Source organism: Procambarus clarkii, chromosome 46 (assembly GCF_040958095.1).
Source record: "Procambarus clarkii isolate CNS0578487 chromosome 46, FALCON_Pclarkii_2.0, whole genome shotgun sequence".
NCBI classification, from domain to species: domain Eukaryota; kingdom Metazoa; phylum Arthropoda; class Malacostraca; order Decapoda; family Cambaridae; genus Procambarus; species Procambarus clarkii.
Genome location: NC_091195.1, coordinates 10,583,127 through 10,648,464, shown reverse-complemented (window position 1 = coordinate 10,648,464; position 65,338 = coordinate 10,583,127). Strand labels below are relative to the sequence as shown.

Below are 65,338 nucleotides of genomic sequence, written 5' to 3'. Positions count from 1 at the left end.
TAATATATATATATATATATATATGTCGTACCTAGTAGCCAGAACGCACTTCTCAGCCTACTATGCAAGGCCTTATTTGCCTAATAAGCCAAGTTTTCATGAATTAATTGTTTTTTCGACTACCTAACCTACATAACCTAACCTAACCTAACTTTTTCGGCTACCAAACCTAACCTAACCTATAAAGATAGGTTAGGTTAGGTTAGGTAGGGTTGGTTAGGTTCGGTCATATATCTACGTTAATTTTAACTCCAATACAAAAAAATTGACCTCATACATAATGAAATGGGTAGCTTTATCATTTCATAAGAAAAAATTAGAGAATATATATTAATTCAGGAAACTTGGCTTATTAGGCAAATCGGCCTTGCATAGTAAGCCGAATACGACGTTCTGGCTACTAGGTACGATATATATATATATATATATATATATATATATATATATATATATATATATATATATATATAATATGTCGTACCTAGTAGCCAGAACTCACTTTTTGGCCTACTATTCAAGGCCCGATTTGCCTAATAAGCCAAGTTTTCCTGAATTAATATATTTTTTCTAATTTTTTTCTTATGAAATGATAAAGCTACCCATTTCATTATGTATGAGGTCAATTTTTTTTTATTGGAGTTAAAATTAACGTAGATATATGACCGAACCTAACCAACCCTACCTAACCTAACCTAACCTATCTTCATAGGTTAGGTTTGGTTAGGTAGCCGAAAAAGTTAGGTTAGGTTAGGTTAGGTAGGTTAGGTAGTCGAAAAACAAATAATTCATGAAAACTTGTCTTATTAGGCAAATCGGGACTTGCATAGTAGGCTGAGAAGTGCGTTCTGGCTACTAGGTACGACATATATATATATATATATATATATATATATATATATATGTCGTACCTAGTAGCCAGAACGCACTTCTCAGCCTACAATTCAGGGCCCGATTTGCCTAATAAGCCAAGTTTTCATGAATTAATGTTTTTTCGTCTACCTAACCTACCTAACCTAACCTAACCTAGCTTTTTTTGGCTACCTAACCTAACCTTACCTATAAATATAGGTTAGGTTAGGTTAGGTAGGGTTGGTTAGGTTCGGTCATATATCTACGTTAATTTTAACTCCAATAAAAAAAATTGACCTCATACATCGAGAAAAGGGTTGCTTTATCATTTCATAAGAAAAAAATTATAGTAAATATATTATTTCAGGAAAACTTGGCTTATTAGGCAAATCGGGCCTTGAATAGTAGGCTGAGAAGTGAGTTCTGGCTACTAGGTACGACATATATATATATATATATATATATATATATATATATATATATATATATATATATATATATATGTCGTACCTAGTAGCCAGAACGCACTTCTCAGCCTACTGTGCAAGGCCCGATTTGCCTAATAAGCCAAGTTTTCATGAATTAATTGTTTTTCGACTACCTAACCTACCTAACCTAACCTAACTTAACTTTTTCGGCTACCTAACCTAACCTAACCTATAAAGATAGGTTAGGTTAGGTTAGGTAGGGTTGGTTAGGTTCGGTCATGTATCTACGTTAATTTTAACTCCAATAAAAAAAATTGACCTCATACATAATGAAATGGGTAGCTTTATCATTTCATAAGAAAAAAGTTAGAGAAAATATATTAATTCAGGAAAACTTGGCTTATTAGGCAAATCGGGCCTTGCATAGTAGGCCGAGAAGTGCGTTCTGGCTTATAGGTACGACATATATATATATATATATATATATATATATATATATATATATATATATATATATATTATATATATATATATACATATACATTTTTAATCACGTGTTTATTTTCGTGATATACACACACACATATATATATATATATATATATATATATATATATATATATATATATATATATATATATATATATATATATATATATATATATATATATATATATATATATATATATATATATATTTTTTCTTTATTATTTGTTGAAAAATGGTATTAGTACACGATAAATTTCAAGTTACATAACACACAAATCCATTAAGCTGTAAATACTGGGGAAAGGCCTTTTAGCCAGTAGTGTAGCCGCCAGCTATGGTGGCTACATTACATGTGTAGGACACAACTACCTTCCGTCACTTGCTCCAGCCAAATGTCAACTCCCAAATCCACATGTGTCACATATGTCCTCTGGCCCTCCACACAACCAGCCCTTGTGCGTTTCCGGCCACCCTGTGTCCTTGAAGTACCGCCTTCCTTATTGCAGCCATAACTGGCGGATGATTCTTAGACGGTACCGACATTCTGGCGTCCCAGATGTCTCAACTGCTTGCTTGCACACACACACACACACACACACACACACACACACACACACACACACACACACACACACACACACACACACACACACACGCGGGAGATGGTAGGAGACACACGCGATTAGTGAGGTCCGCGGAAATTCGTCAATTTCTCAGGACATTGAAGGAGTATAGAGGCTAGATCATAGTATTTGGCTTCTCGCAGTGTGTAGCTTGCAGGGTGCAACATAGCATAGTCATATCGCTAGTGATAGTGCGAAGATTTGGCGAAGAAACCGAAAGTGGAGCTAGGGCATCACCGGTGCATGTAAGTGTGTGACCTGACCGGGTGGGACGACCCGCCGTGGAGCTACCTGATTGTGCTGTGAGTGGTGACTGTGATCAGTGGTACAGTGAATTAGTGAACTGTCACATAACGATACAGTGACTGACTCCAGAGCTTTGTGTAGACAGAGAAGAAGACCTCATCAATCTACCAGCATTTAGTGAATCACCTAGTGGGAGACAACGAAGGATAAACATCATCATACATCGCCCTGCCCTTACTCATCTGGTTGTGTGAGCGGGAGGCAGTCTGGTATGTACCCCTCTCTGGTCAATTAATCAGGTGTACAGATTGAGGTAAAAGATTATCAAATTCTCGTTCAGGATATCATATATATTTAAAAATCTCAGAGTGGCTCATTTAGGCAGAGGTAACGCATAAGGGATATCTTGACACATACAAGCACGCCCGCCCACGTACGTATCCATGCACACAAGTGTGCACACGCTAAAACAGACACACACACACGTGCACACACACACACACACAATTGTTCAGTCAGGGGAAAAGGCATTAACACCTGGGATAGGACCTTACTATCCCCCCCCCCCCCCTCTTGACCCCACCATCTGACCTGACCTGACTTAGTCGCCATCTCCGCCCCCCCCCCACCCCCAGTCCCCCGCATCGCCCATACACACACTCTTCCCCTCCCCACTCTCCCTCTCTCCCACTCCCTCTCTCCCACTCCCACTATCTCTCTCCTGCTCTCCCTCTCCTGCTCTCTCTCTCCTGCTCTCTCTCTCCTGCTCTCTCTCTCTCTCTCTCTCTCTCTCTCTCTCTCTCTCTCTCTCTCTCTCTCTCTCTCTCTCTCTCTCTCTCTCTCTCTCTCTCTCTCTCTCTCTCTCTACCTCCCTCCCTCCTCCTCTCCCTCCCTCTCTTTCCTTCCCCCTCCCTCTCCCTCCCTCTCTTTCCTTCCCCCTCCCTCTCTGCCCACACACACACACACACCTCCCTCCCTCTCTCCCTCACCTGCTCTCTCCCTCACCCGCTCTCTCCCTCACCCACTCTCTCCCTCTCCTCTCTCTCCCTCCCGCCTCTCTCTCCATCTTCTCCCCCCCCCCTCCTCTTCTACTTTCTTCTCACTTCAGTGGAAGGGTCGGATCCCCCCCCCACCCACCCATTTATCTCTCCCTTTATCACTCCCTTTCTCTCTCTCTCTTTCTCTCTCTCTTCCTCTCTCTCTCTCTCTCCCTCCCCCATCCCAACAGGGTCAAACATGCCAGCCAGAGGTCCCAGGGGAACAGGAAAGAGCCAAGGTGACGAGATGAAGGAAATGTTCGCCCAGTTTCTGGAGGACATCTAGAGTGAGATGCAAGAAATGATGCAGGAAATGAAGAACGAAATAAGCAACCTGAAAAGAGAGCTGACAGCAGCAAAGGAGGAGATTAGAGCCCTCAAAGAGAATGGTATCGAGGCTGAGAATCAGAAAACCACCCAGGGAGAAGGTGGTAATAGTTTTCTGGATGAGAATGCCACAATAAAAGAAACATTTGCGGAAATACTAAAAAAAAATAACTCTGAAGTAATGACTGCAGTGATGGAGGTGGCCATGAAAGCAGCCACCTCGCAGGAGGCGGCACGCTCCACTAGCCAACTGCTGGAAAGGAACAGATCAGTGGTTGCTGTGGGTATTAAGGAGCAGGAAGGATCTAATAGGACAGAGTGGAATGACAAGGACAAAGCAGCAGTGAATGAAGTACTAAAGGCACTAGACATGGAAGGGGCTGAGCATAGCATTGAGAAGGTTTTCAGGCTAGGCCGGTACAACAAAGACCGAGACCGAATGATAAAGATAGTGTTTGCAAACGAGAACACAAAAGAGAAGATCCTATCAAGGAAGAGCTCCCTGAAAAACGTGGGAAAATTAAAAAATGTATTCCTCCAGAGAGACATGACAAGGGAGGAGAGAGCCGTGGCGGCAGAAGCAAGGAAGAGGCGCAGGGCGAGAGGGGAAAACCAGGAAGTTACAGCTCCCAGCACAACACCCCCAGAGGCGAGGGGGGAACCCACAACCAGCTACCCAGTAACACCAGAAGGGAGGACAAGCCCGCCTCCCTCCTCTGCATAGAAAACCCCTCTACCCCAAACCCTCCCTGCCCCCACTCAAATGTTCAGCCAAATCTCCCTCCCCCCACACCCAATCCCCACCCTTCTACCCCTCCCCTCCTCCCGAGTCCTCCTTCCCCCCCTTTCCTTCCCGTCCTCCCTCCCCCCCCTTTCACCCCATACCCTCCCTGTCCCTCCCCCTTCACTGGATCCCCCGCCCCTCATCCCAGTATCCTCTGAGACCCTGTTATCCACCTCACAGGTCCTCACAACCATGGAACAGCCTCCCCCACCAGCAGAACACTCACCAAGGAGGCGATTTGAGAAGGGACAGAAGAAAGTGAGCCTCAAAGCGATGTACACTAACATAGATGGAATTACAAATAAAGCAAATGAGCTTGGAGAACTGGTACTAGAGGAAAACCCAGACATAATAGCCCTCACAGAAACAAAGATCACGAAAACGATAACAAATGCAGTGTTCCCACAGGACTATTATGTTATGAGGAAAGAGAGGGAAGGAAGAGGTGGGGGTGGTGTAGCTCTGCTGGTAAGAAAAGGCTGGGATTTTGAGGAGATGGATATTCAGGGCTGTGAAGGTTTCAGTGACTACATAGCAGGTACTGTAACAAATGGAGGGAAAAAAATTATAGTCGCAGTCATATATAATCCACCACCAAATGACAGAAGACCTAGACAGGAATATGATAGAAACCACATGGCCACCATTAACATAATAGAAAGAGCAGCTTCTGTTGCTAGCAGGAATGGATATGGATTACTAATTATGAGAGACTTCAACCATGGGAAGATAGATTGGAAGAACAGAGACCCGCATGGAGGACCAGAAACATGGAGAGCTAAGCTGCTGGACGTGGCAACAAGAAACTTTCTAAGCCAGCACACCAAAGAACCAACAAGAATGAGAGGAGAAGATGAACCAGCAATGCTTGATTTGATATTTACCCTAAATGAATGGGATATAAGGGAAGTTAAGATGGAAGCGCCCTTGGGAATGAGTGACCACAGTGTATTGAACTTTGAGTACTTGGTAGAGCTAGGACTTATCTCCCCCAAAAAAGAACTAGGAATCAAAAGGCTGGCATACCGAAAGGGGAATTATGAACAGATGAGAAGTTTCCTAAGTGAAATACCTTGGGACACAAACCTCAGAGACAAGTCTGTACAGGGTATGATGGACTATGTTACCCAAAAGTGTCAGGAGGCAGTAAACAGGTTCATCCCGGCCCAAAGGGAAAAATCCGAGAAGCAACAGAAGAATCCATGGTATAATAGGGCATGTATCGAAGCGAAGAAACTGAACAAAAAGGCGTGGAGGAACTTCCGGAATAACAGAACACCAGAAAGCAGAGAGAGATACCAGAGAACCAGGAATGAGTACGTCAGGGTGAGAAGAGAAGCAGAGAAAAATTTTGAAAATGATATAGCAAACAAAGCCAAGACTGAACCAAAGCTACTCCACAGTCACATCAGAAGGAAAACAACAGTGAAAGAACAGGTACTGAAACTTAGAACAGGCGAAGACAGGTATACAGAGAATGACAGAGAGGTGTGTGTGAGGAACTCAACAAGAGGTTCCAGGAGGTCTTCACAATAGAACAGGGTGAGGTCACTGTGCTAGGAGAAAGGGAGGTAAACCAGGCGGCCTTGGAGGAGTTCGAAATTACGAGAGAGGAGGTCAAGAGACACCTGCTGGATCTGGATGTTAGAAAGGCTGTAGGTCCAGATGGGATCTCACCATGGGTACTGAAAGAGTGTGCAGAGGCACTTTGCTTGCCACTCTCCATAGTGTATAGTAAGTCACTAGAGACGGGAGACCTACCAGAAATATGGAAGACGGCGAATGTGGTCCCAATATACAAAAAGGGCGACAGACAAGAGGCACTGAACTACAGGCCAGTGTCCTTGACTTGTATACCATGCAAGGTGATGGAGAAGATCGTGAGAAAAAACCTGGTAACACATCTGGAGAGAAGGGACTTCGTGACAAATCGCCAACATGGATTCAGGGAGGGTAAATCTTGCCTTACAGGCTTGATAGAATTCTACGATCAGGTGACACAGATTAAGCAAGAAAGAGAGGGCTGGGCGGACTGCATTTTCTTGGATTGTCGGAAAGCCTTTGACACAGTACCGCATAAGAGGCTGGTACATAAGCTGGAGAGACAGGCAGGTGTAGCTGGTAAGGTGCTCCAGTGGATAAGGGAGTATCTAAGCAATAGGAAGCAGAGAGTTACGGTGAGGGGTGAGACCTCCGATTGGCGTGAAGTCACCAGTGGAGTCCCACAGGGCTCTGTACTCGGTCCTATCTTGTTTCTGATATATGTAAATGATCTCCCGGAGGGTATCGATTCATTTCTCTCAATGTTTGCGGACGATGCTAAAATTATGAGAAGGATTAAAACAGAAGAGGACTGTTTGAGGCTTCAAAAAGACCTAGACAAGCTGAAGGAATGGTCGAACAAATGGTTGTTAGAGTTTAACCCAACCAAATGTAATGTAATGAAGATAGGTGTAGGGAGCAGGAGGCCAGATACAAGGTATCATCTGGGAGAGGAAATTCTTCAGGCGTCAGAGAAGGAAAAAGACTTGGGGGTTGATATCACGCCAGACCTGTCTCCTGCAGCACATATCAAGCGGATAACATCAGCGGCATATGCCAGGCTGGCCAACATACGAACGGCATTTAGAAACTTGTGTAAAGAATCATTCAGAACTTTGTATACCACATATGTCAGGCCAATCCTGGAGTATGCAGCCCCAGCATGGAGTCCATATCTAGTCAAGGATAAGACTAAACTGGAAAAGGTTCAAAGATTTGCCACCAGACTAGTACCCGAGCTGAGAGGTATGAGCTGCGAGGAGAGACTACGGGAATTAAACCTCACTTCGCTGGAAGACAGAAGAGTTAGGGGGGACATGATCACCACATTCAAGATTCTGAAGGGGATTGATAGGGTAGATAAAGACAGTCTATTTAACACAAGGGGAACACGCACAAGGGGACACAGGTGGAAACTGAGTGCCCAAATGAGCCACAGAGATATTAGAAAGAACTTTTTTAGTGTCAGAGTGGTTGACAAATGGAATACATTAGGGGGTGATGTGGTGGAGGCTGACTCCATACACAGTTTCAAGTGTAGATATGACAGAGCCCGATAGGCTCAGGAATCTGTACACCTGTTGATTGACGGTTGAGAGGCGGGACCAAAGAGCCAGATCTCAACCCCCGCAAACACAACTAGGTGAGTACAACTAGGTGAGTACACACACACACACACTTTCATTCACACTTCCCTTATCCCATACTCTGAGAGAGATTTTCTAATTTATTCACTCCTACAGTTTGGGTCACAACAATGGCCTTCTTAAAAATAAATGATGCCTTACAAACCTGCTCAAATTTTAGGGGATGGTAACTAGCTATTCAGACAAGGACTTTCAGTACATGTAGTATACATGGTCTTTGTTAAAGCTTTTGATAAGGTGCCATATGAAAGACTGACATGGAAAGTACAAGCACATGGAATATATGGTAGAATACTAGAATGGATCAAATAATGATTATAACAAAGAAAGTAGAGTCGTCCTAAACGGAAATAACTATGGCTGGAAAAATGTGGTGAGCGAAGTACCGCACGGGTCCATTTTGGGGCCATCCCTATTTGTCATATATATCAATGACATGGAATAAAATATTACAAACCATATCATCAAAATTGCAGATGACGCTTAGATTTATGGTAAAGTATGGAGTGACCATAATATTGAGGCCTTACAAAGCGAGCTACATGAACTCCATAAGTGTCGGAAGATTGGCAGATGCTCTTTAATACCGAAAAATGTAAAGACCTTGCATGTGGGGCATAACATTGCACATCATAACTATCAAATCAAAAGCCTTACCTTGCAGGAGGTTGATGAAGAAGGACCTTGGAGTCAGAATCCACAAATCAGTAAAAGTTGGTCAACAAGTGGGAGCTGCAGTAAAAGTTGGTCAACAAGTGGGAGCTGCAGTAAAAGAAGCCATCCACATCCTAGGAAGTCAGCCGCTTGACGTCAGTCAGGTGCTTGTATTATTGTAGCCAAGCATGGAGACCTCAGCTTCAGAGAGGCACATCTGCTTAAGAGTTCAACACCTGGCCAGAAAAATCATTCATGAACTAAGTGGGTTCCCGTACGAGGAATAGTTGAGGGTTTACAGGGCTAACAACACTGCAAACCAGACATAACAAGGCTGATCTCAACGAAACTTAAAATATTGAAGAATTTATGGATCCAGACCACTTCTTCAAAAGGTCAGATGTATCACAAACAAGTACCAACGGTTTTAAGCTCAACAAGACACAATGTAGGACAGAAAATAGGTGATGCTTTTAGTATAAACCCATGGAACTGCCTACCCGCCGAAGCCGTAAATGTCAAAAGACTGCAACAATTTAAGATCCAAATAGACAAAATCATCAGAACAAATAGCGTGACTTTTGACAAGCCGGGTTCGTCGAGGACACTCGAGAGATAGTGGCCTTCAGGTAAACTCAGGTAAATATGTACACGTTGGACTGGACGGTGTGAGAATAGCCTGAACTGCCTCAACTCTTTGTGTATAAATTATATCTCAATAAATTTATTTTAATTTCAAATCAAGAAATAAATTTAGAAATCAATTTATTTAAATTTTAAAACATCAGTGGCCAAATATAAACAGATGTCACAGAGAACTGTACTAAGATCAGGTTCAGTCTCGTGTCCTGTATACAGCACTGCTGTATAGTGTTGAATACTTATCTCTGAAAGTATTACATGTAATACAGGCCCAGAGGAATCTTCCATGACGTTCCTTACTCTCATAATTTTATAATTTCATCCTAAAATTCATAAAACTTTTTGTCTTTGAAGGCAATCATAAATCCTTTGATTATATAATATTTGTTTTGTCTTTAATCCTGTTAATAGTATGATGGTCAGAGCACTAGTTCTTGGTCTGGTCTGGGACAGGCAGCCATCTCTGGGACACCCAGCATCTTGCCACAGGGTATCCCAGCCATCTCTGGGACACCCAGCATCTTGCCACAGGGTATCCCAGCCATCTCTGGGACACCCAGCATCTTGCCACAGAGTATCCCAGCCATCTCTGGGACACCCAGCATCTTACCACAGGGTATCCCAGCCATCTCTGGGACACCCAACATCTTGCCACAGAGTATCCCAGCCATCTCTGGGACACCCAGCATCTTGCCACAGAGTATCCCAGCCATCTCTGGGACACCCAGCATCTTACCACAGGGTATCCCAGCCATCTCTGGGACACCCAGCATCTTGCCACAGGGTATCCCAGCCATCTCTGGGACACCCAGCATCTTGCCACAGGGTATCCCAGCCATCTCTGGGACACCCAGCATCTTGCCACAGGGTATCCCAGCCATCTCTGGGACACCCAGCATCTTGCCACAGGGTATCCCAGCCATCTCTGGGACACCCAGCATCTTGCCACAGAGTATCCCAGCCATCTCTGGGACACCCAGCATCTTGCCACAGGGTATCCCAGCCATCTCTGGGGCACCCAGCATCTTGCCACAGAGTATCCCAGCCATCTCTGGGACACCCAGCATCTTGCCACAGAGTATCCCAGCCATCACTGGGACACCCAACATCTTGACACAGAGTATCCCAGCCATCTCTGGGACACCCAGCATCTTGCCACAGGGTATCCCAGCCATCTCTGGGACACCCAGCATCTTGCCACAGAGTATCCCAATGATATATGAAATTTGGAATGCTTTAATGTGACAATTCCAACCAGGCAAACTTCTTCTATTTATACAGAAGGATTCTCTCTCCTCTTCCTTAACTAACACTGACATGACAGACGGAAAAAAACAGTAACTGAAACGGTTTTGATAGATGTTACACTGAAGATTTGTGTTGAAAGTTGCAATGATGTTATCTTGAGATGATTTCGGGGCTTATAGTGTCCCCGCGGCCCGGTCCTCGACCAGGCCTCCACCCCCCAGGAAGCTGCCCGTGACAGCCGACTAGCACCCAGGTACCTATTTTACTGCTAGGTAACAGGGGCATAGGGTGAAAGAACTCTGCCCATTGTTTCTCGCCGGCGCCTGGGATCGAACCCAGGACCCACAGGATCACAAGTCCAGTGTGCTGTCCTCTCAGCCACCGGCCCCAACTGGTGTGTGTGTGTTTGCCTCTCTCTCTCTCTCTCTCTCTCTCTCTCTCTCTCTCTCTCTCTCTCTCTCTCTCTCTCTCTCTCTCTCTCTCTCTCTCTCTCTCTCTCTCTCTCTCTCTCTCTCTGTCTGTCTCTGTCTAACTGGCTGGCTGGCCGTCTAACTGGCTGGCTGGCCGTCTAACTGGCTGGCTTGACTGGCTGTCTAACTGGATGACAGGCTGTCTAGCCGGCTGCAGCTTGCTCGCTGTGTGTATATCCAATCAAAGACCCCCAATGGCGTATCTTCCTCCAGCTGGGGGAACCAACCCGAGCCCTTCCTACACACGCCAGACATCTGCTCTCCCATATTGAGGCGCACTTGTATCCCCCCCCCCACACACCCATAACCCAATCACTTCACATGCCCTACGAAGCGCCCATAGCACCGCTCAACCAGGCCGACATGCGTTACACTAACAAAGCTATTCAACTATCACCAATTTTAACGTGAATTGCGTAATTTCATATTAATATTTAAACAATGATTGATATATGAATATTATAACATTTTCTGTTAAACAGACACTCGAAGTTTTTCCAGGTCAGCAATGGTGACTTTTTCCCAGTTTAAATGTTATAAGGTTGGTTACTGTTCTCACTGTCAGCAGCAACAGTTCGACAGTGAGGTATAGTGACGGTGTCTATGACAGGAAAATGTCAGGAAAGGTTGTCACAATCACTGAGTCTTATACCCTCAGATGTAACTAGTTAGGTCATCTTCAATGATTTTTTTTAAATATGACTTTCCTCTCCTGTCACTTAAAGAAAAGTCAAAGTAATATTAAACTTTGCATAGACAGTATCGATCATCATATGCAAATCTTTTGTTAAATTTTAAAAGCCTAAGTTATCTTGCAACGATTTTAAGTTTTTCTTAATTTATTTCTATCAACATTTTTGTATCGTCGGAAACTAGGTAATGTTGCACTTGAGTGTTGTATCAACATAGTTTATATATACGGTAAACAAGACAGGTCTCAGGCCAGAGTCCTGAGGACCATTGACAACTATGGTAATGTTGCACTTGAGTGTTGTATCAACATGGTTTATATATACGGTAAACAAGACAGGTCTCAGGCCAGAGTCCTGAGGACCATTGACAACTATGGTAATGTTGCACTTGAGTGTTGTATCAACATGGTTTATATATACGGTAAACAAGACAGGTCTCAGGTCAGAGTCCTGAGGACCATTGACAACTATGGTAATGTTGCACTTGAGTGTTGTATCAACATGGTTTATATATACGGTAAACAAGACAGGTCTCAGGCCAGAGTCCTGAGGACCATTGACAACGTTTACCACTCGGATTTGTCTTACTCTGTTTCTGTTGAAAAAGTCATATCATAGCCACTAGCAAGTTAATACCTCCAAACAACAGGCCTCAGAGAATGAGTGAAAATAAAAGTGTTTATATTGTTTAAACTTATATGTTACTTTATTTCCGATAATGCATGTATTTACTTTAATACTTGCAGCACTGAACTATTAAAAGCGTAGTACAGTACTACTTACAGTATCAAAGGAGGTGCACAGTTTAGTTCATTTATTATGCACCCCATACCCATCTTGTGGGCGGTAGTGGAAAGGGTTACAGAGGCACATAATGGGCTCAGGGACTGAACCCCACAGTTCATTTAGCTAAGCACGTTACAATCTTGATGAGCTAGTTACAAAATTCAGTATTAGTCGTCACATCAACAATGGGTTCGAGATCGATCACAAGTACAGTTTCTAAATTAAGCAACTGACATATGTGGAGAGCTAGTGTCACAATTGATATGTTTGTCCTGCACACCGCCCCCCATCCAGTGGGCAGCGGTGGATAGGTTACAATCACTCTTAGTTACTACCTACAGTTAGCAAACTGGGGATATTTGGCCAAAATCTCTGGCAGCAGATCATTTTGAATGAAACATTTACTCATCTTTAGAACATTTTTATAGAATTGTCTCTGAATTCACGTATCTTTTCGCACTCCATCACATAGTGACGGAGGGTGTGCGAATAATTTTGTTGACATAGTTTACATTTGGTCAGGTCTACATCAGCAGATAATGACAATTCCCAGAGATACTTATAATCGAGTCTAAACCGAGCAGTAGTAACATCTAGAAGTCTGCTGATTTTATTGAATGAACCATAGATGTGTGGCTCCTCTTGCATGATAGTATGATGATAGATGGAATTACTGGTGTCAATTTCACTTTGCTTCAGATCTACAAGATTTTTTGAAGTTCTTGGTGTACTATTGCTCTCAGACTTCTCATTGACAATCCAAGGTTATACTCAATTTCTCCTTTAAAGGCAGATTCTTGGTAGTTTCTTTACTAAAGAAATTGTACATTTAAGTGAGCAGAAGGATACTTACTGTATTAAACAACTTGAACAGTATACTGCATACTATATTAAAGTACTTGTACAGTTCGCTACTTACTGTAATAAAGAAAGTTCCTAAAAAGGCTAGCTACTCTAGTAGAACAAGTTTACAATCGGATACTGATAATATTAAAGTACATATACAATAAACTGCTTAATGCATTATAGTAAGTTACAGTCGGCAACTTACTGTATTAAGTTGTACATTAAGCAACTTACAATAACACAGGTGTATATATGCTCCTGCTTGATCTTGAGGATAATAAGGTTAAGACAGACTAAAAGTGAGACAGAAATTCTCAATGCCTAAAATTCCTAAAATGTCAAAATAACTAAAATCCCTTAAAAAATAAACAGCTAAAACTAATAATATTGATCCAATAAACAATAGTAAAGAAAATCATATCGATATAAAGTGTAGAAAATGCTAATATATAAATTACATGCCAAAACTTATTCATAAAATCAGTATATCAAAATCAGTTATTCATGCAATATGCATTTCTAAACGTATTAATAAAATCTGCATACAAATGCTTATTTATACCTCCAGCATATTAAAATACATTCATACAATGCATACAAAAACTCAATCATACCATCAGCATACCAAAACTCATTCATCCTACTAACATTCTAATACTAATTCATACCACCAGTATACTAAAACTCATTCATACCACCAGCATACTAAAACTCATTCATACCACCAGCATACTAAAACTCATTCATTGTTGGAAATATCCAACACTTTTTTTTCTTTTTAGTACTTCGATAAATCATCTCTGTACTAACAATTACAATTTACTAACACTATACTAACCAGTAGTGTACTAATATCAATTCATATCCTATTGCGACCCAATTCTGTCATATCTTTCCTAGTATTTATGGCGTCGTGCTCCAAAGACCGCCATAGGGAATAATTTTCTACATATCTGTAGACTCAATAGAGTCCAGTTATTTACTTTCCTTTATTAACGATAATCGTTTATTAATAAGTTTACATTAATTAGTATACTAAAGTGTACTGCAATTCATTTATTCAGCTAGATAGGTGTTTCAGTGAATAATATTATAATACAAATTACTTACCATTTAAATATTTCTCGTTTATTTTGCGCGGTTCATATTAACTTACTTGCATTACGAGAAAATATATTACGCATAACACATTTATTTATGATGTAAATATTCGTCATACTCACTTCCTTCCACATTAAGAATTAAATAAATAATATTATTTATGCTCAGGGCCCCAACTGGGAGCTTTTGCGCATGCGTCAACCCGAGATGGAGGAAAGGGACTCTCGCCATTTTCGATCAACTGGCAGCAAAGTGTTCCGAAGCAGCCCGACCAAATCTTCCAATTCTGCAAGCATCTCGGGGCTTCAGAATAAGGGCGCAGCTTACCCAATTCACGGGCACCAATTTCGGCGGGCATTTTACCTCATCGTTTTATTGTTGAGCTCAGGTATAGTCACTAAAGCAGGTGCCATGTCGTGATGCTGTAGGCGATATTAAACACCCATGTAAGTGATGTGTCTACCCCTCCAATTATTTCATATCTTGCGTTTAAATGAGTGAATACTAGTGAAGTGGAAATTATAGAAGTTACTTATTTCAGCGTTGTGTAATTCAACTGAGGAGGCGTATGACTGTCTCCATGATCACGTGTCCCAAGGATTACTATCTCATTGCTGGTCCCAACGTGTTTTAGAGGCTGGACGCAGTCTACGTTCCTCTGATACAGCTCAGAATTTACCAGTCTTAATATATAGATAGTGTCTTTTCATTATTGAGTGTCAGTGAATTTCTATTTATTTGCATATTAATTATATACTTGATTTAATTATTGATATGCATTAATATTTCAACTTTTCATTAACTAACACATATTTCACATATATACTATAATTAATAACTTATATTCATATTGTAGTAATTTGTAGTGAATTACCTACTAGCATTAGAGAATAGCCCCCAAAGTGTGTAGAGGGATTTGGCTCTATAATTTTAATTATCATTCTACAGTCCATTGCCCTAATATTCTTATGATCAATCACATTATATTATCCAGCATCTCAGAGCATCCTATATTATTCATTATTGGAGATCCATAGGCACTGCTTCTCTAATTTATTCAATTTAATATTTAATTTATTTCTCCCATTAAGGGAGTGGTCCTTCGAAATTTAATTATCATTATTATTAGTATTCTGGAGCTAGATTTTTCCACATTCATACCTCCAGCATACTAAAACTCATTCATACCTCCAGCATACCAAAACTCATTCATACCACCAGCATACCAAAACCCATTCATACCACCAGCATACCAAAACTCATTCATACCACCAGCATACCAAAACTCATTCATACCACCAGCATACCAAAACTCTCAGCAACAACTAGCTCCTCGTAGATGTGTCCTTGTACATTATTGGTCTCGTGAGGCTGGTCTCAACAACCAGCTCCTCGTAGATGTGTCCTTGTACATTATTGGTCTCGTGAGGCAGGTCTCAACAACCAGCTCCTCGTAGATGTGTCCTTGTACATTATTGGTCTCGTGAGGCAGGTCTCAACAACCAGCTCCTCGTAGATGTGTCCTTGTACATTATTGGTCTCGTGAGGCTGGTCTCAACAACCAGCTCCTCGTAGATGTGTCCTTGTACATTATTGGTCTCGTGAGGCAGGTCTCAACAACCAGCTCCTCGTAGATGTGTCCCTGTACATTATTGGTCTCGTGAGGCTGGTCTCAACAACCAGCTCCTCGTAGATGTGTCCTTGTACATTATTGGTCTCGTGAGGCTGGTCTCAACAACCAGCTCCTCGTAGATGTGTCCTTGTACATTATTGGTCTAGTGAGGCAGGTCTCAACAACCAGCTCCTCGTAGATGTGTCCTTGTACATTATTGGTCTCGTGAGGCAGGTCTCAACAACCAGCTCCTCGTAGATGTGTCCTTGTACATTATTGGTCTCGTGAGGCAGGTCTCAACAACCAGCTCCTCGTAGATGTGTCCTTGTACATTATTGGTCTCGTGAGGCTGGTCTCAACAACCAGCTCCTCGTAGATGTGTCCTTGTACATTATTGGTCTCGTGAGGCTGGTCTCAACAACCAGCTCCTCGTAGATGTGTCCTTGTACATTATTGGTCTCTAGAAGCTGGTCTCATCAATCTGCCATATATGAACATTATTAAAATTGTTAAGCGACGCACCGAGCTCTTGGAGGCACTTCTTGTTCTCCTCACTGTCATCGATCCTAATCGCAAGGTTACGGCCAGTGACGCCCCTCCGGTGAAGTCCTCGCAGGAGTCTCTCCCCACCCACACCTGTAGATGAGTGGGAACATTGAAGCTCACACCTGGCAACTCTCCACACCCACACCTGTAGATGAGAGGGAACATTGAAGCTCACACCTGGCAACTCTCCACACCCACACCTGCAGATGAGAGGGAACACTGAAGCCCACACCTGGTTACTCCTCACACCAATCTGTTAAGGAGGAGGAGGAGGAGGGTAGTGGTACAGAGGAGGAGGAGGGTAGTGGTGCAGAGGAGGAGGAGGGTAGTGGTGCAGAGGAGGAGGAGAGTAGTGGTGCGGAGGAGGATGAGGGCAGTGGTGCAGAGGAGGAGGAGGCTAGTGGTGCAGAGGAGGGTAGTGGTGCAGAGGAGGAGGAGGGTAGTGGTGCAGAGGAGGGTAGTGGTGCAGAGGAAGAGGAGGGTAGTGGTGCAGAGGAGGAGGAAGGTAGTGGTGCAGAGGAGGAGGAGAGTAGTGGTGCGGAGGAGGATGAGGGCAGTGGTGCAGAGGAGGAGGAGGCTAGTGGTGCAGAGGAGGGTAGTGGTGCAGAGGAGGAGGAGGGTAGTGGTGCAGAGGAGGGTAGTGGTGCAGAGGAAGAGGAGGGTAGTGGTGCAGAGGAGGAGAGTAGTGGTGCAGAGGAGGAGGGTAGTGGTGCAGAGGAGGAGGAGGAGGAGGGTAGTAGTGAAGAGGAGGAGGGTAGTAGTGAAGAGGAGGAGGAGGGAAGTTTTGGGGAGGAGGAGGAGGGTAGTGGTGCAGAGGTTCGAGGAGCAATGTAGTGGCGCAGAGGAAGAGGGTAGTGGTGTAGAGGAGGTTGAGGGTAGAGGTGCAGAGGAGGAGGAGGAGGAGGGTAGTGGTGCAGAGGAGGGGGAGGGAAGTGGTGCAGAGTAGGAGGTGGGTAGTGGTGCGGAGGAGGAGGAGGGTAGTGGTGCATATGAGGAGGAGGGTAGTGGTGCAGAGGAGGAGGAGGGTTGTGGTGCAGAGGAGGAGGAGAGAAGTTGTGCGGCGGAGGAGGGTTGTGGTGCAGAGGAGGAGGAGGGTAGTGGTGCAGAGGGGTTGGAGGGTAGTGGTGCAGAGGAGGAGGAGGGTAGTGGTGCAGAGGAGGAGGAGGGTAGTGGTGCAGAGGAGGAGGAGGGTAGTGGTGCAGAGGAGGAGGAGGGTAGTGGTGCAGAGGAGGAGGGTAGTGGTGCAGAGGAGGAGGGTAGTGGTTTAGAGGTGGAGAAGGGTAGTGGTGCAGAGGAGGAGGGTAGTGGTGCAGAGGAGGAGGGGGAGGGTAGTGGCGCAGAGGAGGAGGAGGGTAGTGGTGCAGAGGAGGAGGGTTGTGGTGCAGAGGAGGAGGAGGAGGGTAGTGGTCCAGAGGAGGAGGGGAGTGGTGCAGAGGAGGGGGAGGGTAGTGGTGCAGAGGAGGGCGAGGGTAGTGGTGCAGATTAGGAGGAGGGGAGTGTTGCAAAGGAGGAGTAGGAGGGTAGTGGTGCAGAGGAAGAGAGTAGTGGTGCAGAGGAGGATGAGGGGTAGTGGTGCAGAGGAGGAGGGTAGTGGTGCAGAGGAGGAGGAGGGTAATGGTGCAGAGGAGGAGGGTCGTAGTGCAGAGGAAGAGGAGGATAGTGATGCAGAGGAGGAGGGTAGTGGTGCAGAGGAAGAGGAGGGTAGAGGTGCAGAGGAGGAGGAGGGTAGTGGCAAGAGGAAGAGGGTAGTGGTGCAGGGGAGGATGAGGGTAGTGGTACAGAGGAGGAGGGTAGTGGTGCAGAGGAGGAGGTGGGTAGTGGTGCAGAGGAGGAAGAGGGTAGTGGTGCAGAGGAAGAGAAGGGTAGTGGTGCAGAAAAGAAGGAGGGTAGTGGTGCAGAGGAAGAGGAGGATAGTGGTGCAATGGAGGATGAGGGTAGTAGTGCAGAGGAGGAGGAGAAGGAGGAGGGTAGTGGTGCAAAGGAGGAGGGTCTTGGTGGAGAGGAGGAGGAGGGTAGTGGTGCAGAGGAGGAGGGTAGTAGTGCCGTGGAGGAGGAGGGTCTTGGTGTAGAGGAGGAGGAGGGTAGTGGTGCAGAGGAGAAGGGTAGTGGTGCCGTGGAGGAGGAGGGTAGTGGTGCAGAGGAGGAGGAGGGTAGTGGTGCAGAGGAGGAGGGTAGTGGCGCAGAGGAGGAGGAGGGTAGTGGTGCAGAGGAGGAGGAGGGTAGTGGTGCTGAGGAGGAGGAGGAGAGTTGTGGTGCAGAGGAGGAGGAGGAAGAGGGTAGTGCTGCAGAGGAGGAGGAGGGTAATGGTGCAGAAGATGAAGAGGAAAGCGGTGCAGAGGAGGAGGAGGAGGGTAGTGATGCAGAGGAGGAGGAGGGTAGTGGTGCAGAGGAGGAGGAGGGTAGTGGTGCAGAGGAGGAGGGTAGTGGTGCAGAGGAGGAAGAGGGTAGTGGTGCAGAGGAGGAGGAGGGTAGTGGTGCAGAGGAGGAGTATAGTGGTGCGGAGGAGGGTAGTGGTGCAGAGGAGGAGGAGGGTAGTGGTGCAGAGAAGGAAGAGGGTAGTGATGCAGAGGAAGAGGAGGGTAGTGGTGCATAGGAGGAGAAGGGTAGTGGTGCAGAGGAGGAGGGTTGTGGTGCAGTGGAAGAGGGTAGTGGTGCAGAAGAGGGTGAGGGTAGTGGTGCAGAGGAGGAGGGTATTGGTGCAGAGGAGGAGGGTAGTGGTGCAGAGGAAGAGGGTTGTGGTGCAGTGGAAGAGGGTAGTGGTGCAGAAGAGGGTGAGGGTAGTGGTGCAGAGGAGGAGGGTATTGGTGCAGAGGAGGAGGGTAGTGGTGCAGAGGAGGAGGGTAGTGGTGCAGAGGTGGAGGAGGGTAGTGGTGCAAAGGAGGAGGAAGGTAGTGGTGCAGAGGAGGAGGGTAGTGGTGCAGAGGAGGAGGAGGAGGAGGGTAGTGGTGCAAAGGATGAGGAGGGTAGTGATGCAGAGGAGAAAGAGGGGTAGTGATGAGGAGGAGGAGGGTAGTGGTGCAGAGGAGGAGGAGGGTAGTGGTGCAGAGGAGGAGGAGGGTAGTGGTGCAGAGGAGGAGTGAAGTGGTGCAGAAGAGGAGGGCAGTGGTGCAGAGGAGGAGGAGGAGGAGGGAAGTGGTGCAGAGGAGGAGGGGGGTAGTGATGCAGAGGAGGAGGAGGGTAGTGGTGCGGAAGAGGAGGAGGAGGAAGGTAGTTGTGCAGAGGAGGAGGGTAGTGGTGCAGAGGAGGAGGTGGAGGGTAGTGGTGCAGAGGAGGAGGAGGAGGGTAGTGGTGCAGAGGAGGAGGAGGTGGAGGGGTAGTGGTGCAGAGGAGGATGGTAGTAGTGCAGAGGAGGAGGAAGAGGAGGGTAGTGGCGCAGAAGAGGAGGAGGAGGAGGGTAGTGGTGCAGAGGAGGATGAGGAAGAGGGTAGTGGTGCAGAGGAGGAAGAGGGTGGTACAGAGGAGGAGGAGGAGGAGGGTAGTGGTTCAGAGGAGGATTAGGGTAGTGGTTCAGAGGAGGATTAGGGTAGTGGTGCTGAGGAGTAGGAGGGTAGTGGTGCAGAGGAGGAGGAGGGTAGTGGTGGAGAGGAGGAGGGTCTTGGTGAAGAGGAGGAGGAGGGTAGTGGTGCAGAGGAGGAGGGTAGTGGTGCAGTGGAGGAGGAGGGTAGTGGTGCAGAGGAGGAGGGTAGTGGTGCAGTGGAGGAGGTGGGTAGTGGTGCAGAGGAGGAGGAGGGTAGTGGTGCAGAGGAGGAAGAGGGTAGTGGTGCAGAGGAGGAGGGTAGTGGCGCAGAGGAGGAGGAGGGTAGTGGTGCAGAGGAGGAGGAGGATAGTGGTGCAGAGGAGGAGGGTAGTGGTGCAGAGGAGGAGGGTAGTGGTGCAGAGGACGAGGAGGGTAGTGGTGCGGAGGAGGAGGAGGGTAATGGTGCAGACGAGGAGGAGGGTAGTGGTGCAGAGGAGGAGTGTAGTGGTGCAGAGGAGGAGGGCAGTGGTGCAGAGGAGGAGGAGGAAGAGGGAAGAAGGGGCAGAGGAGGAGGGGGGTAGTGATGCAGAGGAGGAGGGTAGTGGTGCGGAGGAGGAGGAGGAGGAGGAGGGTAGTTGTGCAGAGGAGGAGGGTAGTGGTGCAGAGGAGGAGGAGGAGGGTAGTGGTGCGGGAGGAGGAGGAGGTGGAGGGGTAGTGGTGCAGAGGAGGAGGGTAGTAGTGCAGAGGAGGAGGAAGAGGAGGGTAGTGGCGCAGAGGAGGAGGAGGAGGGTAGTGGTGCAGAGAAGGATGAGGAGGAGGGTAGTGGTGCATAGGAGGAAGAGGGTAGTGGTACAGAGGAGGAGGAGGGTATTGGTTCAGAGGAGGATGAGGGTAGTGGTGCTGAGGAGTAGTAGGGTAGTGGTGCAGAGGAGGAGGGTAGTGGTACAGAGGAGGAGGGTAGTAGTGCAGAGGAGGAGGAAGAGGAGGGTAGTGGCGCAGAGGAGGAGGAGGAGGGTAGTGGTGCAGAGGAGGATGAGGAGGAGGGTAGTGGTGCATAGGAGGAAGAGGGTAGTGGTACAGAGGAGGAGGAGGAGGGTAGTGGTTCAGAGGAGGATGAGGGTAGTGGTGCTGAGGAGTAGTAGGGTAGTGGTGCAGAGGAGGAGGGTAGTGGTGCAGAGGAGGAGGAGGGTAGTGGTGCAGAGGAGGAGGAGGGTAGTGGTGCAGAGGAGGAGGAGGGTAGAGGTGCGGAGGAGGAGGGTCGTAGTGCAGAGGAGGAGGAGGAGGAGGGGAGTTGTGCAGAGGAGGAGGGTAGTGGTGCAGAGGAGGAGGAGGAGGGTAGTGGTGCATAGGAGGAGGAGGTGGAGGGGTAATGGTGCAGAGGAGGAGGGTAGTAGTGCAGAGGAGGAGGAGGAGGAGGGTAGTGGCGCAGAGGAGGAGGAGGAGGAGGGTAGTGGTGCAGAGAAGGATGAGGAGGAGGGTAGTGGTGCATAGGAGGAAGAGAGTAGTGGTACAGAGGAGGAGGAGGAGGGTAGTGGTTCAAAGGAGGATGAGGGTAGTGGTGCTGAGGAGTAGGAGGGTAGTGGTGCAGAGGAGGTGGGTAGTGGTGCAGAGGAGGAGGGTAGTGGTGCTGAGGAGGAGGAGGGTAGTGGTGCAGAGTAGGAGGAGGAAGAGGGTAGTGCTGCAGAGGAGGAGGAGGGTAATGGTGCAGAGGAGGAGGAGGGTAGTGGTGCAGAGGAGGAGGGTAGTGGTGCAGAGGAAGAGGGTAGTGGTGCAGAGGAGGATGAGGGTAGTGGTGCAGAGGAGGAGGGTAGTGGTGCAGAGGAGGTGGAGGGTAATGGTGCAGAGGAGGAGGGTCGTAGTGCAGAGGAAGAGGAGGATAGTGATGCAGAGGAGGAGGGTAGTGGTGCAGAGGAAGAGGAGGATAGTGATGCAGAGGAGGAGGGTAGTGGTGCAGGGGAGGATGAGGGTAGTGGTACAGAGGAGGAGGGTAGTGGTGCAGAGGAGGAGGTGGGTAGTGGTGCAGAGGAGGAAGAGGGTAGTGGTGCAGAGGAAGAGAAGGGTAGTGGTGCAGAGAAGAAGGAGGGTAGTGGTGCAGAGGAAGAGGAGGATAGTGGTGCAATGGAGGATGAGGGTAGTAGTGCAGAGGAGGAGGAGGAGGAGGAGGGTAGTGGTGCAGAGGGGGAGGAGGGTAGTTGTGCTGAGGAGGAGGAGGGTAGTGATGCAGGGGAGGATGAGGGTAGTGGTACAGAGGAGGAGCGTAGTGGTGCAGAGGAGGAGGTGGGTAGTGGTGCAGAGGAGGAAGAGGGTAGTGGTGCAGAGGAAGAGAAGGGTAGTGGTGCAGAGAAGAAGGAGGGTAGTGGTGCAGAGGAAGAGGAGGATAGTGGTGCAATGGAGGATGAGGGTAGTAGTGCAGAGGAGGAGGAGGAGGAGGAGGGTAGTGGTGCAGAGGGGTAGGAGGGTAGTTGTGCTGAGGAGGAGGAGGGTAGTGATGCAGAGGAGGAGGAGGGTAGTGGTGCAAAGGAGGAGGGTCTTGGTGGAGAGGAGGAGGAGGGTAGTGGTGCAGAGGAGGAGGGTAGTGGTGCAGTGGAGGAGGAGGGTAGTGGTGCAGAGGAGGGTAGTGGTGCAGGGGAGGATGAGGGCAGTGGTACAGAGGAGGAGGGTAGTGGTGCAGAGGAGGAGGTGGGTAGTGGTGCAGAGGAGGAAGAGGGTAGTGGTGCAGAGGAAGAGAAGGGTAGTGGTGCAGAGAAGAAGGAGGGTAGTGGTGCAGAGGAAGAGGAGGATAGTGGTGCAATGGAGGATGAGGGTAGTAGTGCAGAGGAGGAGGAGGAGGAGGAGGGTAGTGGTGCAGAGGGGGAGGAGGGTAGTTGTGCTGAGGAGGAGGAGGGTAGTGATGCAGAGGAGGAGGAGGGTAGTGGTGCAAAGGAGGAGGGTCTTTGTGGAGAGGAGGAGGAGGGTAGTGGTGCAGAGGAGGAGGGTAGTGGTGCAGTGGAGGAGGAGGGTAGTGGTGCAGAGGAGGAGGGTAGTGGCGCAGAGGAGGAGGAGGGTAGTGGTGCAGAGGAGGAGGAGGGTAGTGGTGCTGAGGAGGAGGAGGAGAGTTGTGGTGCAGAGGAGGAGGAGAAAGAGGGTAGTGCTGCAGAGGAGGAGGAGGGTAATGGTGCAGAAAATGAGGAGGGTAGCGGTGCAGAGGAGGAGGAGGAGGGTAGTGATGCAGAGGAGGAGGAGGGTAGTGGTGCAGAGGAGGAGGAGGGTAGTGGTGCAGAGGAGGAGGGTAGTGGTGCAGAGGAGGAAGAGGGTAGTGGTGCAGAGGAGGAGGAGGGTAGTGGTGCAGAGGAGGAGTATAGTAGGTGCGGAGGAGGAGGGTAGTGGTGCAGAGGAGGAGGAGGGTAGTGGTGCAGAGGAGGAGGGTAGTGATGCAGAGGAAGAGGAGGGTAGTGGTGCATAGGAGGAGAAGGGTAGTGGTGCAGAGGAGGAGGGTTGTGGTGCAGTGGAAGAGGGTAGTGGTGCAGAAGAGGGTGAGGGTAGTGGTGCAGAGGAGGAGGGTATTGGTGCAGAGGAGGAGGGTAGTGGAGCAGAGGAGGAGGGTAGTGGTGCAGAGGTGGAGGAGGGTAGTGGTGCAGAGGAGGAGGAGGGTAGTGGTGCAGAGGAGGAGGGTAGTGGTGCAGAGGAGGGGGAGGGTATTGGCGCAGAGGAGGAGGAGGGTAGTGGTGCAGAGGAGAAGGGTTGTGGTGCAGATGAGGAGGAGGAGGGTAGTGGTGCAGAGGAGGAGGGTAGTGGTGCAGATTAGGAGGAGGGTAGTGGTGCAGAGGAGGAGGAGGGTAGTGGTGAAGAGGAGGGGGGTAGTGCTGCAGAGGAGGAGGAGGGTAGTGGTGAAGAGGAGGAGGGTTGTGGGGCAGAGGAAGAGGGTAGTGGTGCAGAAAAAGGATCAGGGTAGTGGTGCAGAGGAGGAGGGTAGTGGTGCAGAGGAGGAGGAGGAGGAGGGTAGTGGTGCAAAGGATGAGGAGGGTAGTGATGCAGAGGAGAAAGAGGGGTAGTGGTGCGGACGAGGAGGGTAGTGGTGCAGAGGAGGAGGAGGGTAGTGGTGCAGAGGAGGAGGAGATGTAGTGGTGCAGAGGAGTGAAGTGGTGCAGAAGAGGAGGGCAGTGGTGCAGAGGAGGAGGAGGAGGAGGGAAGTGGTGCAGAGGAGGAGGGGGGTAGTGATGCAGAGGAGGAGGGTAGTGGTGCGGAAGAGGAGGAGGAGGAAGGTAGTTGTGCAGAGGAGGAGGGTAGTGGTGCAGAGGAGGAGGAGGAGGGTAGTGGTGCAGAGAAGGAGGAGGTGGAGGGGTAGTGGTGCAGAGGAGGAGGGTAGTAGTGCAGAGGAGGGGGAGGAGGAGGGTAGTGGCGCAGAAGAGGAGGAGGAGGAGGGTAGTGGTGCAGAGGAGGATGAGGAGGAGGGTAGTGGTGCAGAGGAGGAAGAGGGCGGTACAGAGGAGGAGGAGGAGGAGGGTAGTGGTTCAGAGGAGGATTAGGGTAGTGGTTCAGAGGAGGATTAGGGTAGTGGTGCTGAGGAGTAGGAGGGTAGTGGTGCAGAGGAGGAGGAGGGTAGTGGTGCAGAGGAGGAGGGTCTTGGTGAAGAGGAGGAGCAGGGTAGTGGTGCAGAGGAGGAGGGTAGTGGTGCAGAGGAGGAGGAGGGTAGTGGTGCAGAGGAGGAAGAGGGTAGTAGTGCAGAGGAGGAGGGTAGTGGCGCAGAGGAGGAGGAGGGTAGTGGTGCAGAGGAGAAGGAGGGTAGTGGTGCTGAGGAGGAGGAGGAGGAGAGTTGTGGTGCAGAGGAGGAGGAGGAAGAGGGTAGTGCTGCAGAGGAAGAGGAGGGTAATGGTGCAGAAGATGAGGAGGGTAGCGGTGCAGAGGAGGAGGAGGAGGAGGAGGGTAGTGATGCAGAGGAGGAGGAGGGTAGTGGTGCAGAGGAGGAGGAGTGTAGTGGTGCAGAGGAGGAGGGTAGTGGTGCAGAGGAGGAAGAGGGTAGTGGTGCAGAGGAGGAGGAGAGTAGTGGTGCAGAAAAGGAGTATAGTGGTGCGGAGGAGGAGGGTAGTGGTGCAGAGGAGGAGGAGGGTAGTGGTGCAGAGGAGGAGGAGGGTAGTGATGCAGAGGAAGAGGAGGGTAGTGGTGCATAGGAGAAGGGTAGTGGTGCAGAGGAGGAGGGTTGTGGTGCAGTGGAAGAGGGTAGTGGTGCAGAAGCGGATGAGGGTACTGGTGCAGAGGAGGAGGGTATTGGTGAAGAGGAAGAGGAGGAGGGTATTGGTGCAGAGGAGGAGGAGGGTAGTGGTGCAGAGGAGGAGGAGGGTAGTGGTGCAGAGGAGGAGGGTAGTGGTGCAGAGGAGGAGGAGGGTAGTGGTGCAGAGGAGGAGGAGGGTAGTGGTGCAGAGGAGGAGGGTAGTGGTGCAGAGGAGGAGGAGGGTAGTGGTGCAGAGGAGGAGGAGGGTAGTGGTGCAGAGGAGGAGGAGGGTAGTGGTGCAGAGGAGGAGGGTAGTGGTGCAGAGGAAGAGGGTAGTGGTGCAGAGGAGGAGGGTAGTGGTGCAGAGGAGGAGGGTAGTGGTGCAGAGGTGGAGGAGGGTAGTGGTGCAGAGGAGGAGGGTAGTGGTGCAGAGGAGGAGGAGGGTAGTGGTGCAGATAAGGAGGGTAGTGGTGCAGAGGAGGAGGAGGAGGGTATTGGCGCAGAGGAGGAAGAGAGTAGTGGTGCAGAGGAGGAGGGTTGTGGTGCAGAGGAGGAGGAGGAGGGTAGTTGTCCAGAGGAGGAGGGTAGTGGTGCAGAGGAGGAGGAGGGTAGTGGTGCAGATTAGGAGGAGGGTAGTGGTGCAGAGGAGGAGGAGGGTAGTGGTGAAGAGGAGGAGGGTTGTGGTGCAGAGGAAGAGGGTAGTGGTGCAGAAGAGGATTAGAGTAGTGGTGCAGAGGAGGAGGGTAGTGGTGCAGAGGAGGAGGAGGAGAAGGGTAGTGGTGCAAAGGATGAGGAGGGTAATGATGCAGAGGAGAAAGAGGGGTAGTGGTGCGGAGGAGGAGGGTAGTGGTGCAGAGGAGGAGGAGGGTAGTGGTGCAGAGGAGGAGGAGTGAAGTGGTGCAGAGGAGGAGGGCAGTGGTGCAGAGGAGGAGGAGGAGAAGGGAAGTGGTGCAGAGGAGGAGGGGGGTAGTGATGCAGAGGAGGAGGGTAGTGGTGCGGAAGAGGAGGAGGAGGAAGGTAGTTGTGCAGAGGAGGAGGGTAGTGGTGCAGAGGAGGAGGAGGAGGGTAGTGGTGCAGAGGAGGAGGAGGTGGAGGGGTAGTGGTGCAGAGGAGGAGGGTAGTAGTGCAGAGGAGAGGGAGGAGGAGGGTAGTGGCGCAGAAGAGGAGGAGGAGGAGGGTAGTGGTGCAGAGGAGGATGAGGAGGAGGGTAGTGGTGCAGAGGAGGAAGAGGGCGGTACAGAGGAGGAGGAGGAGGAGGGTAGTGGTTCAGAGGAGGATTAGGGTAGTGGTTCAGAGGAGGATTAGGGTAGTGGTGCTGAGGAGTAGGAGGGTAGTGGTGCAGAGGAGGAGGAGGGTAGTGGTGCAGAGGAGGAGGGTCTTGGTGAAGAGGAGGAGCAGGGTAGTGGTGCAGAGGAGGAGGGTAGTGGTGCAGAGGAGGAGGAGGGTAGTGGTGCAGATAAGGAGGGTAGTGGTGCAGAGGAGGAGGAGGAGGGTATTGGCGCAGAGGAGGAAGAGGGTAGTGGTGCAGAGGAGGAGGGTTGTGGTGCAGAGGAGGAGGAGGAGGGTAGTTGTCCAGAGGAGGAGGGTAGTGGTGCAGAGGAGGAGGAGGGTAGTGGTGCAGATTAGGAGGAGGGTAGTGGTGAAGAGGAGGAGGGTAGTGGTGCAGAGGAGGAGGAGGGTAGTGGTGAAGAGGAGGAGGGTTGTGGTGCAGAGGAAGAGGGTAGTGGTGCAGAAGAGGATGAGAGTAGTGGTGCAGAGGAGGAGGGTTGTGGTGCAGAGGAGGAGGAGGAGGAGGGTAGTGGTGCAAAGGATGAGGAGGGTAGTGATGCAGAGGAGAAAGAGGGGTAGTGGTGCGGAGGAGGAGGGTAGTGGTGCAGAGGAGGAGGAGGGTAGTGGTGCAGAGGAGGAGGAGTGAAGTTGTGCAGAGGAGGAGGGCAGTGGTGCAGAGGAGGAGGAGGAGGGAAGTGGTGCAGAGGAGGAGGGGGGAAGTGATGCAGAGGATGAGGGTAGTGGTGCGGAGGAGGAGGAGGAGGAGGGTAGTTGTGCAGAGGAGGAGGGTAGTGGTGCAGAGGAGGAGGAGGAGGGTAGTGGTGCAGAGGAGGAGGAGGGTAGTGGTGCAGAGGAGGAAGAGGGTAGTGGTGCAGAGGAGGAGGAGGGTAGTGGTGCAGAGGGGGAGGAGGAGGATAGTGATGCAGAGGAAGAGGAGGGTAGTGGTGCTGAGGAGGAGGGTAGTGATGCAGAGGGGGAGGGTAGTGGTGCAGAGGAGGAGGGTAGTGGTGCAGAAGAGGAGGGTAGTGGTGCAGAAGAGGAGGGTAGTCACCACTCTTTACTGCTTCCCCTCACCACTCTCCACCACTGTCACACACCACTCTCCACCCCTGTCACTCACCACTCTCCACCCCTGTCACACACCACTCTCCACCACTGTCACACACCACTCTCCACCACTGTCACACACCACTCTCCACCACTGTCACACACCACTCTCCACCACTGTCACTCACCACTCTCCATCCCTGTCACACACCACTCTCCACCACTGTCACACACCACTCTCCACCACTCACACACCACTCTCCACCACTGTCACACACCACTCTCCACCACTGTCACACACCACTCTCCACCACTCACACACCACTCTCCACCACTGTCACACACCACTCTCCACCACTGCCACACACCACTCTCCACCATTGTCACACACCACTCTCCACCACTGTCACACACCACTCTCCATCACTGTCACACACCACTCTCCACCACTGCCACACACCACTCTCCACCACTGTCACACACCACTCCCCACCACTGTCACACACCACTCTCCACCACTGTCACACACCACTCTCCACCACTGCCACACACCACTCTCCACCACTGTCACACACCACTCCCCACCACTGTCACACACCACTCTCCACCACTGTCACACACCACTCTCCACCACTGCCACACACCACTCTCCATCATTGTCACACACCACTCTCCATCATTGTCACACACCACTCTCCACCACTGTCACACACCACTCTCCACCACTGCCCCTCACCACTCCCCACCACTGTCACTCACCACTCTCCACCACTGCCACACACCACTCTCCATCACTGTCACTACACCACTCTCCACCACTGTCACACACCACTCTCCATCACTGTCACTCACCACTCTCCACCACTGCCACACACCACTCTCCATCACTGTCACTCACCACTCTCCACCACTGCCACTCACCACTCTCCACCACTGTCACACACCACTCTCCACCACTGTCACATCACCACTCTCCACCACTGCCACACACCACTCTCCATCACTGTCACTCACCACTCTCCACCACTGTCACACACCACTCTCCACCACTGCCCCTCACCACTCCCCACCACTGTCACTCACCACTCTCCACCACTGTCACACACCACTCTCCACCACTGCCCCTCACCACTCCCCACCACTGTCACTCACCACTCTCCACCACTGTCCACACACCACTCTCCATCACTGTCACTCACCACTCTCCACCACTGTCACACACCACTCTCCATCACTGTCACTCACCACTCTCCACCACTGCCACACACCACTCTCCATCACTGTCACTCACCACTCTCCACCACTGCCACTCACCACTCTCCACCACTGTCACACACCACTCTCCACCACTGTCACTCACCACTCTCCACCACTGCCACACACCACTCTCCATCACTGTCACTCACCACTCTCCACCACTGTCACACACCACTCTCCACCACTGCCCCTCACCACTCCCCACCACTGTCACTCACCACTCTCCACCACTGTCCACACACCACTCTCCACCACTGCCCCTCACCACTCCCCACCACTGTCACTCACCACTCTCCACCACTGCCACACACCACTCTCCATCACTGTCACTCACCACTCTCCACCACTGCCACTCACCACTCTCCACCACTGCCACACACCACTCCACCTTCCGTAATCTTCCTACTCCTACCTTAAACTTCCTTCTCGTTCCTGCCTTCCTTATTTTTCCTAATCCTTCTATGTTCTTCAACCATCAATATCCACTAACAACAACCAACAGCCACCACCAACACCTTCTCCTCCTCGATCTTCTCATTCTTCCTCCTCGACCTTCTCCTCTTTCTTCCTTGACCTTCTCCTTCCTCCTCGACCTTCTCCTTCCTCCTCGACCTTCTCCTTCCTCCTCGACCTTCTCCTTCCTCCACGACCTTCTCCTTCCTCCTCGACCTTCTCCCTCCTCCTCGACCTTCTCCTCTTTCTTCCTTGACCTTCTCCTTCCTCCTTGACCTTCTCCTTCCTCCTCGACCTTCTCCCTCCTCCTCGACCTTCTCCCTCCTCCTCGACCTCCTCTTCTCCTTGACCTTCTCTTCCTCTTGACCTTCTCCTTCCTCCTTGACCTTCTCCCTCCTCTCCTCCCTTCTCCTTCCTCCTTGACCTTCTCCTTCCTCCTCGACCTTCTCCCTCCTCCTCGACCTTCTCCTTCCTCCTCGACCTTCTCCTTCCTCCTCGACCTTCTCCTTCCTCCTCTTTCTCCTCCTTACTCCTCCTCCTTCCTCCTCGACCTCCTCCTCTAACTACAACAACCAACCACCATTACTATCAGTGCTCAACTGCAGGCCATTCTGGCGTGTTTGGAGGAAGTACGTCATGACGACAAAGATGTTTTTGTATTTGTCGATAGCCGAGGAGCACTTGAGTCCTTAAACAGTCGAAATCCAGTCTTCGTGTCCATAGTTGAGGAGTGTAAGAAAAGGATAAATGAGATACAGCTGAAAGGTCACAATGTGAAATTCATGTGGATTCCATCTCATGTTGGAATAGTGCTCAACGAGGTGGCGGATGACTTGGCCAAACATGCCACATTAAAACCACAAGTTGACATCGAATGTGAATTCACAATGAGACAAATAAGAAGCAAAATCAGAAATATTCAGCCACAGGCAGAAGTGGCGAGGAGAGGTATAATGTATGAGGGAAGCCAAACCATGCAACACTACATGTATGTGAGTCAAAACACCCATTTCACTTACCTTACCTCACTTACCTCACTTACCTCAATAAACTTATTTCAATTTCAATTTCAACTACTATCAATAACCATAACCATCAATCATCAACCACCTCAATCATCAACAACCACAACAATCAACCACCACTACTATCAACAACAACCATAAACCAACACCAACCACAACAATCAACCACCCCTACCACCAACAACAATCAAACACCACTACTGTCAAATATAATCAACCACCACTACCACAAAATACAACAATCAACCACCAATATCACGAACCTCAACAACTACCAGTACAGTCAACCACAAACGACCACAACCACCATCTACCACTGCCCTCAACCACTACTATCACCAACCACTACCATTAACCACAACTTTCAACCACCAACAACCATAAACCACCACAACAACTTCAACAATCAACCACCACTACCACCAACAATCAACCACCACTACCACCAACAATCAACCACCACTACCACCAAACAACACAATAAACCACCACCCACGCGAACTATAACCAACAATCGCCACTACATAAAGTACAACAATCAACCACTACCATCACGAACCACAACAACCACCACTGCAATTAACCCCCCAACCACACCCATCAACCACCACAACAATCAACCACCACAACCATCAACCACCACAATAATTAACAACCAAAACCATCAATCACCACAACAATCAACCCCCACTACCATTAACCACCACAACAATCAACCACCACAACCATTAACCACCACAACAATCAACCACCACAACCATCAACCACCACAATAATCAACCACCAAAACAATCATCCACCACACCAATCAACCACCACAACATTCAACCACCACAACAATCAACCACCACAACAATCAACCACCACAACCATCAACCACCACAACAATCAACCACCACAACCATCAACCACCACAACAATCAACCACCACAACCATCAACCACCACAACAACCAACCACCACAACTATCAACAAACACTACCATCATCCACCACAACCATCAACCACCACAACAATCAACCCCCACTACCTTTAACCACCACAACAATCAACCACCACAACCATTAACCACCACAACAATCAACCACCACAACAATCAACCACCACAACAATCAACCACCACAACAATCAACCACCACAACAATCAACCACTACAACCATCAACCACTACAACCATCAACCACCACAACAATCACCCACCACAACAATCAACCACCACAACAACCACCACAACCATCAACCACCACAACAACCAACCACCACAACTATCAACAAACACTACCGTCATCCACCACAACCATCAACCACCACAACAATCAACCCCCACTACCTCTAACCACCACAACAATCAACCACCACAACATTCAACCAGAACAACAATCAACCACCATAACCATCAACCACCACAACAATCATCCACCACAACAATCAACCACCACAACAATCAACCACCACAACAATCAACCACCACAACCATCAACCACCACAACAATCAACCACCACAACCATCAACCACCACAACAATCAACCACCACAACTATCAACAAACACTACCATCATCCACCACAACCATCAACAACCACAACAATCAACCCCCACTACCTTTAACCACCACAACAATCAACCACCACAACCATTAACCACCACAACAATCAACCACCACAACAATCAACCACCACAACAATCAACCACCACAACAATCAATCACCACAACAATCAACCACCACAACAATCAACCACTACAACCATCAACCACCACAACAATCAACCACCACAACAATCAACCACCACAACAATCAACCACCACAACAATCAACCACCACAACAATCAACCACCACAACCATCAACCACCACAACAATCAACCACCGCAACCATCAATCACCACTATTATCAACCACCACAACCATCAACCACCACAACTATAGACAAAACACTACCATCAACCACCACAACCATCAACAAACACTACCATCAACCACCACAACCATCAACCACCACAACCATCAACCACCACAACAATCAACCACCACACCCATCAACCACCACAACAATCAACCACCACAACAATCAACCACCACAACAATCAACCACCACAACCATCAACCACCACAACAATCAACCACCACAACAATCAACCACCACAACAATCAACCACCACAACAATCAACCATCACAACAATCAACACCACAACAATCACCACCACAACCATCACCACCACAACATCAACACCACAACATCAACCACCACAACCATCAACCACCACAACCATCAACCATCACTACCATCAACCACCACAACCATCAACCACCACTACCATCAACCACCACAACAATCAACCACCACAACAATCAACCACCACAACAATCAACCACTACAACCATCAACCACCACAACAATCAACCACCACAACAATCAACCACCACAACCATCAACCACCACTACCATCAACCACCACAACAATCAACCACCACAACAATCAACCACCACAACCATCAACCACCACAACAATCAACCACCACAACCATCAACCACCACAACAATCAACCACCACAACAATCAACCACCACAACAATCAACCACCACAACCATCAACCACCACAACAATTAACCACCACAACAATCAACCACCACAACAATCAACCACCACAACAATCAACCACCACAACAATCAACCACCACAACAATCAACAACCACAACAATCAACCACCACAACCATCAACCACCACAACCATCAACCACCACTACCATCAACCACCACAACCATCAACCACCACAACAATTAACCACCACAACAATCAACCACCACAACAATCAACCACCACAACAATCAACCACCACAACAATCAACCACCACAACAATCAACAACCACAACAATCAACCACCACAACCATCAACCACCACAACCATCAACCACCACTACCATCAACCACCACAACCATCAACCACCACTACCATCAACAAACACTGCCATCAACCACCACTACCATCAACAAACACTACAATCAGCCACCACAACCATCAACCACCACTATCATCAACAAACACTACCATCAACCACCACAACCATCAACCACCACAACCATCAACAAACACTACCATCAACCACCACAACTATAGACAAACACTACCATCAACCACCACAACCATCAACAAACACTACCATCAATCACCACAACTATCAACCACCACAACCATCAGCCACCACAACAATCAACCACCACAACTATCAACAAACACTACCATCATCCACCGCAACCATCAACCACCACAACAATCAACCACCACAACTATCAACAAACACTACCATCAACCACCACAACAATCAACCACCACAACAATCAACCACCACAACCATCAACCACCACAACCATCAACCACCACTACCATCAACCACCACAACCATCAACCACCACTACCATCAACAAACACTACCATCAACCACCACTACCATCAACAAACACTACAATCAGCCACCACAACCATCAACCACCACTATCATCAACAAACACTACCATCAACCACTACAACCATCAACCACCACAACCATCAACAAACACTACCATCAACCACCACAACTATAGACAAACACTACCATCAACCACCACAACCATCAACAAACACTACCATCAATCACCACAACTATCAACCACCACAACCATCAACCACCACAACAATCAACCACCACAACTATCAACAAACACTACCATCATCCACCGCAACCATCAACCACCACAACAATCAACCACCACAACTATCAACAAACACTACCATCAACCACCACAACAATCAACCACCACAACTATCAACCACCACATCCATCAACAAACACTACCATCAACCACCACAACCATCAACAAACACTACCATCAACCACCACAACTATAGACAAACACTACCATCAACCACCACAACCATCAACCACCACAACCATCAACAAACACTACCATCAACCACCACAACCATCAACCACCACAACCATCAACCACCACATCCATCAACAAACACTACCATCAACCACCACAACCATCAACAAACAGTACCATCAACCACCACAACCATCAACAAACACTTCCATCAACCACCACAACCAGCAACAAACACTACCATCAACCACCACACCCATCAACAAACACTACCATCAACCACCACAACCATCAATAAACACTACCATCAACCACCATACCCATCAACAAACACTACCATCAACCACCATAACCATCAACAAACACTACCATCAACCACCACAACCATTAACTATCACCACCATCAACCATCACAGATATCAACCACCAGAGTTATCAACCACCAATACTTTAAACCACCACAACCTCAACCACCATAAACATTAACCACCACTACCACTAATCACAACCATCAGCCACCACAATTACCAACCACAGCAATCAACCACCACCACCACCAACCACAACTATTAACCACCACTAGAACCAACCACTACCACCAACAATAAACATCACCCACCACTGCCACCAATCACAACCTACCACCACAGCCACCAACCACAACCCAGCAACAATTCCACCACCACTACCATGGATTCTCCATTAAGTGAAAGTAATGAATAAAATATTTTTAACCTACCTTTTATTATGCTTCAGTTTTATTTCTAGTATATGTAAAAATATATTTTTAAAATATTTCTACATTTTTTAAATATATTCCATCAATCAGGAAAACGATTTTTATGCAACATTTAAGGTTGCGACACGGTCTCAAAATTGTTTAGCCAAAGTTGTGCAGTAAGTTGTGGCAACTTATTTACAACCACACAATAACGTAGCTAATACATGAAAACAAACGTTGTCACACCTGGCTACTCTCCCGACCCATACCTGTAGATGAGAGGGAACACGGAAGCCCACACCTGGCTACTCTCCCGACCCACACCTGCACATGAGAGGGAACACTAAAGCCCACACCTGGCTACTCTCCCCACCCACACCTGTCTATGTCACACACTCATGCCAAAGAAAACTTATATCAAGTAAATCTAGCTTGTATTAAGCAAGACAATGTTGGGCTAAATATTGATCAGTGTTATCTTATAAGCAGTGAAGCTTGCTTAATGAATATTCTTGGTCGCTAAACGGTGCTCAAAGTTACTCAAGAAGCCTTATAACTTCTCTAATTCATAACTTTTAATGTAAAACTATTTTTGAAACCACTGGAAGCACTGTGAATTAAACAACTGAGTTACAGATATTCACGAGTTAAAATGTCGTCAATACGTACTGGTGGGACGCATGTCAGAGAAGTCCAGGGCAGTATACCCTCCTCTTGAGGGAGGACACAGCTGAGCCGCCAGGTGGCAGCACCAGTCTATGGCGGGGTCGTCATCAGTGACTCGCCGCCTGATAGTCAGGATGAGCGTCCTTCCCTGGTACGGCAGAGTGTCCAGGGTGTCCGGGTCCACGTAGCCCGTGGCGTCCAGGGTGTCAGGGTCCACGTAGCCCGTGGCGTCCAAGGTGTCCGGGACCACGTAGCCCGTGGCGTCCAGGGTGTCCGGGTCCACGTAGCCCGTGGCGTCCAGGGTGTCCGGGTCCACGTAGCCCGTGGCGTCCAGGAGAATGGCTGAAGACATACACTGAGATACAGTCACTGTCGTTACTGGTATGTTCTAAGATATAACAAGAAGACATACTGAGCCATCCACTCACCTTACTGCTGGGTTTATTACCTGATGACAAGTCCGTATTTTGGAGAGTAATTATAGCATCTAAACAATGTATTAATAGATTTTAAAAGCCACGGTCAAGGTCATCTGTATCAATTTTCAAGGTCACATTCAAGGGTTATTTATTTCAATTGTGAAGGTCACAGCCAAGGTTATCTGTATCAGTGGTCAAGGTCACAGTCAAGGTCATCTGTATCAATGGTGAAGGTCACAGTCATAGTCATCTTTATCAATGGTCAAGGTCTCATTAAAATGTCATATAAACTAAGTCAAGGTCACAGTGAAAGGTCATCTGGACCAAGTATCAAGGTCATAGGGATAGATGGGTCACCTGAATTAAGGATCAAAGTTACGGAAGGTCTAATTAACCAAGGATCAAGGTCACAGTGAAAGGTCATCTTGGACAGGAATTAGGTCACACTGAAAGGTCATTTTAAACAGGAATTAGGTCACAGTAAAAGGTCATCTTAAACAGGAATTAGGTCACAGTGAAAGGTCATCTTAAACAGGAATTAGGTCACAGTGAAAGGTCATCTTACACAGGAATTAGGTCACAGTGAAAGGTCATCCTGAACAGGAATTAGGTCACAGTGAAAGGTCATCCTGAACAGGAATTAGGTCACAGTGAAAGGTCATCCTGAACAGGAATTAGGTCACAGTGAAAGGTCATCCTGAACAGGAATTAGGTCACAGTGAAAGGTCATCCTGAACAGGAATTAGGTCACAGTGAAAGGTCATCCTGAACAGGAATTAGGTCACAGTGAAAGGTCATCCTGAACAGGAATTAGGTCACAGTGAAAGGTCATCTTGAACAGGAATTAGGTCACAGTGAAAGGAGATCTGTACCACGAGTCAAAGTCAAAGTGGTAAGTCATCTGAACCAAAAGTTTGGCGTCGCTAAATACTTCATGAAATTATTTATGCACAAGAATATATACAGCAACGGAATGTTTCGAAAATTTATTATTCATGGAGTAGTCGCCCTTAATAAGTCTATATTTGTAATCAAAGTAGAAGGTTTGTCACCCTTAAGGTGACTATATTTGTAAACAATATAAGGTGTTTGTCACCCTTAAGGTGACTATATTTGTAAACAATATAAGGTGTTTGTCGCTCTTTAGGTGACTATATTTGTAAACAATATCAGGTGTTTGTCGCTCTTAAGGTCACTATATTTGTAAACAATATAAGGTGTTTGTCACCCTTAAGGTGACTATATTTGTAAACAATATAAGGTGTTTGTCTCCCTTAAGGTGACTATATTTGTAAACAATATCAGGTGTTTGTCACCCTTAAGGTGACTATATTTGTAAACAATATAAGGTGTTTGTCTCCCTTAAGGAGATTATGTTTGTAAACAATATAAGGAATCTTTCGTCCATAAGGTTGTAAACATATATGTAAACAATGTAAATCTGAATTACTATTTTAAACATGATGAATGAAGCTCTTTGCGTAATTTTGGTATTAATAAATAACCTTAAAAATTATGGTGGAAAATATGAATATTTACCAAGACGCTGCAGGTGAGGAAGGTGAGGCAGGTGACGGATGAGAACGGACAGTTGGATGGGCAGTTGCTGTGGTGTGAGGCACAGTTGGAGGCTCTCGAGGGTGAGAGGCAGGAGGGGTATGGCTGCCTCAGACAAGACACCAGTAAACCGCTTTAAGGTACACTTACTGCCGGGGGCTGTCAGCCTCTCCAAACATTGTTTTGTTATAACACTACTCTCTTTGCTGTATAAACTATAGCCAACATCTAAGGATATGGTTACCTTCATTTTTGCCAGCACTGATAGTGTAGACAGACACTGCTTTAGTTTGGATGAATCGTATATGATTAGGTAAATGTTGTTAGGTGTCACCTTCTTAAGAACAAGCGGCAGGACAACACACGAGACAACACTCTCTATTAGCCACTCTTGTTTTGTACGCAGCTTCTCACACACGGCTTGGATGACGTGCTCACTCCCGCGGCACTCTGCTACATGCTTATACAGCTCGTCAGTCAAACGTAAATCCATCACGCACAGGTCAATTATGTGAGTAATGAACCTGTGCTCTACTCCCCGGGCACACAACACCCCGGTAGTGCTGACTAAAATGTTGTGCCATCTGGGGCGCTCAATAAACTCTTGTAGCACGCTAATATCAAACTTTGACACTCTCAGGTGATCTCCCAAGGAGCGTTTTTCCTTACGTACAACATCCACCAAGAGGTCAATGATTGTAGACCTTTCCCATGACACACGGTGTGATGCTGGATCACCTCGGTCTTGCTCAGCCCTCAACAAGAGAGCGACCAGCCCCCTGCTGGCACAATACTCCTGGTACCTGGCGTGAAAATAGCCAAACACCCACACCACATTGAGGCCCCTACGGTACCTGGTTCTTGTGAAATAGTTGGACAAGACCTCCTCCTGCGGCAGTCCCAGAGTGTCACACTTCTCCCTAATCTCCGCTTCCGTCTCCGGCCAAAGGTCGTACTCCAGCCTCTGGATCCCTCTTAAACAAATCTCTTCAAAGAACAACAGAAACTGGTCACATTTTCCTTTGGGGTCAGCCACATGTTTGTCTGTGAGTCTGGACACCAGTTTACAGGTTATGAAGTCGTGAATCTTCTCGTAGACTTGAGTGTTTGTGGTGAGGTTGTTAAATTCTTCTGGAGCCTCGACACACAGCAGCGCCAACAAGGTCAAGGTGAGTGGAGTGTTGAGGTACTCACCCAGGAACTGACTCATCTGCTCCAGCCGCTGGGTAAACCTCCCTGTGATGACACTCCGTTGGCACTCTTCCTCCACCAGCACCTTGATGGTTCTCTCGGCGAACTCCACACGACGTTCTGGAGTGATGCCCAAGACGAGGATGTTGCAGCGAGGTCTGGTGTGTGGGACGAGCTGTGACAGTTGATGGTCCCACCCCGGCCGTGTGGTTATCACCAACCTCACATCCTTGCCAGGCAGGTGCAACAGCTCCTTCACCAGCCTTTCTGAATGGTCGTTGACCTCGTCGTAGCCGTCAATCAGGACTAATATATTTAAGCTCAATATTATCTCCTTAAACAGCTGGAAGTCAGCGTCAGAATCACTAAGTGTTTGAGGCAGCAACTGGCGGAGGAGATCATCGAAGGTATTAAGATGTGAGTCCCTGCACTGTACATAGAAAACGAGGTCCACAGTGCCCAGGTGACGTATGGCAGCAGGTTCCTCTACCCACTTCTCGAGGATGAGCTTGAGTAAAGTTGTCTTGCCCATACCACCTTCCCCCGTCAGGAGGACACACTGAGGGACTCTTCCGTCCTCTCGTCTCATACTCAAGATGTGTTCATAATCTATATCCTGACCCTTGGCAGCGTGGGAGGATCTTGTGCTATCCTGACCCTTGGCCGCATGGGAGGGTCTTGCCCCTATGACGGGATCTTCAAGGAGTCGTAGTCGTGTAAAAGCAAGACTTGGGTTGTAGTTAATGTTGAGGAGGAGCCAGGGTGCGGGAACAATCTGGTACAGCAGTTTATACCCGTCAGTTAGCTCCTGCTTGCTCATCTGCTTAACCTCTTCTGTGATGTGGCTTCTGAACATCTTAATCTCCTGGCGGAGCTGAGGCAAGTACGCCACATCTGAGGGATCCAGCGGCTCTCTGACCTTCGCTAGCAGACCACCAATATACTTGGTGACATCTCTGGTCACGTGGTACACATCCTGGCTGTTTGTCCCACACCGGACGCCGGCCTCAGCCAGCATCTTAGCCAATAAGTCACTGAGCTCCGTCAGTGTTGACGTAAGATCTTGCTCTGACATTCCCACATTATCATGGGCCAACGTGTTTCGGTGTTCCTTCAGGCTGTAAATGAGGTGTTCAAGTGATGGTCCCCGAGGCCCTGGAGTGGTGTCCTTCATCCCAGCCACACCACACACACGTTGCAGGAGTTTATACAACAGGGTGATGTCAAAAGTTGCCGCGTCAGAGGAAGCTTCGAGTTTCTTCCTCTGTTGAGCATCGAAGACACGCCTGTACTGAGCATTGGTGTACCCCAAGTCCTGAGTGAGGTAAGTCACTACTGGGAAGGTGCCCCGGTACGACCACATAAACACACTTGCTAGCGCGTCTCGTCCTGCCTTAGTCACAGCCAGTCCATACCGCAGTCTGTTCACATCTTCCGGTTGGATAACAGGACTCGAGGCCGCCATATTGGGCCGTATGATTCTCACCTCACACAACTGTTGTCAAGTTTCACACAAGCAGTAAATGTCCCACGCTGGTTTTGTTATTATATTATGTTTAAAAACATAACATTGTTTCTCACTGTCGGAGACGGGCAGCTTGTTAGGCTTGTGTAGGCCTTCCTAAGCCAACGACAGACCTTCCTCAGGATGCATCCCTCAACAGTTGACTAATTTCCAGGTTAATGTTTACTGCTAGGTGAACAGAGGTATCAGGAGGCTGAGCATCTCACACTGCCAGGGAATCAAACTCGGATGTAATCGGTGATGATCCGACTGCATTAACCACAATACAGTCACTTAATTGACCAAAAATATAAGTGATTTCCAAATAAACCAAATTTTACAAAATGTGTTCACATGTTAATGCAATATTTGGTTCCGGCTTTATTTGTTATTTTCAATTTGTTCTTTAACTAGTTAATTTCTTCTGTCTTTATACTCTTCAGAATTCTGTCATCTGGAAGAACAATTTAACGTTATTAAAACAAGATGTTAGTGTTAAACATTGGGTCAGAAATACATTTTTGAGATCACTAAAACAAATAAAATTCCAAAGTCTGCCTCCTGCATTTTGTTATATTTTATAACTTAAAACTTGTCAATATTTTGACATAACTCCTGTGATCATTGTGGTGTTGGCTTCTGGTTTAGGTAGAGTAATGGTGCTCATTTTCTCACACAGAAATATACGGTGTAGCATTTAGTAATGTTATTCTCTGCCTTTATCTTGCTCTTGTAAGGACCTATTTAGATTATGTAGTTCAGTTTGGTCAACATACAATATACTGGACATAATTTAACTTGAACCCATAAAGAGAAGAATGACAAAGTTGATCTCAGGAATTAGAAATCTCCCTTATTAAGAGAGATTAAGGAAGCTATGTTTACACAATCTTCGGAAAGTATAGTTGATATTATTGATGTTGTCAAAAGGATGAAAAGTTATATCGAAGGTAGTAATAATAAGTTGTTAACTATATCAACACAAAATAGAACAAGAAATGATAAATCTGTATCAATAAGAAATAATGTCTGCTTCTCTGTCTATGCGAGCTAGAAGACCCTACTCAGGGAGCTAGCCTCACCTAATTTCTAACAGTAATTCCTGCTGGGTATGTGCCCAACAGGGAATGGCATATATGTAGGGAGTACAACTTTAAAGAGTACCAAAGCTACTCCCCTCTACCACGAACTTTGCTATATCATATTAATTAGGCTTTGAATTATTTATTTATTTTCTTGCAAGCCTTGTGCTCCTGCTGCCGTCCTCTCCAATTCTGCTGGGCATCTTTTCCTTTTCCTTCTGTTTCGTTTTTCTCCCCCCTCTTCTCCTATCTGCCTGCCGTTTCCTACCGACCTTTTGCTCGTTCTGGTTCTTCCCTTGGACTTCTTCTATTTTGACGCCCGGGTGCTTGAGGAGGCATACTCATGCACCCGTAGAACTGCAGTACCCGACGTCGAGAGCGAGGGGAACCTTTTATTGTCAATCCCCACTTCGTCACTGAACCCGATCTCGACGGACTGTCGGTTTCTTAAGGTGGCGTTTGTGGGGCGTATACTCGCGACGCACCCCTAGGAGGCCCCGACAAGATCGGCAATAGCTTCTTGTTGGGTGTCCTGCCTCTAATTGTGGCTCCATGGTGGGTGTGGGGGCACATTCGTGAGTGAATTCTTTCTTTCGTCAAGATGATTACCCCTGCTTCGGCTTCTTCTGGTTTACCTTCTCAGGCTCGTGGGGTGGGCGACCAAGCCCCCGAGTCGGTCCGTATTGGAAGACCGGGCTCTGTAGCCTCCGCTGCATTGGGCCCCGACCTTGCTCCTCCTTTGGCCTCTCTGACTCCTTCCTCTAGCTCCCCTCCCTCCTCTGTGGTTGGGTCGAGCCCCAAGCCCCCAGTGGTGACTACCTCGTCCCCTGGCGTGGCTCCTTCTCTAGTTGTAACTACTGCGCCTTTTAACCCCTCTCTCTCTGGGGGTTCTCACCGCCGTCTTCGTCACGGCCGCCCTCGCTCGATTCCTTCCAGTTCTGCTACCTATCAAGCCTTGTTTGGTCCCGCTTCGTGGGCCAAATATTTTGATCTCCTCCCTCTTGATTCTGCGCCTCCTGACGATTTCTCCCTCCATCGACATCTCATTGATTCCGTGGATGCCTCCATTACTTTCAACCCCACTCGTCTCGGTACACGTGTCGTTGCTGCTCCTTCTCAGGATGCTGCTTCCCGCTTGGCTGCCTTATCCTGCCTTGGCGAGACCCCCGTTCGGGTCTCGAAGAACGTTCAGTTGAATGCCAGTGTTGGCACTATTTTGCTCCTGCCCCATGTTGCGACCGGTGTTCGGGACCTGCGCGACTGCCACGACGATATTCGACATATCCTCGCTGCCCAGGGCCATTCTATTCTCCAGGTGGACACGTTTACTCGTCCCCCTCGTGGTAGTCGCCGTCAACCCCTCCGGGTTGTGAAAATTACCTTTGATGGTAGGACCCTTCCACCCTCTGTCATTCTTGCTGGTGCCAGGTGCTCTGTCCAGGAGTACATTCCTTCTCCTCGGCTCTGCAACAAGTGCTGGAGGTTTGGGCATGGTGCCCTCCGCTGCTCCGGGACTGTCTCTCTCTGTCCTTTGTGTGGTGGCGAAGGTCACTCTAAGTCGGAGTGCGCTTCTCCCCAGGCTCGTTGCCTCAACTGCGGTGAGGCCCATCCTACCTTCTCCCGTGCGTGTGTCTATTACAAGCTTGAGGCAGCCGTCCTCAACTTGAAGCACCGGGAGCGTTTATCTTTTCCTGAGGCGAGGCGCCAGGTTCGCCGGCTCCCGCCTTATGCTAATATCTCTTATGCTCGCGTGTTGCGCTCTTCCTCTCCTCGTCCTTCCCGCCTTCCTCAGACTCACAACCGTTTCCAGGCCTTGGACCCTGATGCGCCCACTGCCCCCTCCTCTGTCCCTTTGGGTTCTCTCCCGAAGGATCCTCCTCCTGGTCCTCTGTCTGGGGTTCCCCTTCCTTCTACCCGGTCTGTCGTGTCTTCTGTGTCTTCTTCCTCGTCCCCCTCCGATCCTCCTTCCCATCCTCTTCCTCCATCTATCGGCTCTCCCCGCCGCCTGTCGGTGCGGGCGGATGTCCATCGCTCTCCTAACGGCCGTCGTGTGTGCTCTCGTTCGGCTTCTCCTGTTGAGACACTGGAATCCGTTGCCCGGTACGTAGTTGCTGGGACACCGGTCTCTTTAAGTCAGAAGCGTAAGCCTGGCTCCTCTCCTTCCTCTTCCCCGGCGGGTAAGAAGGCTTCACTTTCTTCCTCAGCTCCTCCTTCTGGCTCTGTTGCTCCTTCCCCTCCCGTTTCAGTGCTTGCGCCCCCTGTTCCTGCTATGGAGGTTTCTTTGGCCCCTGCTTCCCTTTCGGTTGCTGCTCTTGCTGGGGTGCGCTCCTCTCTTTCTACTCCCCCTCTTCCTGCTGCTGTCCTTGACTGCTCCTCTCCGTTGTCTCCTCCTCCTCCTCCTCCTCCTCCTCCTCCTCCTCCGGACCCTGCCCGTCCACCTCTGATCTGTTCTCCCGTTTCCTTCCCTCCGTCTTTGCTCAGTTTACCCATGCCCCCTAACCCTGACTTTGCTGACCCTGATTCCGACCCTGATATTCTTTAACGTGCTCTGTTGGTCTTTCGCCTTTGTTTCTTCCTTGTTCTCTGTTTTTGTCCTTTCTCTTCTCGTCGTTGTCCATTCTTCAATGGAACGTTCGAGGTTATTACGCCAATTTCCTCGAACTCCAACTTCTGGTTTCGCGGTTTTCGCCCCTTTGTGTCTGTCTCCAGGAGCCGATGCTTGGTGCTCGTCCTGGTCGTTTTCGTGGCTATTCCTTTCTCTCCCCCCCCCCCAGCCATTGCTGGGGCTTCTAATTCTTCTGCTCTCTTGATTCGGGCTGATGTTCCCTTTGTTCCTTTACTTTTTCCTTCGCCTCTCCATTGTTCTGCTGCTCGTATCTTTGTGGGGAAATGGTACACAGTTTGTTCCATTTATCTCCCCCCGAGTGTCCCGCTCTCTCTTCCTGATTTGAAACACCTCCTAGACTCCTTGCCGGAGCCTGTGCTCCTGCTGGGTGACTTCAATTGTCGTCATTCTCTTTGGGGTGACGTTCTGACGAATACCCGGGGTCGCCTCCTTGAGCCGTTTCTCCTCTCTTCTTCCCTGTCTCTTCTGAATTCTGGTGAGCCCACTCATTTGGACTCTCGAACTCGCACCCTTTCTTGTCTTGATCTTTCTCTCTGCTCTTCTTCTCTTTACTTAGATTTCACATGGCAGGTTCTTGATGACCTCCATGGAAGTGATCATTTCCCCATCCTTGTTTCCTTTTTCTCTTTTCGCCCTTCCCTCTCTTTCCCTAGGTGGCAGTTTGCTAAGGCGGACTGGACCCTATTTTCCCTCAGTGCTACTCTCTCTGACCTCTCCCTTCTGCCCCTCTCTCGCGCTCTCCTCCTTTTTCATGACACTGTCTTCGACGCTGCCCTCCGCTCTATTCCTCGCTCTTCCTCTCGGGGTCCACGGAAGTGCGTTCCCTGGTGGAATGCGGACTGTGCTCGGGCTGTCCGCTGTAAGCGTGCAGCCTTGAAGAAGCACCGCCGTAGGCAGACGACCGATTCTTTTCTTTTCTTTCGGAAAGCGAGTGCGGTGGCCCGTAGGGCCATCCGTACGGCTAAACGTGAATGTTGGGCATCTTATGTCTCGTCAATTACGTCCGAAACCCCTCTGGCCCAGATCTGGAAGCGTATCCGCAAGATAGCGGGTAAGTTCGTTCCCGATGTTTCACCGGTCCTTCACCTCCATGATACTCTTGTGGCGGACCCGTTGCAGGTCGCTTCCGAACTGGGTTCCCACTTTTCTTCTGTTAGCTCTGGTCTTCATCTTCCCCAATCTTTCCTTCTTCGTAAACCTGTCCTTGAGTCTCGTCCTTTAGATTTCTGCACTCATCTTCAGCTTCCCTATAATGATCCCTTCTCTCTCTCTGAACTTCGTTCTGCCCTGGCCCTCTGCGGTTCTACGGCGGCGGGCTCCGATGGTATTCATTATGAGATGCTTCGCCATCTCCCTCCGAGCACGTCTCAGTATTTACTGAGTCTGTATAATCGGATCTGGGAGTCGTCGTCAGTCCCTGAGGACTGGCTCGATGCCGTTGTCCTCCCTGTTCGCAAACCGGGGTCTCTGGGTACTTCCCCTAAGGACTTTCGCCCTATTGCTCTCACGAGTTGTGTCTGCAAACTCTTTGAACGTATGGTTAACGTTCGTCTGATGTGGTTCCTGGAACACCATCACCTCCTCTCCCCTTCTCAATTTGGTTTCCGCAAGTGCCGCAGCACGACAGATGTCCTGGTGAACTTGGAGGTCTATATTCGTACTGCTTTTGCTGCGAAGACCTCCGTTGTTGCCGTCCTTTTTGACCTGGAAAAGGCTTACGACACCACTTGGCGTTATCATATCCTATCTCAACTTCATTCTTTTGGCCTTCGTGGTCATCTCCCTCTCTTTCTCCGCAGCTTCCTCTCTCGTCGTTCCTTTCGGGTGCGCCTTGGTACCGCTCTCTCTCCCTCTTTTCAGCAATACGAAGGTGTGCCCCAGGGTAGTGTTCTGAGCACTACTCTTTTTCTGGTTGCCCTCAATGGTCTTCTTTCCTCTCTTCCTTCTGGTGTCTTCTCCGCTCTCTATGTCGATGATCTTACCCTTTGTTGTCAGGGTGATGATTTGCCTCTCCTTCAACGCCGGCTTCAACTTGCGATTGATGCCGTGTCGTCTTGGGCCACAGGTCATGGCTTCAAGTTCTCTACTTCTAAGACTTGTGCCATGACTTTTACGCGGAAACGGGTTGTTCTTCGTCCCTCTTTGTCACTTTATGGTCATCCCCTTGAATACAAAGATTCCGCGAAGCTTTTGGGGTTATTCCTTGACACTCGTTTGTCTTGGTCTCCCCATATCTCTTACCTCCGTGTTGAGTGCTCTAAGTCCCTTACCCTCCTTCGGGTCTTGTCCCATACTTCTTGGGGGGCAGATAGGCGCACTCTCCTTGCTTTACATTCCTCTCTCGTCCTGTCTAAGCTCGATTATGGTTGCCCTGCTTACTCGTCTGCTTCTCCTTCTACTCTTCGCCGTCTTGATGCTTTGCACCATACTGGGTTGCGCCTCAGTTCTGGTGCCTTTCGTTCGACTCCCGTCCTTAGCTTGTATGTTGACACTGGCTTCCTGTCTCTCCAGGACCGCCGTGATCGCTACTGTCTTCGCTATCTTGCGCGGTCCTTGCAACATCCTTCCTCTCGCCTCTGTCGTGCTTTAACTTTTACCCCTCCTGCGGTTCCTGTTCCTCTTCACCACCTCCCTCTTTCTGTCCGGTTATCTCGCCTACAGGATTCTCTTTCCGTTCGTATTTCTGATGTTTCTCCTCGTGTTGTTCCTTCTTTGCCCCCGTGGAGGGTCCCTCTTCCGCGGTTTTGTACATCCTTGACTCGTATCACTAAAGCTTTTACCCCTCCTACAGTTCTAAAACGCCTTTTCCTCGAGCACTTTTCTTCCCACTCCCGCTCCGTTTCTGTCTTCACCGATGGGTCTAAGTCAGCGGACGGTGTTGGCTACTCTGTTGTTTTTCCTGATCGCACTTATATGTGTCGCTTGCCTCCGGAGACTAGCATCTTTACAGCGGAACTTTATGCTATTCTCTATGCTCTTCGTCTCCTGCTTTCTCGTTGTCAGTCTTCCTTTGTGGTTGTTGTTGACTCTCGTAGTGCCCTCATGGCTCTCGGGTGCTTTAATCCAGTTCATCCGGTAGTTGTCGAGATCCAGCATTGGCTGTTTCTCGTTCACAGTAAATTTAAGTCGGTTGAGTTTTGTTGGGTTCCCAGCCATATTGGCGTGTCTTTAAATGAGCGTGCGGATGCTGCCGCTAAGGAAGCTGTCCGCTCTTGTCCCATCTCTCGTAAAGGCATTCCGTATTCCGACTTTTACCCGGTTATCCATTCCTCAGTCCTTACCCGTTGGCAGGCTTCTTGGTTGTCTGTTACTGGTAACAAGCTACGTACTCTTAAATGTTGTGTTTCCTCGTGGCCGTCCTCCTTCCACCGTAACCGGCGGTGGGAAACAGCTCTGGCGAGGTTGCGTATTGGCCATACTCGCTTAACCCATGGTCACTTGATGGAGCGCCGCCCTGCTCCTTATTGTCCTAGTTGCATTGTCCCTCTTACGGTCGTGCATGTCCTTCTTGAATGTCCTGACTTCCAGGACGAGCGTGTGTCTTGCTTTCCGACCGCCCCTCGCGGTCACCTGTCCCTCGATAGAATTCTTGGTGACTCGGATACTTTTGATATCGTTCGCCTTATGCGTGTTTGTTCTCGTATTGGCATCCTTGGTGATATTTAGCGCCCTCTGATTATTTTGCGTATTTGATGGTGCTACATAGCCTTCCCGGTTTGGTGCCTTCTTTTGATAATTACTTACTTATTTTCTTGCAAGGGTTCCCATCTGAGCTTCTGTGTAGATCGCCCTCTCCCCCTCCGCTCTCTTGTGGACAATATTCACAGTATAATGTTAACAACTTACATGGAGTTTACTACAAGTAAACTTCCGTCCCCTGAGAGTCTCTTATAGGAGCAATGATGGAGGGCCGCGTAGAGGCTCATCATATAAAATGGCCGCCTAGAGGCACATAAAATGGCCGCCTAGAGGCACATAAAATGGCCGCCTAGAGGCACATAAAATGGCCGCCAGGAGGCACATAAAGGGCCGCCTAGAGGCACACAAAGGGCCGCCTAGAGGAACATAATAGGTCGCCTAGAGGCAAATAAAATGGCCGCCTAGAGGCAAATAAAACGGCCGCCTAAAGGCAAATAAAATGGCCGCCTAGAGGCTCTTAAAATTGGCCCCATAAAAGCCCATAAACGGGTCGCCTACAGGCACAAAAAGGGCCTCCTAGAGGCACATAAAATGGCCGCCATGAGGCCAAAAAAAGTCCGCCTTGAGGCACATAAAATGGCCACCTGGAGGCCCATAAAATAACCGCCTCGAGGCACAAAAAATGGCCGCCACGAGGCACATAAAATGGCCGCCAAGAAGCCCAAAAAAGGGCCGCCTATAGGCAAATAAAATTGCCACCTAGAAATGCATAAAGGAGCCGCCTAGAGGTACATAAAGGGGCCGCCTAGAGGTACATAAAAGGGCCGCCTAGAGGTGCATAAAGGGGCCGCCTAGAGGCACATAAAGGGGCCGCCTAGAGGTACATAAAGGGGCCGCCTAGAGGTACATAAAGGGGCCGCCTAGAGGTGCATAAAGCGGCCGCCTAGAGGTACATAAAGGGGCCGCCTAGAGGTGCATAAAGGGGCCGCCTAGAGGTACATAAAGGGGCCTCCTAGAGGCACATAAAGTGGCCGCCTAGAGGCACATAAAGGGGCCGCCTAGAGGTGCATAAAGGGGGCCACCTAGAAGCCCAAAAAAGGGCCGCCTAGAGGTGCATAAAGGGCCGCCTAGAGGTACATAAAGCGCCGCCTAGAGGTGCATAAAGAGGCCGCCTAGAGGTGCATAAAGGGGCCGCCTAGAGGCACATAAAGGGGCCGCCTAGAGCTGCATAAAGGGGCCACCTAGAAGCCCAAAAAAGGGCCGCCTAGAGGTGCATAAAGGGGCCGCCTAGAGGTACATAAAGGGCCGCCTAGAGGCACATAAAGGGCCGCCTAGAGGTACATAAAGGGGCAGCCAAGAGGCACATAAAGTGGCCGCCAAGAGGTGCATAAAGGGGCCGCCTAAAGGCACATAAAGGGGCCGCCTAGAGCTGCATAAAGGGGCCACCTAGAAGCCCAAAAAAGGGCCGCCTAGAGGTGCATAAAGGGGCCGCCTAGAGGTACATAAAGGGCCGCCTAGAGGCACATAAAGGGCCGCCTAGAGGTACATAAAGGGGCAGCCAAGAGGCACATAAAGTGGCCGCCTAGTGGTGCATAAAGGGGCCGCCTAGAGGTGCATAAAGGGCCGACTAGAGGCACATAAAGGGCCGACTAGAGGCACATAAAGGGGCCGACTAGAGGCACATAAAGGGGCCGCCTAGAGGCACATAAAGAGGGCGCCTAGAGGCACATAAAGGGGCCGCCTAGAGGCACATAAAGTTGCCGCCTAGAGGTGCATAAAGGGGCCGCCTAGAGGCACATAAAGTTGCCGACTAGAGGCACATAAAGGGGCCGCCTAGAGGCACATAAAGGGGCCGCCTAGAGGCACATAAAGGGGCCGCCTAGAGGCACATAAAGGGCCGCCTAGAGGTGCATAAAGGGGCCGCCTAGAGGTGCATAAAGGACCGCCTAGAGGCACATAAAGGGCCGCCTAGAGGCACATAACGGGGCCGCCTAGAGGCACATAAAGGGCCGCATAGAGGCACATATGGGGCCGCCTAGAGGCACATAAAAGGTCGCCTAGAGGCACATAAAGGGCCGCCTAGAGGCACATAAAGGGGCCGCTTAGAGGCACATAAAGGGCCGCCTAGAGGCATATAAAGGGGCCGCCTAGAGGTGCATAAAGGGGCCGCTTAGAGGTGCATAAAGGGTCCGCCTAGAGGTGCATAAAGGGGCCGCCTAGAGGCACATAAAGGGGCCGCCTAGAGGCACATAAAAAGGTCGCCCAGAGGTACATAATGGGTCGCCTGGAGGTACATAAAAAGGCCGCCTAGAGGCCCAAAAAAGGGCCGCCTAGAGCCACAAAAAATTGCCACCTTAAGGTCCATGGAACGGCCGCCTACATTCACATAAAATGGACGTCTAGAAGCCCCTAAATGGCCGCCATGAGGCCTATTAAGCGGCCGCCTTAGAGCACATAAAATGGCCACCTAGACGCAAATAAAATGGCCGCCTAGCGGCTCCTAGAATAGCCACCTAGAATCCCATAAAGGGGCCGCCTAGAGGCATATAAAGGGGCCGCCTAAAGGCACATAAAAGGGACGCCTAGAGGCACATTTACAGTCTCCGTGGTGTAGTGGTAAGACACTCGCCTGGCGTTCCGCGAGCGCTATGTCATGGGTTCGTATCCTGGCCGGGGAGGATTTACTGGGCGCAATTCCTTAACTGTAGCCTCTGTTTAACGCAACAGTAAAATGTGTACTTGGATGAAAAAACGATTCTTCGCGGCAGGGGATCGTATTCCAGGGACCATAGGATTAAGGACTTGCCCGAAACGCTACGCGTACTAGTGGCTGTACAAGATTGTAACAACTCTTGTATATATCTCAAAAAAAAAAAAAAAAAAAAAAAAAAAACATTAAGGGGCCCCATAGAGTCACATAAGGGGCCGCCTAAAGGCACATAAAGTGACGCCTAGAGGCACATATAGGGACACCTAGAGACAAATAAAGGGGCCTTCTAGAGGCACATAAAGGGGCCCCCTAGATGCCCTTAAAGGGGCGCCTTAAGGCACATAAAATGGCTGCCTAGAGACCCAAAATATAAAATGGTAGCCTTTAGGCCCATAAAAGGGCCGCCTGAGAGCACATAAAATGGTCGCCTAGAGGTGCATAAAGGGCCGCTTAGGGGTACATAAAGGGGCCGCCTAGAGGTGCCTAAAATGACCGCCTAGAGGTACATAAAGGGGCCGCCTAGAGGTGCCTAAAATGACCGCCAAGAGGCACATAAAATGGCCGCCTCGATGCCCAAAAAAGGGCCGCCTAGAGGTGCACAAAGGAGCCGCCTAAAGGCACATAAAGGAGCCGACTAGAGGCACATAAAGGGCCGCCTAGAGGCACATAAAGGGCCGCCTAGAGGCACATAAAGGGCCGCCTAGAGGCACATAAAGGAACGCCTAGAGGACCAAAGAATGGCCGGCTAGAGGACCAAGAATGGCCGCCTAGAGGACCAAAGAAGGGCCACCTAGAGGTACATAATGGGGCAGCTTAGAGGCACATAAAGGGCCGCTTAGAGGCACATAAAGAGTCGCCTAGAGGCACATAAAGGGCCGACTAGAGGCACATAAAGGGCCGCCTAGAGGTACATAAAGGGGCCGCCTAGAGGCACATAAAGGGCCGCCTAGAGGCACATAAAGAGTCGCCTAGAGGCACATAAAGGAGCCGCCTAGAGGCACATAAAGGAGCCGCCTAGACGCACATAAAGGAGCCGCCTAGAGGCACATAAAGGAGCCGCCTAGAGGCACATAAAGGAGCCGCCTAGAGGCACATAAAACGCCGCCTAGAGGTACATAAAAGCCGGCCTAGAGGCACATAAAGGGGCCGCCTAGAGCCACAAAAAGGAGCCGTCTAGAGTTGCATAAAGGGGCCGCCTAGAGCCACAAAAAGGGGCCGTCTAGAGGAACATAAAGGGGCCGCCTAGAGGCATATAATGGGGCCGACAAGAGGTAAATAAAGGGGCCGCCTAAAGGTATATAAAGAGCCGCCTAGAGGCACATAAAGGGCCGCCTAGAGGCACATAAAGAGCCGCCTAGAGGCACATAAAGGGGCGCCTAGAGGCACATAAAGGGCCGCCTAGAGGCACATAAAGGGCCGCCTAGAGGCACATAAAGGGCCGCCAAGAGGTGCATAAAAGGGCCGCCTAGAGGTACTTAAAGGGGCCGCCTAGAGGTACATAAATGGGCCGCCTAGAGGCACATAAATAGGTCGCCTAGAGGTACATAAAAAGGCCGCCTAGAGGTACATAATGAGGTCACCTAGAGGTACATAAAGGGCCACCTACGGGTGCATAAAGGGGCCGCCTAGAGGCACATAAAGGGCCGCCTAGAGGTACATAAAATGTCCGCAAAGAGGCCCAAAAAAGGGCCGTCTAGAGGCACATAAAAAGGCCGCCAAGAGGTGCATAAAGGGGCCGCCTAGAGGTGCATAAAGGGCCGCCTAGAGGTACATAAAGTGGCCGCCAAGAGACACATAAAGGGCTGCTTAGAGGCACATAAAGGGCCGCCTAAAGGCACATAAAATGGCTGCCTAGAGGCCAAAAAATGACCAGCTATAGGCACATAAAATGGCCGCATTTTGGCCCATAAAAGAGCTGCCTTGTAGAACATAAAATGGCCCTTTCGAAGCCCATAATTGGAGCGCCTAGAGGAAAAATAAAATGGCCGCCTAGAGGGCATAAAGGGGCCGCTTAGAGGTGCATAAAGGAGTCGCCTAGAGGTTCATAAAGGGACGCCTGGAGGTACATAAAGGGGCCGCCTAGAGGTACATAAAGGCCCGCCAGGAGGCACATAAAGGGCCGCCTATAGGCACGTAAAGGGGCCCCCTAGAGGCACATAAAGGGCCACCTAGAGGTACATAATGGGCCGCCTGGAGGTACATAAGGGGCCGCCTAGAGGTACATAAAGGGCCGCCTGGAAGCACATAAAATGGCCGCCTAGAAGCCCAAAAAAGGGGCCCCCTAGAGGCACATAAATTGACCGCCTGTAGGCCCATAAATGGGCCGCCATGTAGGACACAAAATGGCCGCTTTGAAGCCCATAAAACGACAGCCTAGAGGGACATAAAATGGCCGCCTAGAGGCCCATAAATTACCGCCTGAAAGCACATAAAATGGCCGCAAGGAGGCCCAAAAAAGGGCCGTCTAGAGGCAAATAAGCTGGCCGTCTAGAGGCACATAAAATGGCCGCCTAGAGGTACATAGAGGGGTCCGTCTAGAGGTGCATAAAAGTCCTCCAAGAGGCATATAAAGGGCCGCCTTGAGGAACATAATGGGTCGCCTGGAGGTATATAAAGGGGCTGCCTAGAGGCACACAAAGGGGCTGCCTAGAGGCACATAAAGGGGCCGCTTAGAGGCACGTAAAATGGGTGCCTAGAGGCCCAAAAAAGGGCCGGCTTGAGACACATAAAATGGCCGCATTTAGGCCCATAAATGGGCTGCCTTGTAGGACATAAAATGGCCCACCAGAAGCTCATAAATGGAGCGCCTAGAGGCACATAAAAAGATCGCCTAGAAGCCCGAAAAAGGGCCGCCTAGAGGTGCATAAAGGAGCCGCCTAGAGGTGTATAAAGAGCCGCCTAGAGGTACATAAAGGGCCGCCTAGAGGCACATAAAGGGCCGCCTAGAGTCGTATAAAGGTCCGCCAAGAGGCACATAAAGGGCCGCCTAGAGGCACATAAAGGGGCCGCCGAGAGGTGCATAAAGGGCCGCCTAGAGGTGTATAAAGGGCCGCCTAGAGGTACATAAAGGGCCGCCTAGAGGCACATAAAGGGCCGCCTAGAGTCATATAAAGGTCCGCCAAGAGGCACATAAAGGGCCGCCTAGAGGCACATAAAGGGCCGCCTAGAGGCACATAAAGAGTCGCCTAGAGGCACATAAAAGAGCTGCCTAGAGGCACATAAAGGGCCGCCTAGAGGAACATAAAGGGCCGCCTAAAGGTACATAAAGGAACCGCCTAGAGGCACATAAAATGACACCCAAAAGATGCATAAAGGGGCTGCCTAGAGGTATATAAAGGGCCGCCTAGAGGTACATAAAGGGCCGCCTAGAGGTACATAAAAGGGCCGCCTAGAGGTACATAAAAGGGCAGCCTAGAGGTGCATAAAAGGGCCGCCTAGAGGTACATAAAGGGGCAGCCTAGTGGTACATAAAGGGCTGCCTAGAGGTACATAAAAGGGCCGCCTAGAGGTGCATAAAGGGCTGCCTAGAGGCACATAAAGGGCCGCCTAGAGGTGCATAAAGGGGCAGCCTAGAAGTACATAAAGGGCTGCCTAGAGGTACATAAAAGGGCCGCCTAGAGGTGCATAAAGGGCCGCCTAGAGTCACATAAAGGGCCGCCTAGAGGTGCATAAAGGGGCAACCTAGAGGTACATAGAGGGCTTCCTAGAGGTACATAAAGGGCAGCCTAGAGGTACATAAAGGGGCCGCCTAGAGGTACATAAAGGGCTGCCTAGAGGTACATAAAAGGGCAGCCTAGAGGTGCATAAAGGGACCGCCTAGTGTCACATAAAGGGCCACCTAGAGGTGCATGAAGGGCCGCGTAAAGACACAAAAAGGGCCTGATTGATACCTGGTTACCTGGTTAATGGGGTTCTGGGAGTTCTTATACTCCCCAAGCCAGGCCCGAGGCCAGGCTCGACTTGTGAGAGTCTGGTCCACCAGGCTGTTGCTTGGAGTGACCCGCAGGCCCACATACCCACCACAGCCCGACTGATCCGGAACTTCTCTTAGAAAACCGTCCAGTTTTCTCTTGAAAATGTCCACGGTTGTTCCGGCAATATTTCTTATAGTCGCTGGGAGGACGTTGAACAACCGTGGACCTCTGATGTAAATACAGTGTTTTCTGATTGTGCCTATGGCACCTCTGCTTTTCACTGGTTCAATCTTCTATTTTCTTCCATGTCATTCACTCCAGTACGTTGTTATTTTACTGTGTAGATTTGGGACCTGACCCTCCAGTATTTTCCATGTGGATATTATTTGGTATCTCTCTCGTCTCCTTTCTAGAGAGTACATTTGGAGAGCTTTGAGACGATCCCAATAATTTAGGTGTTTTATCTCGTTTATGCGTGCCGTATATGTTCTCTGTATTCCCTCTATTTCAGCAATCTCTCCTGCTCTGAAGGGGGAAGTGAGTACTGAGCAGTACTCGAGACGGGACAACACAAGTGACTTGAAGAGTACAACCATTGTGATGGGATCCCTGGATTTGAAAGTTCTTGTAATCCATCTGATCAATTTTCTGGCTGACGCAATATGTGCTTGGTTATGCTCCCTAAACGTTAGATCGTCGGACATCATTATTCCCAAATCCATGACATGCTGTTTTTCTTCTGTGGAAAGATTCGATTGTATTTTGTACCTTGTATTATGTTTCAGATCCGCCGTACCTGAGTACCTGAAATTTATCACTGTTAAATATCATGTTATTTTCTGCTGCCCAATCGAAAACTTTGTTGACATCTGCTTGTAGTTTTTCAATGTCTTCAGCAGAGGTAATTTTCATGCTGATTTTTGTGTCATCTGCAAAGGACGACACGAAGCTGTGACGTGTATTTTTGTCTATATCAGATATGAGAATAAGGAACAGTAGCGGTGCAGGGAATGTACCTTGAGGTACAGAGCTTTTAACATTGCTTGCCACGTAGAGGCACATAAAGGGACCCCATAGAGTCACATAAGGGGCCGCCTAGAGGCACATAAAGGGCCGCTTAGAGGCACATAAAGGGCCGCCTAGAGGCACATAAAGGGCCGCCTAAAGGCACATAAAGGGCCGCTTAGAAGCAAATAAAGGGCCGCCTAGAGGCACATAAGGGCCGCCTAGAGGAACATAAAGGGGGCCGCCTAGAGGTACATAAAGGGCCGCCTAGAGGCACATAAAGGGCCGCCTAGAGGAACATAAAGGGCCGCCTAGAGTCACATAGAGGGCCGCCTAGAGGCACATAAAGGGCCGCCTAGAGGAACATAAAGGGCCGCCTAGAGGCACATAAGAGCCGCCTAGAGGCACATAGAGGGCCGCCTAGAGGTACATAAAGGGGGCTGCCTAGAGGCACATAAAGAGCCGCCTAGAGGCACATAGAGGGCCGCCTAGAGGCACATAGAGGGCCGCCTAGAGGCACATAGAGGGCCGCCTAGAGGTACATAAAGGGCCGACTAGAGGCACATAAAGGGCCGCCTAGAGGCACATAGAGGGCCGCCTAGAGGCACATAGAGGGCCGCCTAGAGGCACATAAAGGGGCTGCCTACAGGCACATAAAGGCGGCCCTTATGTGCCGCCTAGAAGCACATACAGGGCCGCTTTGAGGCACATAAAGGGGCCGCCTAGAAGCACATAAAGGGCCGCCTAGAAGCACATACAGGGCCGCTTAGAGGCACATAAAGGGGCCGCCTAGAAGCACATAAAGGGCCGCCTAGAGGCATAAAATTGCCGCCTAGAGGCCCAAATAAGGGCGAGAGCAAGGCAAGAGCCTCTAGGCGGCACATAAAGGGCCGCCTAGAGGCACATAGAGGGCCGCCTAGAGGCACATAGAGGGCCGCCTAGAGGCACATAGAGGGCCGCCTAGAGGCACATAGAGGGCCGAATAGAGGCACATAGAGGGCCGCCTATAGGTACATAAAGGGCCGCCTGGAGGTACATAGAGGGCCGCCTAGAGGCACATAGAGGGCCGCCTAGAGGCACATAAAGGGCCGCCTAGAGGCACATAAAGGGCCGCCTAGAGGCACATAAAGGGGCCGCCTGGAGGCACTTGGAAGCCTAGAGGCACATAAAGGGGCCGCCTAGAGGCACATAATGGGGCCGCCTAGAGGCACATAAAGGGCCGCCTAGAGGCACATAAAGGGCCGTCTATAGGTACATAAAGGGCCGCCTATAGGCACATAAAGGAGCCGCCTAGAGGCACATAATGGGGCCGTCTATAGGCACATAAAGGGCCGCCTATAGGCACATAAAGGGGCCGCCATGAGGCACATAAAGGGCCGCCAAGAGGCACATAAAGGGCCGCCAAGAGGCACATAAAGAGGCCACCATGAGGCACATAAATGGCCGCCTTGAGGTACATACTGGGTCGCCTACAGGGTCAAAAATGGGCCGCCTAGAAGCACATACAGGGCCGCTTTGAGGCACATAAAGGGGCCGCCTAGAAGCACATATAGGGCCGCCTAGAAGCACATAAAGGGCCGCCTAGAGGCACATAAAGGGCCGCCTAGAAGCACATAAAGGGCCGCCTAGAAGCACATAAAGGGCCGCCTAGAGGCACATAAAGGGGCCGCCTAGAAGCACATAAAGGGCCGCCTAGAGGCACATAAAGGGCCGCCTAGAGGCACAAAGAGGGCCGCCTAGAGGCACATAGAGGGCCGCGTAGAGGTACATAAAGGGCCGCCTAGAGGCACATAAAGGGCCGCCTAGAGGCACATAGAGGGCCGCCTAGAGGCACATAGAGGGCCGCCTAGAGGTACATAAAGGGCCGCCTAGAGGCACATAAAGGGCCGTCTATAGGTACATAAAGGGCCGTCTATAGGTACATAAAGGGCCGCCTAGAGGCACATAGAGGGCCGCCTAGAGGCACATAGAGGGCCGCCTAGAGGCACATAGAGGGACGCCTAGAGGCACATAGAGAGCCGCTTAGAGGCAAATAATGGGGCCACCTAGAGGCACATAAAGAGGCATATAAAGGGCCGCCAGGAGGCACATAAAAGGGCAGCCTAGAGGCATATAAAGAGGCCACCTAGAGGCACGTAAAGGGGCCGCCTAGAGGCACATAAGAAGCGCCATCTTGAGGCACATAAAAGGGCCGCCTAGAGGCACATAAAGGGCTGCCTAAAGGCACATAAAGGGGCCGTCTAGAGGCACATAAAGGGGCCGCCTAGAGACGCATAAAGAGGCCACCTAGAAGCACATAAAGAGGCCACCTAGAGGTTCATAAAGGGCGCCTAAAGGCACATAAAGGGCCGCCTAGAGGCACATAAAGGCGCCGCCTAGAGGCACATAAAGGGGCCGCCTAGAGGCGTATATGGGGGCTACCTAGCAGTAAATAGGTACTAGTGAGTTAGACGACTGTTGCTGGGTGCTGCCTGGGTGTGTGTGGGGGGGGGGAGTTAGTTAGGTAGTAACAGTTGAGTGATTGACAGTTGAGAGGTGGGCGGAAAGAGCAGAGCTCAACCCCCACAAGCACAACTAGGTCAATACAGAGAAAGAGGAAGACACATAAGTAAACACGCAGAGAGAGAGACAGACACAGATACTGATCTGGGGTATCTCACATACTACTATATAACAACATAAGAATAACATGAACTGCATAGGACCTATTCTTCCTTACCACACCGCTCCCATTTATATTCTCCCAAACTCATTCACGTGTGTCTAACCTACGCTTGAAACAATCCGGCGATCCCACACCTATTGTCTTACCTGATAATTTGTACATAAATCAACAACCGTTTCCATACGAACATTGACACAGGTCTTTCATGAATATAAACTTGTCCAATTTATATCCAGTGTTACCTTAATTTTTTGTATTTAAAACCTTATTTATATCCCATCTATCTATTTATATATTTCAATAATCTCGCCCCTTATTCGTCGACTTTATAGTGAATGTGAATTTAGTTTTTCTTAATCTCTCTTCATAAAGGAGGTTTCTAATTCCTGTTATTGATTGTTATTATTCTCTGAACAAGACCAAGTGAACTTATGTTCATTCTGTAATACAGAGACCAACAATGAACAGTATAATCCAACTGGGGCTCAACAAGGGCAGGAGCAAGGTGAACAATTCTATTAGATATATTGGTGCTACAACATCTAGAAATATATCCCAGAATACTCTTACCTTTATTCAATATATTTATGTACTAAACTGAAACTTCCAGTCTTTCAAGTAACTTGAATAACCTGTCTTCCTTCTGAACTAGCAACAGTCTTCCTTCTGAACTAGCAACAGTCTTCCTTCTGAACTAGCAACAGTGTTCCTCCTGAACTAGCACCAGTCTTCCTTCTGAACTAGCAACAGTCTTCCTTCTGAACTAGCAACAGTCTTCCTTCTGAACTAGCAACAGTCTTCCTTCTGAACTAGCAACAGTCTTCCTTCTGAACCAGCAACAGTCTTCCTCCTGAACTAGCAACAGTCTTCCTTCTGAACTAGCAACAGTCTTCCTTCTGAACTAGCAACAGTCTTCCTCCTGAACTAGCACCAGTCTTCCTTCTGAACTAGCAACAGTCTTCCTTCTGAACTAGCAACAGTCTTCCTTCTGAACTAGCAACAGTCTTCCTTCTGAACTAGCAACAGTCTTCCTTCTGAACCAGCAACAGTCTTCCTCCTGAACTAGCAACAGTCTTCCTTCTGAACTAGCAACAGTCTTCCTTCTGAACTAGCAACAGTCTTACTTCTGAACCAGCAACAGTCTTCCTCCTGAACTAGCAACAGTCTTCCTTCTGAACTAGCAACAGTCTTCCTTCTGAACTAGCAACAGTCTTCCTCCTGAACTAGCAACAGTCTTCCTTCTCAACTAGCAACAGTCTTCCTTCTGAACTAGCAACAGTCTTCCTTCTGAACTAGCACCAGTCTTCCTTCTGAACCAGCAACAGTCTTCCTTCTGAACTAGCAAGAGTGTTCCATGTGAACCAGCAACAGTGTTCCATGTGAACCAGCAACAGTGTTCCTTGTGAACCAGCAACAGTGTTCCTTGTGAACCAGCAACAGTGTTCCATGTGAACCAGTAACAGTGTTCCTTGTGAACCAGCAAGAGTGTTCCTTGTGAACCAGCAACAGTGTTCCTTGTGAACCACCAACCAGTGTTCCTTGTGAACCAGCAACACTGTTCTTTGTGAACCAGCAACAGTGTTCCTTGTGAACCAGCAACAGTGTTCCTTGTGAACCATCAACAGTGTTCCGTGTGAACCAGCAACAGTGTTCCTTGTGAACCAGCAAGAGTGTTCCTTGTGAACCAGCAAGAGTGTTCCTTGTGAACCATCAACAGTGTTCCTTGTGAACCAGCAACAGTGTTCCTTGTGAACCAGCAACAGTGTTCCGTGTGAACCAGCAACAGTGTTCCTTGTGAACCAGCAACAGTGTTCCTTGTGAACCAGCAACAGTGTTCCATGTGAACCAGCAACAGTGTTCCTTGTGAACCAGCAACAGTGTTCCATGTGAACCAGCAACAGTGTTCCTTGTGAACCAGCAACAGTGTTCCTTGTGAACCAGCAACAGTGTTCCATGTGAACCAGCAACAGTGTTCCTTGTGAACCAGCAACAGTGTTCCTTGTGAACCAGCAACAGTGTTCCATGTGAACCAGCAACAGTGTTCCTTGTGAACCAGCAACAGTGTTCCTTGTGAACCAGCAACAGTGTTCCATGTGAACCAGCAACAGTGTTCCTTGTGAACCAGCAACAGTGTTCCTTGTGAACCAGCAACAGTGTTCCATGTGAACCAGCAACAGTGTTCCTTGTGAACCAGCAACAGTGTTCCTTGTGAACCAGCAACAGTGTTCCATGTGAACCAGCAACAGTGTTCCTTGTGAACCAGCAAGAGTGTTCCTTGTGAACCAGCAACAGTGTTCCTTGTGAACCATCAACAGTGTTCCGTGTGAACCATCAACAGTGTTCCTTGTGAACCAGCAGCAGTGTTCCTTGTGAACCATGAACAGTGTTCCTTGTGAACCATCAACAGTGTTCCGTGTGAACCATCAACAGTGTTCCTTGTGAACCAGCAACAGTGTTACTTGTGAACCATGAACAGTGTTCCTTGTGAACCAGCAACAGTGTTCCTTGTGAACCAGCAACAGCGTTCCTTGTGAACCAGCAACAGTGTTCCTTGTGAACCAGCAACAGTGTTCCTTGTGAACCAGCAACAGTGTTCCTTGTGAACCATCAACAGTGTTCCGTGTGAACCAGCAACAGTGTTCCTTGTGAACCAGCAACAGTGTTCCTTGTGAACCATCAACAGTGTTCCGTGTGAACCAGCAACAGTGTTCCTTATGAACCAGCAATAGTGTTCCTTGTGAACCAGAAAGAGTGTTCCTTGTGAACCAGCAACAGTGTTCCTTGTGAACCATCAACAGTGTTCCGTGTGAACCAGCAACAGTGTTCCTTATGAACCAGCAATAGTGTTCCTTGTGAACCAGCAAGAGTGTTCCTTGTGAACCAGCAACAGTGTTCCTTGTGAACCATCAACAGTGTTCCGTGTGAACCATCAACAGTGTTCCTTGTGAACCAGCAACAGTGTTCCTTGTGAACCATGAACAGTGTTCCTTGTGAACCATCAACAGTGTTCCGTGTGAACCATCAACAGTGTTCCTTGTGAACCAGCAACAGTGTTCCTTGTGAACCAGCAACAGTGTTCCGTGTGAACCAGCAACAGTGTTCCTTGTGAACCAGCAACAGTGTTCCTTGTGAACCAGCAACAGTGTTCCATGTGAACCAGCAACAGTGTTCCTTGTGAACCAGCAACAGTGTTCCATGTGAACCAGCAACAGTGTTCCTTGTGAACCAGCAACAGTGTTCCTTGTGAACCAGCAACAGTGTTCCATGTGAACCAGCAACAGTGTTCCTTGTGAACCAGCAACAGTGTTCCTTGTGAACCAGCAACAGTGTTCCATGTGAACCAGCAACAGTGTTCCTTGTGAACCAGCAACAGTGTTCCTTGTGAACTAGCAACAGTGTTCCTTGTGAACCAGCAACAGTGTTCCATGTGAACCAGCAACAGTGTTCCTTGTGAACCAGCAACAGTGTTCCATGTGAACCAGCAACAGTGTTCCTTGTGAACCAGCAACAGTGTTCCTTGTGAACCAGCAACAGTGTTCCTTGTGAACCAGCAACAGTGTTCCATGTGAACCAGCAACAGTGTTCCTTGTGAACCAGCAACAGTGTTCCTTGTGAACCAGCAACAGTGTTCCATGTGAACCAGCAACAGTGTTCCTTGTGAACCAGCAACAGTGTTCTTTGTGAACCAGCAACAGTGTTCCATGTGAACCAGCAACAGTGTTCCTTGTGAACCAGCAACAGTGTTCCTTGTGAACCAGCAACAGTGTTCCTTGTGAACCATCAACAGTGTTCCGTGTGAACCAGCAAGAGTGTTCCTTGTGAACCAGCAACAGTGTTCCTTGTGAACCAGCAACAGTGTTCCATGTGAACCATCAACAGTGTTCCTTGTGAACCAGCAGCAGTGTTCCTTGTGAACCATGAACAGTGTTCCTTGTGAACCATCAACAGTGTTCCGTGTGAACCATCAACAGTGTTCCTTGTGAACCAGCAACAGTGTTACTTGTGAACCATGAACAGTGTTCCTTGTGAACCAGCAACAGTGTTCCTTGTGAACCAGCAACAGCGTTCCTTGTGAACCAGCAACAGTGTTCCTTGTGAACCAGCAACAGTGTTCCTTGTGAACCAGCAACAGTGTTCCTTGTGAACCATCAACAGTGTTCCGTGTGAACCAGCAACAGTGTTCCTTGTGAACCAGCAACAGTGTTCCTTGTGAACCATCAACAGTGTTCCGTGTGAACCAGCAACAGTGTTCCTTATGAACCAGCAATAGTGTTCCTTGTGAACCAGCAAGAGTGTTCCTTGTGAACCAGCAACAGTGTTCCTTGTGAACCATCAACAGTGTTCCGTGTGAACCAGCAACAGTGTTCCTTATGAACCAGCAATAGTGTTCCTTGTGAACCAGCAAGAGTGTTCCTTGTGAACCAGCAACAGTGTTCCTTGTGAACCATCAACAGTGTTCCGTGTGAACCATCAACAGTGTTCCTTGTGAACCAGCAACAGTGTTCCTTGTGAACCATGAACAGTGTTCCTTGTGAACCATCAACAGTGTTCCGTGTGAACCATCAACAGTGTTCCTTGTGAACCAGCAACAGTGTTCCTTGTGAACCATGAACAGTGTTCCTTGTGAACCAGCAACAGTGTTCCTTGTGAACCAGCAACAGCGTTCCTTGTGAACCAGCAACAGTGTTCCTTGTGAACCAGCAACAGTGTTCCTTGTGAACCAGCAACAGTGTTCCTTGTGAACTAGCAACAGTGTTCCTTGTGAACCAGCAACAGTGTTCCTTGTGAACCAGCAACAGTGTTCCTTGTGAACCAGCAATAGTGTTCCTTGTGAACCATCAACAGTGTTCCTTGTGAACCAGCAACAGTGTTCCTTGTGAACCAGTAACAGTGTTCCTTGTGAACCAGCAACAGTGTTCCTTGTGAACCAGCAACAGTGTTCCTTGTGAACCAGCAACAGTGTTCCTTGTGAACCAGCAACAGTGTTCCTTGTGAACCAGCAACAGTGTTCCTTGTGAACCAGCAACAGTGTTCCTTCCCTGCAAACACAAACCAAAACTGTCTCTATTTTCCGCTAGTTACAACTTGTAATAAAGTTGGTACATCTTGGCTTAACGTGTTTATGACGTATTAGAACGTTGATAGAACTTGCTATATTGGTTGTCATAACTGGTTAGGAGGTGTTAAAACTTGTTCGAACGTTGTACCAACGTCGTAGTTTCGGTGTGTGTTTGGCGGGTTGTGAACCAGCAACAGTGTTCCTTGTGAACCAGCAACAGTGATCCTTGTGAACCAGCAACAGTGTTCCTTGTGAACCAGCAACAGTGTTCCTTGTGAACCAGCAACAGTGTTCCTTGTGAACCAGCAACAGTGTTCCTTGTGAACCAGCAACACAGTTCAGGAGAGAACAGCCCGCCACAGTCACACAGTCAGCCCCACAACATTAGGGTTCCGGCCTCCGGACAAATACTTGGTAAACAACAATTTGAAAGCAGTTATTACGGACTGATCACAGGAATATTAACATATATTTTCTTCCCATCATCCCGAGCCCGCAGCTGCGAGAACATGTGACTTTTACAGTTGTCAAAAGACAGAGGAAGATGGAGACAGAGGCAGGTAGGGAGAAATGTGAAGAGGGAGAGAGAGGGAGGAGACGGAGAGGGAGGGAAAGAGAGAGGGAGAAGGAGAAGGGAGAGAGGTGGAGATAGAGGAAGAGAGAGAGAGAGAGAGAGAGAGAGAGAGAGAGAGAGAGAGAGAGAGAGAGAGAGAGAGAGAGAGAGAGAGAGAGAGAGAGAGAGAGAGAGAGAGAGAGAGAGAGAGAGAGAGAGAGAGAGAGAGAGAGAGAGAGAGAGAGAGAGAGAGAGAGAGAGAGAGAGAGAGAGAGAGAGAGAGAGAGAGAGAGAGAGAGAGAGAGAGAGAGAGAGAGAGAGAGAGAGAGAGAGAGAGAGAGAGAGAGAGAGAGAGAGAGAGAGAGAGAGAGAGAGAGAGAGAGAGAGAGAGAGAGAGAGAGAGAGAGAGAGAGAGAGAGAGAGAGAGAGAGAGAGAGAGAGAGAGAGAGAGAGAGAGAGAGAGAGAGAGAGAGAGAGAGAGAGAGAGAGAGAGAGAGAGAGAGAGAGAGAGAGAGAGAGAGAGAGAGAGAGAGAGAGAGAGAGAGAGAGAGAGAGAGAGAGAGAGAGAGAGAGAGAGAGAGAGAGAGAGAGAGAGAGAGAGAGAGAGAGAGAGAGAGAGAGAGAGAGAGAGAGAGAGAGAGAGAGAGAGAGAGAGAGAGAGAGAGAGAGAGAGAGAGAGAGAGAGAGAGAGAGAGAGAGAGAGAGAGAGAGAGAGAGAGAGAGAGAGAGAGAGAGAGAGAGAGAGAGAGAGAGAGAGAGGAGAGAGAGAGAGAGAGAGAGAGAGAGAGAGAGAGAGAGAGAGAGAGAGAGAGAGAGAGAGAGAGAGAGAGAGAGAGAGAGAGAGAGAGAGAGAGAGAGAGAGAGAGAGAGAGAGAGAGAGAGAGAGAGAGAGAGAGAGAGAGAGAGAGAGAGAGAGAGAGAGAGAGAGAGAGAGAGAGAGAGAGAGGAGAGAGAGAGAGAGAGAGAGAGAGAGAGAGAGAGAGAGAGAGAGAGAGAGAGAGAGAGAGAGAGAGAGAGAGAGAGAGAGAGAGAGAGAGAGAGAGAGAGAGAGAGACCCGGGCTCCACTTGGTGTCCCTAGTAGTAAATTATAAAACAATTTCGACTAAATTGCTGCCAATAACAGAAACAATGACGATAGATATAATTATGTGAGTCATTTAACACTATTTTCCTCCATAACTTCACTACAACACTGTCCACACACCTGCAGTTTACCATACAGCAGGGAAAGTTACACTTAACACTATCTTCACTGATAACTTCACTACAACACTGGCCACACACCTGCCAGTTTACCATACAGCAGGGAAAGTTACACTTAACACTATCTTCACTGATAACTTCACTACAACACTGTCCACACACCTGTCAGTCCACCATATAGCAGGGAATCAACACATTCTACGTGTTTGTGTCTCTCCAAGAAAGTACCAATTGTACTTGGTACAATAGTACCAAGAAAGTACCAAAAGAAAGTAAATAATCACCTAAAGTTCTACACTGACACAACCCATTGTACTTTCTCGTATATAAATAAATCTGCTGACCGTTCTCAACATTTTTCACTCGTAAAAATGTTCAATAGTTTTGTTGATACGTTTACGGCGACCAGCCAGGATATGACGGCTCAAGGCTCCACACACCAGTGATTGCACCATCACACGGCCTTGTATACTCACACTCGGCCTTGTATACTTATCACAAGGAGTTATTATTATTATTATTTCACCAGGGAATATTACCCCTTATTTACCATTACGTGTAATATCAAACGGAAGAGAATGTACACACAGGGCCAGAGTATATTAGTGTAAGTATGAGTACACACGCCCGCTGGCTGGGAGGTCCGGGGGAACACCACCTCTACTGACACTCCCTCTGTGGGACCCCTGCT

At 49.1% G+C, this 65,338-nt stretch overlaps 1 protein-coding gene across 2 annotated transcripts; it reads right to left on the bottom strand.

Annotated features, from left to right (window-relative positions):
• Positions 1 to 13,161: 13,161 nt before the first annotated feature.
• Positions 13,162 to 40,638, bottom strand: LOC138350639 (uncharacterized). Of its 2 annotated transcripts, none has more exons than XM_069301692.1 (3): positions 37,478 to 40,638; positions 35,523 to 35,861; positions 13,162 to 16,658 (listed from the first exon to the last, which is right to left on the bottom strand). In XM_069301692.1, the coding sequence occupies exons 1-3, from the start codon at positions 40,149 to 40,151 to the stop codon at positions 16,483 to 16,485; spliced, it is 3,189 nt and encodes a 1,062-aa protein (XP_069157793.1). In that variant the 5' UTR covers positions 40,152 to 40,638; the 3' UTR covers positions 13,162 to 16,482. The 2 variants fall into 2 exon arrangements, with proteins under 2 accessions (XP_069157793.1, XP_069157794.1); XM_069301693.1 differs by having other exon boundaries at positions 16,583 to 16,713.
• Between the last annotated feature and the right edge of the window lie 24,700 nt (positions 40,639 to 65,338).

What these genes read in the sequence shown, in the direction of transcription:
- LOC138350639 (XM_069301692.1), bottom strand. Translation starts at nt 40,151, where the DNA reads ATGGCGGCCTCGAGTCCTGTTATCCAACCGGAAGATGTGAACAGACTG. An exon ending in TCCTCACCTGCAGCGTCTTG is followed by an intron (nt 35,862 to 37,477) that starts GTAAATATTCAT and finishes GTATGTCTTCAG; the next exon opens with CCATTCTCCTGGACGCCACG. An exon ending in CTCTGACATGCGTCCCACCA is followed by an intron (nt 16,659 to 35,522) that starts GTACGTATTGAC and finishes ACTCATCTACAG; the next exon opens with GTGTGGGTGGGGAGAGACTC.